This window comes from Cottoperca gobio, chromosome 24, assembly GCF_900634415.1.
Source record: "Cottoperca gobio chromosome 24, fCotGob3.1, whole genome shotgun sequence".
Taxonomy (NCBI): domain Eukaryota; kingdom Metazoa; phylum Chordata; class Actinopteri; order Perciformes; family Bovichtidae; genus Cottoperca; species Cottoperca gobio.
Window position 1 is genome coordinate 17248486 of NC_041378.1, and position 72089 is coordinate 17320574.

General features: G+C 40.8%; 2 protein-coding genes across 5 annotated transcripts; both read right to left on the bottom strand.

Moving 5' to 3' along the window:
- Positions 1-5089: 5089 nt before the first annotated feature.
- On the bottom strand, positions 5090-19996 carry ankef1a (ankyrin repeat and EF-hand domain containing 1a). 4 transcript variants are annotated; one of them, XM_029462576.1, is made up of 11 exons: positions 19809-19996; positions 18927-19131; positions 17810-17971; positions 14849-15048; positions 14582-14731; positions 14204-14327; positions 13046-13868; positions 11858-12084; positions 11445-11590; positions 7425-7580; positions 5090-6277 (listed from the first exon to the last, which is right to left on the bottom strand). In XM_029462576.1, exons 2-11 carry the CDS (start codon positions 19117-19119, stop codon positions 6074-6076), a joined length of 2385 nt encoding a protein of 794 aa, XP_029318436.1. In that variant the 5' UTR covers positions 19120-19131; positions 19809-19996; the 3' UTR covers positions 5090-6073. The 4 variants fall into 4 exon arrangements, with proteins under 4 accessions (XP_029318436.1, XP_029318435.1, XP_029318434.1 ...); XM_029462575.1 differs by having other exon boundaries at positions 19763-19996; XM_029462574.1 differs by having other exon boundaries at positions 19589-19996.
- A 904-nt stretch (positions 19997-20900) lies between these two features.
- On the bottom strand, positions 20901-46949 carry emilin1a (elastin microfibril interfacer 1a). Its single transcript, XM_029425706.1, has 12 exons — positions 46570-46949; positions 32254-32370; positions 29788-29993; positions 28709-28808; positions 28045-28153; positions 27759-27935; positions 26078-27355; positions 24720-25134; positions 24249-24374; positions 24053-24070; positions 23819-23953; positions 20901-22621 (listed from the first exon to the last, which is right to left on the bottom strand). Exons 1-12 carry the CDS (start codon positions 46683-46685, stop codon positions 22302-22304), a joined length of 3117 nt encoding a protein of 1038 aa, XP_029281566.1. The 5' UTR covers positions 46686-46949; the 3' UTR covers positions 20901-22301.
- Positions 46950-72089: the final 25140 nt, after the last annotated feature.

Sequence of the window (72089 nt, forward strand, 5' to 3'; positions counted from 1 at the left end):
CAGCGGGGGCGGTATTACATTCGCTTTACCGCACCGTTGTGACGAAAAGAGAGCTGAGCCAGAAGGCAAAGCTCTCGATCTTCCGGGCGATCTTCGTTCCTACCCTCACCTATGGTCATGAAGGCTGGGTCATGACCGAAAGAACGAGATCACAGGTACAAGCGGCCAAAATGGGTTTTCTCAGACGGGTGGCTAGCTACTCCCTTAGAGATAGGGTGAGAAGCTCAGCCATCCGTGAGAGATTCGGAGTAGAGCTGTTGCTCCTTTGCGTTGAAAGGAGCCAGTTGAGGTGGTTCGGGGATCTAGTAAGGATGCCACCTGGCCGCCTCCCTAGGGAGTTGTTCCAGGCACGTCTAGCTGGGAAGAGACCCCGGGGAAGACCCAGGACTCGGTGGAGAGATTATATTTCCTCACTGGATGGATCCCACTGGGCGGCAGTAGCTCAGTCCGTAGGGAGTTTGACTGTTCAAGTCAGTAAACGGACCCAGTACGGAGTGTGGACTGGTACTTTGAGAGGCACCAGTTCACTTCTGAGGTGCTCTTGAGCAAGACACTGTACCCCCTCGCTGCTCACAGGCGCTGTATAGTAGCTACCCACTGCTCCTAATGCTAGGATGGGTTAAACGCAGAGTCTAAATTTCCCTGTGTGTGCGGTGCTGTGTATGTGTGTGACCATTAAAAGAGGATTCAAAATCCTCCATTTCTACCGTATTATATTGCACAGTGTATTGTGTTATCGCTCTTATCGTAAATACAAATAAGGAGCCTACTGAGCATATATTTAACACATTGTATCACGTCCAAACCACACGACCCCCACCAATAACTCAAGGTAACACGGTAGTACAAGTTATTTGCTGCTCAACATTACGTTACCTATAATTATAAATGTATAAATCCAGTCCTGTGGCTTATTCAAACAAATGAACACATACTATCACGATCGATAATTAGATTATTTGAAGTAACTGAATATTTATTTGTTAAAATAAAATTTACCTAATATGTCCTCAGGATTGCAAAATAAATGTTTGCTTGAAGTTTAAAGTTTGGACAATAATTGAAAGTGTCCTCATGCATAACATATGTCTGTATGGTCATTACTTTGAATACTAGAATATATTTTCTTTTTTTTTCATGATGAAATGGCTAAAAAGGAGATGAACATATGTGTATCATTTTACAGAAAGTGAAACTGAGTATCTATTGATGTGTTTCTTTGACATGTTTGTGTTAACTTTGTTCTAAGATAATGATGCTGTACAAAGATATTGCAGACTAAAACTATGTAATAATTCTACACTGAAAGGTAAAATGGGGCAGAAAAGTATGGTGGTTTCAGGCTAATGGCACCCCTCTGGTTTTTATCATCACTGCCAGCAACACTAATGAGCTGTTTTGAGGCCAGTGGAAGCTTCTATTCCTATCATTTAAAGAAAAGAGGCAAAGTAAAGCCAATGTGTCCTTTACTGAAACAGCACAGTACATTCCAACATCAGAGGGTTCAGTATCTAAACCTAGATACTAAGTATATTCATTATGCTGATCGTGGAATCTGTTTTAAAATCACTCTAAACTCGACAGTGTTGTGGGTTCGATTCCTATTTACAGAACATGTCTTTGGTAACTCTATAGAAGAACAGACGGAAATGTTTTCTGATCTTTTATAATATACACATTTTCCATTCCCAGTTTTACGAAGGAAGTACAGTAAAATACCGCAGGTGTAAACTATCCTGCCAGGTATTTATTTTTATTTATTTACTGTTTTTGACTTTTTTTTCCCAGGAATGGCTCTGTTTACCTTACCTTGTTAGCCAAGACCCAGTCCTCTGTTTACCACCCAGCAATATTGGTCTCACTATGAATTTCAAATCAATATTCTCATAATGAAAGGCCCAGGCCTGCAGCAAATTGGAATCTATAGCTTGGAAAGCTGAAGAGATCTATGACACTGCCAAGGCTGCACTAATGAATGATGAATCACTGCAACATACACGCAGAAAAATGCTTACACACGTACGTGCGCACACACACACACACACACACACACACACACACACACACACAAGGTCCTGTTGTGTTACATATAGTCAGTCAGGCTGGTGTGAAACATGACTCTCTCATCAATAATGGATGATAAACAGGATCAGTGCAATGCCTCCATTGTTTCACTAGACACAGCATTTCCAGACTCCTGCTACTGCTCCTGCTGTGTTTACAGTTCTTGGCTCTTCAGGGAAACAGAAACAATATGAGCAACTTATCCATCTCAGCGGGAAATTACAGGAAATGCATTTTCTTTAAACTTGATATTGTGAATTTATTTTATTCTACCTTATCTTCTAAGTAATGTAAGTGTGCTGTATTCATTATCATTAATTTAATAAAACATTTAAAAGCTGTCTACCAAATTATAGTTTTCCTAGTGCAGTACTGAGATTTAGGTTACATGGGAAACTTAATATATACTTAATATAGTAATATACATTATTTATGTTCAGTGTGATGTATGTAAAGTATGTGTGTGTGTTATGTCTGTCTACATTAGACTTGAGACTATTAGTTTTAGTCAGAGTTGTGGTTGTCCGCCAGAAACTGTCATAAATAGACTTTTTATTCTGTTTTGAGCCACAATTTTAAGATTCACTTTTTAGATCTTTAACTATATATTTATATTTATTTTAGTCCCTAGTGGCAGTGAAATCTATTGTGATCCAATACAATTAGCTAGTCAGTGTATTTCGATCATTGAAATAGACAGTACTGCCAGTACATCTGTGCATATTTCAGTATTTGTGTAAGCATGTGATTATTTTTTTGCATACAGTTTGAAATTGTTGGATTATATGCACGTGTGAGCATGCATAACTATATAATAGATTGTAAGAATAACATACTATAATGTGGTAAATAGTGATAATATACTGTGTGTGTGTGTGTGTGTGTGTGTGTGTGTGTGTGTGGTGGGTTGTTTAGGGAAGTGAAGGGTTGGTGTGCTGAGTAAGCAGTGCAGGACCAGAGCTGGGAGACTGCAGTGCTACTGGCAGCAACACATGATGTGAGCTCAGACTGATACTCAGCAAAGGGGGGGGTGAGGAGTGGAATCAAGAGAGAAGACGAGAGGAGAGAAGAGGTGAAGGGAATCACGAGAGGAGAGGAGAGGATGAAAAGGAAAAAAATGATGGAAAAAAAATCATGTTTATAAAGTCACACAGACGGATAAAACACACGCTGCAATTTTCCTCACATGAGGCACAGCAGAGCCTGAACAATGTAAACTTCCACACAGGCCTACACACACATGCAAAGGGGTACAATACAAACACACACACACACATACATAAACATAGTATGGTCACGTAAAACTAATATCTGTCTATAGTAGAGCCTTAAATAACACCCTGAATCAAACAAGCATTCCTATATGTAAACAGACACATATATCTCCATAGTCTTTAAGATAGACACATGTTCGTACAACACTATGCACACATACTGCAAGACCATATAAGGCCGACACCCTGACAGACACACTGCGTCACGGCCAACAATCAGAGCCAGCAGCCATGTTTACTCCCTCTAACCTGTGAACCACTTATCGTGCTAGAAAAGCCCTCATCTTCTCCTCCCGCCCACTCCTCCTCCGCTGTGTTCCCTCCCCGTCTTCTGAGTCACCCGCCGCCGCTCTTTCTCCATCTCCCTCCCCCTCGCCCCTCTCCTCATGTCCTTTCGGCTTCCCTTCCCTCGCTGTCAGTGCTCTCCGTCCTTCGTCTCTCTCACCTCGCTATGAATGATGCTGCTGGGGCTTCCAGGGATGCCTTTCACTCTCCACTCACTGTCTCGGTTTCTCTTTCTGTATATCATTAAATATGTGCGTGCCTCTTCCATTCCTCTCTCCTCCTCTGCCTCTCTCTCACCACTCTCATCTATTGCCTCCCTCTTCAATTCCTTGTCATCACCGGTATTGTGACTGTATATTTAAACAATCCAGGCCCTGTATTACGAACTCCCCCCCTCCATCCGTATATTCGATTATATAACTGCGTCCCCATGGACCTTGAGGACACTGCAATCTAATTGTGTCTGGTGATGGTGGTGGTGATGATGGGAGTGTGCATCAATGCGACATTTAACAGAGAAAAGCATGTCTATTTTCTCAGATGATTCCTGATATAGACATCAACAACTAACATATGACCTGTTAGTCAGCCACCCAAAAGCCCATCATGTAATCAGTTCATCAAGGCAAAGATAACACATGGAGGATTAAGGTTTTTTCTTAGCCATTTTATAATCATGTCCTCTTTTCATTAATATGTGAGATGCAGATTCCTGTTTCAAAGCAGCCTGAGTGGCTAACATCAGAACAGTACATCCACATAGCTGCCATTTTGATGTCTTTCTGTGCTAGAAACACAAGAGCTCCGTCCAAGTTTTATGTTCTCCCAGTTTAATAAACAACCAAACCCCTGCAATGCTAAATTGCCAAACAGCGCCACACGCTGGCTTCAACATGGAACTGCATCTGGCTGGAGAGCAGTTATTTTCAATATACAAAAAAAAAATATACAAAAGCATTAAGCAGGCAAAACGAGAACTAAACTGAACGAGTGTCTGGCTGCATTAACAGTAAGAGTTTGTTTGGATAGTCCGACTACATAGTATAAAGTATTTGAAACATTTCAGCTGCTTATTAGTTGATATTCAACAACTCAACTGTTTTGATTTGTCTGTAGATGTTTAACAGTTTATTTAAAGAGTATATGTGACAATTCATGAACATACCTGCATGTACTTCAACTACTCACTCAACCTATTCTATACAAATACAGGTAAGCATAGGTTGAGTTGGTAGTTCAAGTCCAACTAAAATATTCTGAGAATGTGTAGGTATGTTCATGAATTGTCACATATACACAAATACTCTATCGATAATCTGTTAAACATCTACAGACAAAGCAAAACAGTTGAATGGCTGAATCTCAACTAATAAGCTGTTGAAATGTTACAAATACAAGTATACCATAATGTGTTGAGTAAATGTGTTTCTTTTGTGTGACTGCAGTACATGAAAGAAAGAAGAAAAGAAAGAAATAAAGAGCGAGAAGTTATTCATTATATGAGCCAGCCGCCTCTGTCCCCTCCTCTCCTCCGCAGCTTCCTCCTGACACTTCTAACAGACTGTACATGTCGCATGGAGCTCCAGCCACTGCAGTCAGGGGAGGATTTTAAACGACTTCTAACTGCAGTATGAACTTAGAGCAGAGTTGTGCCCCTCTTCTCTGCTCCCAGTTTTAATTAAGTTACAGCCTGCAACACTAAAACTGTTGGATACCTCATATGATTTCCATCTAACTGAGTAAGTGGCGCTGACCAAGTGTAATGTGATTAAGGTTTTACTTTAGTGGACCTATCGGGATATTTCAATGTTTCACGTCTGTCTTAAAACAAGGTGCCCATATGAACATTGTAACGGGTTGTGCTTGCTTTAATCATTCCTCTCGGTCATTAAGATATCCCTGCATGTGGTGGGGGCCAAAATATACAGTCCTTGTTCTGAGTTAGTCAAATGAAGTGTTTTAATGTCCAGTATGAACAGGAGGAATAATTACAGTGTGAAAAACCTGACAAGTCTAAGATAGACTTGGAAAACTGTGAACCTGCTACATCCTTCTAACTTTCAGGGTCATGAGATTCTAGACAGAGTAAGTACAGTAGCTACCAATTCTGTATGCATGTGCACATGTCTTAGTGTTGTGGATACACAGCACTGGATGGTGTGTACATAAGAAATATCTTTATTTTTAAGAGAGTATTCACATTCTTATCATGTTCATGACTTTGTCGTTTGATTAGTAATAAAAGCAGCTCTTCATTTGGTAAGTTAGCGTGATGAAGTTACATGCACTGTCCTTCTAACAGTTTCTGACTATGTATTGACATTGTTCTGATACTAAAGATTTTTAGTAACATGATGTCCTATTAAAGCAGCTGTGATGAAAATGTATTATTCCAAAGTAAATCCAATGTGTATAATTGTCACATGTGGCCAACCAGCTCAGGTAACAGACTATGATTCCAAAATGTCTGAGTGTCTCTTGCTGCCTAATCTCCTTTCAGTGTAGTCTGTGGTTATTGCCGGCTCCAGCGTTTTCCTCTGGATGTTCTGGCTGAAAGGCATCATGAAGTCGTCAAAGTCCAACTCGAGGGATAATCGCTTCCGTGTCTCTATCTTTGACATCAGCTGGCTGGTGGTGGGCGGCTTCCCCCAAACCTGAGACAGACAAGTCAAAAGAAGATATGATAAGAGATGTGCTCAGTACTGAACTGAGGTGCACTGGTGGGAACACTGAAGGAGTGTGCAAGAGTGACCATGACTTACATGTTTAGTGAGGAGGCCGTACGGAAGGCCTGAGAGGCAAGTGACAAAATTTTGGTGATCCATTTTCTAATTTCAATTTAAACGGTTTTGCCAGGATAATCGTCCTAATATCCTTAAAAGTTTTGCCAGGTGAAAAAAATTATAATTTTTCTACGGTGAATTGTGTTGTTGCTAAAGTTTAGGGCTGATTAAAATACATTTGTAGCCAAAAGATAAACATGACAGTAATGATGCATAACTTGCTAAAACACAATATATTAACTTGTGTTTAGAGTGCATGGAGAAATTAAAACTCATGAATGCACTTCAGCCTCTTGTGGCTGAAATAAGTATGCAGCAGTGGGGTGTGGTTACGGTGCCGGCTGCTGGGGGAGAGATGGGAGTGTCTCAGCTGGAGATCTGACAGCTTGAATCAGGTACTCAGTCACACTATAAGCGTGCTGATAACCTGGTTCTGGGCTCTTGCAGTAGGCCGGGACCTGGAGGGACGTGTGCGGCAGAGAACGGCCTGAGGACTTTTGCAGAGATCGTATTGGAGCGTGTTGTTTTGTTTTGCCTGGTAAAGACTGTCTCACTAAGTTTTACAACAACAAATGCTTCAACAGAAAGATTATCCTGGAAAAACCTTTTTTCACCTGTTATTAAGTCATGAGCACAGGAGAGAAAACTGATTTTTGGAACGGACTCAACAAATGGATCAACAGACTTGTTTTTCCTCACTTGCCGCTACACATTCCGCAAGGTAGGCTGCTCCAACTGAGTGTAAAATATGCGTGAATTTACCCTGCATTCAAATGCTAATCACAAGCTGCTGTTGTTGAATTATAATGATGTAACACCCCGTTCAAGTCTTTCTGGATTGGAAACAAGTTTATCCACAAAGAGTTCAAAATGTATCAAAATTGGTCAAATTGTATTTCACAGGCAGTTTATGGGATGTTTTTAATGGCATGTTCAGACAGGAATCAATAACTTGTGTTTAGCAAGCAGATGTGAGAGAATATCGAAGCGACCTGCAGTAAATGGTGATGAGCCCTACCGTTTTTGGCACAAAGGTGATATCCACAGTGTTGGTTTTCCCTGTGCTGATCCTAGTGTTTTGCAGGATGACGCTCTTTGAATCCTTCTGAGGAGGAGTGTTGTCTGCTGTTGCCGTCGATGTCTCTGCGTGTTCTGCACCTTCTGCAGCAACACTCTGTAGGGAGTCCAAGATGTTAAGCACAGTACTTTGTGCAAGTACAACAAATCAAAGGTCCTTAAGCGTCAGATTCAGTCAGTCAGAGAGAGGGGTTCCAGAACAGGGCTGGAAAAGTTTAACTTCATCAAGAGAGCCAGAGCCATCCTCAATAATGCACATATTTAGGTCACACATTTAAGTGTAAGATTTGTCAGTTTGAGAATTAAAACAATGTATAGGGAAAAGATAGGGAGAGGGGTGGGTGGTAGAAACGGCACTTGTTACCCCCTAGTAAATAAACCCTCTTTACAGACATGTTAAGTGTTTAAAACAATGAAGAGAGACAAGCAAAGATTCCTTGTGATTTCAAGATAAAAGTTAGAGATAACAGTTAAATGAAAAAGAGCTTAGGATCTAGTGATAAAGACAAATATTGATCAGCTTGGGAAAACTTCAATCTTTTTTTAAACAAAACTAATTTTATTTATTTGTCCAAATTATTCTACAAAGTAACTACAAATGTAAAACCACACACACACACACACACACACAGACACACACACAGACACACTCACACACACACACAGACACACTCACACACACACTCACACACACAGACACACACACAGACACATTCACACACACACACACACACACCCTCACACACAGACACACACACACACACACACAGACACGCTCACACACGCACTCAGACACACACACACACACACACAGACACACTCACAGACACACACACACACACACAGACACACACACAGACACACTCACACACACACTCACAGACACACACACAGACACATTCACACACACACACACACACCCTCACACACAGACACACACACACACACACACAGACACACTCACACACACAGACACGCTCACACACACACTCAGACACACAGACACACACACAGACACATTCACACACACACACACACTCACACACAGACACACACACACAGACACACTCACACACACACACACTCACACACACAGACACACACACAGACACACTCACACACACACACACACAGACACACTCACACACACAGACACACTCACACACACACACACTCACACACAGACACACTCACACACACACACAGACACACTCACACACACACACAGACACACTCACACACACTCACACACACACACACAGACACACTCACACACACACTCACACACAGACACACTCACACACACTCACATACACACACACTCACACACACACACACACACAGACACACTCACACACACACACACACACACAGACACACTCACACACACACACAGACACACACACACACTCACACTCACACACACAGACACACTCACACACACGCACTCACACACAGACACACACACACACTCACACACACACACACTCACAGACACACTCACACACACACACACACACACTCTCACACACACACACTCACACACACACACACACACACACACACTCACACACACACACACTCACACACACACACACACACACCCACACTCACACACTCACACACAGACACACACACACACACACACACCTTTAACCTGCTGCTGCTGTGACTCTCTTGCCTGTAGGTGGTGCAGGTTGGCCCACCACTGAAGGTGCTGTGCCTCTGCAGTTGGATGATATTATCTGGGCCACGTTTCAAGTGTTTACATGAATTCCACACTGACACTGCGTCCACAGCCCTGTACTTACAGTACAACATCTCAGCGCTTAAAGGTGTTTTGTTCTGTCAGACCACTAAACTGATTTCTTAATCAAATATGATGATGGGGGGGGGTCACCATTTTGACTTTTAAACATGAAGTAAAGATTGGATAGCTTTTACAGTGATTGGCTTGCTCAGTGGATGGAAGTTATCAGGCTTTTCAGTTTCTTATGGTAGTGAGCAAAAGTGTGCTAAATTGCTCTTTTGCTTTCCTCAGTTATGATAAAATGCTCAGTGGGAAGACGGCTCCACATTGTACCTGTGTGCAATTTGTTCTGTGTAATGGACTTTCATCTAACCCCCCATAATTGCGGCTTACAGCTATATTGACCGATGAATATTCCTGCTACAGGACCACCTGCTACGTTCTGAGTCCTAATGACAAAATCAATACATTGTGGCAGATGTTTTGCCTGATTATACGAATTGCAAAGTGAAGCGCCAACATGTTCTAGTTGTAACATAACACATCTGGTCTAATTTGTAATCAGATCTCTTTACTGGCTTAGGTTTCTCATGCCGGAGGAATTAGCTGCAGAACATAGATGAAAATGAGGCTGGGAGATGACCTCCAGTCAAATGTCGGTTTTACTTTTGAAATAATTGAAGTTGTGTTCAGACTCATCTGCTGCTGTGTTTACGTTGGAAACATCAAGGATAGGGCGACTATTTGCAGTTGCATTCTGAGTTCATGATGGATCCACTTTTCATCTCTTTCATCTACAGCTGTGTGGTTATGGCAGCTACGTAGATAGTGAGGGAAACAATACAGCAGCTGACTTCTCTGGTAGCCTGAGTTCAGAGAATGATGCATCTTTTCACCAGCAAAGAGCAGACAGATCATTGAAGACAATTAGTATTGGTGCAATATCAGCTTCAAAGTCTGATTATCCAGTCTGGGACAATAAAAAAAAACGTTTATGATATCAGAAAGCTTGCTCTAGTAATCTTGTCCTTTTGCTAACCATTTACTTTATTTAGCTATGTGATGAGATTATACTAAGTGGATAGCAGCAGCCTGGGGTGTACTGACTGGTAGGATCGGAGCAGCTGAGATCTTGTACAGGGCTTGTATCAGACCCAAACCTCAACATGTTCAAGTGTATGACTTCAGAGAAAAGGAAAGCTTTATTTCCATAGTGATTGACATAATTATTTTTCTGTATAAGCCTTTTGTGAAATGTGAACAGTGAATAAAGAACAGTGACATTTTCATTTCACACATACAGTACACCAGTGGTTCCCAATGGATTTTGAAACAATTAGGCCTATTGCATTTAACTGTACACAAGGTTATGAATGATTTTTTATTTACTTCAGTGTTTCCCCTAGGTATACTGCTCTGCAGGGTGCTGCCTGGGCTGGATCAGGTCCGTGCGTGGCGCAGATTTTTTAAGTTCTCTCCTTACCTTTTCTCCACTCTGTCTCTGACACTGTCTCTGTAATTGTGTGCGTTCGCGCGCGTGTGTGGGTTCGGAAGCGGAGCTCCGCCCCTCACGAAGCAAAGCAGAGGAGAGAATGTAAATATGCAAAGCAACTGAAACGTGCACATAAATGAGATAAATGACATAAGCGTTTAGTTTATTTAATAAAAGAGCACCTGTTCAATGTGAAAAGTGAGTTGTGAATATATATATTTTTTAAAACGTCTTGAATTTCAGGGGGGGGCAGCGCAGGGAAACACTGTACTTTATCGGTACTTTGTCCTACACACTTATTTCACAATATAGTAACAATAGGTCTTATATGCTTTGGCCTAAATATAAATAAAACAATCATTAAACAAAAAGAAATCTGTCAAAGCGAACCCGTTTTAGCCATTTGCGCATGGTGGGAAATATTAGAGTGTGACACATCAAAGGCTCTCTGCTAGTGTGAAGAGAATAGCTTCTTACAAGGACCAGGCTAAATAAATGTTCACAGAGTGATAACAGTGATACGATGTGTTATAGAGGGGATTTTTCCCAGATATGAACACGGGTGTGCCTTGAGATTTTGGCTTGGTCTTTGGTGTGCCTTGGCCACAGAAAGTTTGGGAACCCCTGCAGTACACAACACAGGAAAGGTTTGAAGCCACAATGATTTATTACGTTTGTAGCAGGCGGGTAAAAAGATTTTAGTGGAGTTTCTAGGGTACCTTTCTTTTTGCAGGTTTAGGCTTTTCAGCTTTGCCCCCCTTTCCCTTTCCCTCCTTCAGTTTAGGCAGAGAATCCATCTTGTCTTGGACCAAGTCAATTATCCTGGAGTCTGCAAAAGCTCTGGCGATGTCAAGGCAGTTTTGTTCTGAAGGAAAATAAAATATGTTCAATCAAATAACAGTGGAGGTCACAGTGTTAACCATCAAAGAGGGACAGCTTGCCTGAAAGTTAAATACTTATTATGAATTCATCGTCTGCACTTTGAACCAAATCTAAAGACTTCTATGTATCCAATTCAGTTATATTTCCCCATGTTTATATTAATATGTTACTAGTATACATTAGAAACTATTCCAAATCCATATATTAGTATTGTAAATTAACTGAAAGGATGTATTTTAGATGTACAAACCTTTCTTGTTCTCTGCATTGACACTGGCACCCGCCTTGATGAGGACGTCTACACAGGAGGGTCGAGAGCTCTGGATGGCCCTCATGAGGGGCGTGCCTCCACTGAGGGCCCGGGCATCTATGGTTGCCCCGGCCTGCACCAGAAGTTCAATAAGCTCCACTTGGCCAGCGTGAGCCGCGTGGTGGAGGGGCGTCCAGAAGAACTGGTCACACACATTCACATCGGCCCTGTCAGGAACATGTGTTATCATGGTGTGTGAAGAGTCTCCTAACGGGTTAGATCAGATCTGTGAACTCCTTCCAGTCAAGTTGAAAGGAGTCTCAGGGTTAAAAACAAAGTATATTTGTCTTCAGGTTAGAGCTTTTCAATATCATTTACCTCGTCCATGGAATGATAAATATTATAGATCCAGGTGTCCCTTTACACACCAAGAGGTCATTTTGACTCCCCAAATCAGGTCGTACCATGTAATAAAAACGAAAGTGCTGCAATGTTCCCAGTTAATTAATGATAGATAACCTATTCTAAACAACTCTGAGATTCTGCAAACAAATGTTATAGTGTAATATATATGTGCACTCAGTAGGCTGCAGATTTCCACAAGGTGTGTCTCCCTCTCCTCTCCCACACAAAGAAGAGTTGAATCTCACTCAACTGTCCCTCCCTCACCTGGGAGAGTAGGAGCCTCGTGTACTGAGCGGCCAGGGTTTGAAACTGAACATGAATTTGAAATGTATTTATTTATTTATTTCGTATCGTGCATAACTTTAGTGCAAAACATCAAAACATATCCGGTATTTTTTTTTGTGCCACGACAAAGGCCAAAATGTCTGTTGTTGATCATGTGCGGCCCCTACTGGCCAGTAAAGTTTTCTGTGTGTTGCACTTACTTATCGGTTTGGCTCATTCGAAGCTATTGTTCTGCACTTAAAAGGATTTCACCTGTTTGAAGCTAAAGTACTTGTAAGATTCTTGCTGTTCGGAGTTGTATCCTAATGAGTTTGTACTTATTGTAAGTCGCTTAGGACAAAAGCGTCAGCTGTAAACTGTAAAAAGGAGTTCAAAAGAGTCAGCGTTCAATGATGCTTTAACAGTCAATACAATATTATTTTCTGTATTGATAAAGTCGTGAAATCTTTAGTATCCAAAGTGTAATACCAAAAAGTAAAGAGAACATATTTTTCTCACCCCTGATCGAGGAGATACTGCGCCACCTTGTAGTTGCCACTGGAGCAGGCCACCATCAGCGGGGTCTTGTAAAACTGATCTTGAACATCCACAGGAACCCCCTGATTGAGAGCGAGGTCCAGAGACTCCAGGTCTCCACTTTTCACACAGTAATTAATATTGACGTACACCTTCTCTGGCTTTTCTATGTACCATCCTGAGTCATTCATTATAGGATGTTCTGGCGGGTGGTCACGATCAAATCGCCGGATGTCTGAGCAGTTGTAGTATGTCTCGATCATGAAGTGGGGTGGGCCTCCGTCTGGTCTGCGGGGCATGAGCTCCGGCGGGAGGGTGCAAATGGTCAGGGGGAGGACAAATTTACCCTTCTTCTTACCTCCTTTTCCTCCCTTCTCTCCCTTTTTCTTTTTAGGCATATAAGAGGAGAGGAGGAATGGTTTCGGGATGTACTTGACACCTTTGATGAAATCATTAATGTTGATGCACCCTTCTCCTCCCTTGTCATGGGCTGAGATGACTTTGTGGATCTGGTCTAGTTCAACTGGAACTTTTAGTTCTTCCAACACTGAAATAAACATCTCGGTGGTAACTGTGTCTGAGTTGTTCCCAAAGGCTTGCCGTAATTCCGTCTCGTACTCATGAGACCAGTCGTGGAGGGTCAGGCCCCCAAGATTGGACATGAGGCTGACACTGCTGGATTTTTTTCCTTTTCCCTGCTGCCGCTCTGCTTTCTTCAGCTCCTTGACTGCGGCTTTGTTCCCAGCGTCTTTGGCAATATGACGTGGCAGGAAACCTTCATGGTTCTTCAGTTTGGGGTTACAACCTGAACATAGATCACAGTTTTAGGATAAATATATTCACATGGTAGAATTACCTAATTTAATTTGGGACTGTGTTTGCAGCTGAATATTCTACAACTGTCTTTTTTTTTCGACGTCAAATTATTTACCAAGAACATTTTATTTCCTGGCTCTACATGTATCACAACAGTGATATAAGCTTTCGACTCCAAAATGAGAGAGCCTGTCTTGACCCTGTGATAGCATTGGGAGTAGTTACCACAGAGCTATCTTTGCCATATCTTTGAAAGAGAAGAAAAGCTGAAATTGAATGCATTGACATCAGGATGCCTGTTATTGATAGACACTCTCACAGCACCTCTCTGTGCCAAGAACTTGCAGCAGTTAGCGTTGCCGATGGCAGCAGCGTAGTGCAGGGGTGTGCACTCCTCGAGGTTGATCACGCCCATGTCTGCTGAGTATGCAGACAGCACCTGAATCAACTGGAAGGTACAAATCACCACAGTAACACATCAACAACAGAGTCCAAATGATAAAATCCCATTCTTGCCTAATAGTAAGATCTAATAGTAACTAATGTAATTTGAGTTAGAACAGAAGAATTAATGTACAGTTAATGTAGGAAGACAGTAATAGCTCTTCCACTTATATTTTTATATATTTCTACTTTTTAAATGTATTTTTTAGTCATCTTTTTAATAGTAAAAAGGTGACATTGGGTGAGCAGATACTACACCTCAAAAAAGTCCCCCATGGCAGCATAGTGTACAGCTGTGAGGCGTTTTCTATCCAGGGCATTGGGGTTTCCCCCTCTCTTCAGAATGGTTCTAAGGAGCTGCAGGGAGCCGGCCTTGGCTGCCTCCATCAACGCTGTGACGCCGGTTTTCTGACGACAGAGAGAAGAGGAGTCAGTCTAAGGTTGAACAAACTAGATCCCACATACTTCAAGCCGCTGCCTCAGTTCCCATAATTCCTCAGTATTAGTGCCCATCAAATGTTTAACCTGATTTGTTGCATTGGGATCTGCCCCTCCACGCAGCATGATGAGACACATGGTGGTGCACTCCTGGGCTTTTTCACACATCAACTGGAAGACATGAGTCCCCAGCGCTGACACATTGTTGACGTCTGCCTGGCCTTTCAGTGCCACCTGCAGGCAGCGGGTGTGGCGATTGGTGGGGAAGATGCAGTAGAATAGCACACCTAAAGTGAGCGTAGGAAAGGGTACAAAAGTGAATAAAACTAGAATAACCGTCATGCGGTTGTATGCCTCACTCAACCAATGAAGTTGCAGTTTATATCCATGTCTGTCCAAAATGTCCATGTAGCTGAATAACCATATAGCTGCAACGTAGCGTGTAACGGCATTTACGATGAGCGTGATATTAAAAGTGAAATATTGATATCATGTCAATAATACACATATGATAATATCTTGTCAATAAATCATTTTCCATATACAGTTATGGTTCCAGACTCTCCCCACACCATTTTTTTGTGTAATTCATTTACCAAAAAAAGAGACGAATTGCACATTAAACAAAGTCAAAGATGAATTTGACCGAAAGCATAATTTTTTTCATTTTTCGATATTGCGATAACGTTATCTAGAATTCTTTTGGCCACGATAATTGTGTTGAAAAAATCTAATCTCTTGAAAGCCCTACTAGAAAATTAGGAAAAGGCTTGTCTGTGAGTGAGACTGGGCTGAACCGGTCCTTGGGGAGTGCAGGATGATATCAGGTTACTCAGCATGTTTCACAAGAGAGGGTCATTAGAGGTTGATCTGTAATTAGATGTACCCACGCGGTCTGACACACACATGCACACATACACACACTACTGCAGACACATACACCATACAATACATGCAGTATGCAAAAGCATATTCATGCACACAAGACAACACACAAATACTCTCTCTCTCTCTCTCTCTCTCGCTGCGAGAAGGAGAGCACGAGCGAGCGAGAGAGAGAAGGCGAGAAGCTACTCTCCTAGGCCATCTCTCTCTCACGCGCTCTCTCTCTCTCTCCACTCTCTCTTCTCATCTCTCCTCTCTCTCCGCTCGGTCGCAGGCCGCTCGCTCACTCCTCTCGCCTCTTCTCGCACGCCGCTTCGCTCTCTACTCTCTCTCTCATTCTCTCTCTCTCTCTCCTCAGCTCGAAGACTCCGACCAATCTCGCTCACATCTCTCTCATCTCTCTCACCTCACTCTCTCTCACTCTCTCTCCACTCTCTCTCTCACTCTCTCTCTACTCTCTCTCATTCATTCTCTCTCTCTCTCTCTCTCGCTCTCACTCTCTCTCTCACTCTCTCTCTCTTCTCTCTCTCACTCTCTCTCTCTCTCTCTCTCTCTCTCTCTCTTCTCTCTCTCTCACTCTCACTCTCTCTCACTCTCAATAGAGTTCCATTTACAGTAATTGATGACCCAGACACACTGTAATTGTGGTCATTTCACAATTGGTTTGAAAGAGGTCCTGAAGAAGAACTTTAGGCTCGTTGAATGGAGTCGTCGGGGATACCGCCTCTTCATCAATATCTAAACAGAAGCACCATGCATTTTCATGAGTTGTAAGACAAGGCAAGGCATTCAAATGAACCTGCTGGTCTAACTTGAGATGAGAAATAGACACTTCAAGCTCAAATGAGAATACATTAGAAGGGAAGGTGTTCCATTGCCTTTTGACTTTTCCACTGTCAGAGGTTCAGACACTGACAAACCGGTCTGCCGTCGCTGGCAAATGATTGAAAATGAAACCATTTATTGATTTCTAATGCCCCCTTTTAAATATTTCTATTAAATGATTTACTCATGTGCCACGATAATGTACTGTTTTTGAGTAGATATTTCTTCATTTGGGGGCCTTTTCAAGCAAATATTAATTTGATTAATTAATAAGCATATCATGTAATTAATTTGATAAAATGAAATGAAATGGATTTCCAGGTTTTCCTTTGGCCTATTTGAAGGCATGCTATTTTTAAAAAGCAATTCCTAAATTTAAACAATCACAGATTCAGATTACATGCTATATTTCATATGTCTACTGTTTGGTATTTAAAAAGTATCAAACAAACAGATTGAGTGTCCTGTAGAAATGTTTAGTGACCTGCCAGTGGCAGGTGAGGAAAAACTCAGACGCTGCCTGAGAGCTCAGTTTTCTCTCAGTCCAGCGTTATAGCAGTTTCTAATCTTGTGTTTTGATATTTAGAGGTGGGTCATGGCTCTCTTTTACATTTGGATCATTGGATTGTGACTTCCAGGTGAACTAACAGAAGCAGACATAAAGTATAGATGGTCAGGGATTACGCCTTTATGCACAGCACTCAGGTTTATCCAATTATACAAAAAGCTGCAACTAATGGTTATTCATATCATAAATTAAGGGAATTAATGAGGTAAGTAAGTGGCACAAGCAGCCCAAAGTAATATCTTTAAATAGCGTATATCATCTGACAGTCCAAAATTCAAAAGTATCCACTAAAAGGTGATTTGAAATAATTAAGAATCTACAAGCAGCAAATGTTTGTATTTTCTGTACTTCTGCTGTCTTCAATCTCTGGATTTCTGTTATTATGCACCGTCTAAGTAGAATGATATGCATAAGCTATGACTGGCTCGTTCCCCTGGATGTTTTTGAAGTATTCCTTTTTGATATTTTGTTTTAACTGTTTCTATACAATCATCATCATCATTTTGATGTTTTAGTAAATACCCTTTCTTTACTTCACATAATTGTCCCTTTTTATTTTATGCCTGCTTGCTGCTCAGTTATAACTGGCCTGTGGTAGTCATGTCTATGCATATTTTGTATTATTGAACTCTCACTTTCAATTTAAAGATTTCAATAAAAATCAAACCAACCATGTTCTATTCTGCTGTCTCCAACTCTTTCATTTTTCCAGAAGTCACCACCCACACATGCTGTATGGCAAATGGCAATTCTGCCATGCTACTGCTCACCTTTGCCCTCAGTGTCTTGGAGTCTCAGATCAGCGTGGCTCTGGGCCAGCAGTGTCACTATGGCATCATTGCCCAGCTCAGCAGCTAACATTACCGGGGTGCGGCCCATTTTGTCCTGGATGTTAGGGTTTGCTCCCTGGGAGAGAAGGAAGCGGACCAAGTCTGTAAGAAGTCAGAAGCAGTAGACAAACCATTAGAGAAAAAGTGGCTTTGAAACAATACTTTGAACATTCTATGAACTGGAAGATTTCTCTCACAAACAATGTTGACAGTAGTCTTGTGTACATCCATTCTTATAATTCATGGACATTACTAAAGCTACTGTACAACAAAAAAAAACCTTGCATGAATATTAAGATTTAATCTATGAATACAAGAAACCTCTATTTTAAAATAAGGATTTTAGAAGTAAATAAAACTATTTTACAGTAAACTGGAGATTCACCGTATTATAAACAAGTTATAAACATACTGAATGTCTCAAGCCATTGCTTTCAAATGTTGGACACTACCAAATATGACATTTAAAAAGGATCAAATTGCTACAGCATGTTCTCTTAAATATAATCTGACCAGTGGTGGAAATTAACAAAATACATTTACTTAAGTACTGTAGTTAAGTAATAATTTGAGGTACTTGTACTTTACATGAGTATTTATATTGTATGCAACGTTATACTTCTACTCTTCTACATCTCAGAGGCCAATATTGTTCTTTTTACTCCACGACATTAGTCTTAGTTAATTGTGCCCTTCCTGTCTAGTGAAAAAAAAAGATGTAATTCGATTTTTTTCTGATAAACAAATTAAAAAGAATTAAGTGCTCCTTTATGGGTTGAGCAGATTCTCCTACTTCTCAATTTAAATAAACTATTATAAAACCATCTTGAATTAGAAGCAAAATGCATCGTCACAAAGCTGAAAACAGGCTGTTTTTCTGAGCTCATGAAAACTTTTTCGAGATATGTCGTTCTCACAGCACAGAGACAAAGCTTTGAATGCAGGACTGTAACTTGTAGAGGAGTATTTTCACAGTAATTGGTACTTTTACTAAAGTAAAGGATCTGTATACTCCTTCCACCACAGAATCTGACGGAGTAAAGAAGAGGGCCATCACCCTGATTGTTGGCTGTAACTGCCAGGTGAAGCACTCCTGTGCCGTCTTGTGGCTCGGTGAGATTGATGAGGTTCTTCACTCCAAGGTTCACCATCTTCTCTATCTGCACCTCATCCCCTTTACGGACGCACTGCAGCAGGCGGTAGATCTGAAGGACCTGCAGGCGGTCCTCCTCCACTCTGCCACTCATCATGGCGTCAGAGGGCTGGTTAAAAAAGAAAAGAAAAATAGATATGAAGTACTGACAAATATGCAGACATACATACTAATGAACAAGGGTGGAAGCAAAAGTGTGGTCAGTTAATTTATTTCGGTAGGTTTATATGTACTAGCTGGTTATGTCACCTAACAACAGACAACAATTTAACAGTCTGTGTTTGAGCACTGTATTTTCATCTTCACGTTTTTTTCACATAAAACAAGTTTTACCACAATTTAACTCGAACTGAGCTCACACACAGTGGCGTCACACCACATTGTATGTAAGATAGTTTACTTATTAACGTTACTTTAACTCCAAAATATATATTTCTATATGTAGCATTAACGTTACCAAGCTACATCTAAATCTACTTGCACATTACCTTTCCACTTCTACTACTAACCCTTTGACCCGTTTTGACCCAAATGTTACACTTTTATTAAGAACAATAACAACTTACCCGAATAAGCCTCATACACGACAGAAATAAAACATTTGAATTGAATTGAATTAAAAGCCGTTATAGAGTGATGTACCTTCAGCCATCATTGCCATCTGCACACTTAAGCTAGGTTTAATGTAAATTACATTAGCTTGTCACCGTGCGTCTCCTTATTTGGCACGCGCTTCTTACCGTGCTTGACAACTCGAAAAAGCCTCGCACTTTTGTATTCACATACCCTGCACGTTTGGGCAGCGAGGACAGTCAAATTCTCCACAAAGTCTTGACTTTATTTTAAAGCACAACCTTTCACTCTGTGTAAACCGGCGAAAAGAAACAAACTCAGCTCCATGGCAACGGCACCGTGAAAATCCGGGACATGTTGTGTTTTGGTGGTATGTCTGGTGGTGCATTCAAGTGCTGGCAATGAGCTCGGTAATTCGATGTTTGTGACGGAAAATACGACTGCAGCAAGGGGATATGTACATTACCTTAAAGCATATCATACAGGCTATTTAAAGTAAACAACAAAAAATACACTTAAAACGATTCAGCTAAATACAATTGTCATAATGGACCTGCGTTGACACCAGCCACACTCTATTCCCTGAATGTCACATGTCAGGAACATCCAGGTGTCAGAGAAGTGCCCTTTGTTGTGTGTCATTCATTTTAAATGTATACAGTTTATAGTCTCATCCTATTCACAATCAGATGTTTCTGAGAGTACTGGCATCAAATTGCATTCATTCTTCATCTACATCCCATCTTGCATCTTTACATCCTTAAGTAGCCTAGGTAGAATGACTAGTTATTTGATGATGAGTGCATATATAAATTTACATAGTTTTAGCAATGACTTTGTTTGTGTGAGTGACAGTGGAATAACAGCTATTGAGTGCAGAGAGGTTTATAAAGGGACCTGTAATTCCCATTGATAAGCAATGCATGTGCAAAGAATGGAAGAGGCACGTGATACTCTTTACTTCATGGGACTTCTTAAAAGTCATCAAGGTTCTTCAGCAGCAATATTAGAGCTATGATGGTAACGATACTGAACACAAGGTGTCACTGCAGTGCAACATAAGAATTGGCTTTTCTACTATCTCCTTGAAGTTCTCAGCTAAAATTAACCTACTAAAGTCAAGAGAAAGAGATGTGGGAGGTTTAAGTAGGAGCCAGAAATAAAAAATCAATCCAGCTGTGTGCATTTGTGAAAGCCAAAAAAGTGACAGATTAAATAAATCTAAAGCAGGCTAAACAGTGTGTAAAAACTGGCACATACTCGCTCATTTAATAAAGGCACACAATAAGGATAAACGTGAGACTGTTGAAATCAGCTGTGTAAAACAGGGTGTCTGTATTTGAGGCACACATATGGCAAACACATACAAAACATATACAATATCTGCAAGGTGAAGTGGTAACTCGTAAAAATCTTATATGGGCAAAACCGCTGAAAAATATTTACATTCCTTCAAGGTTATACAATGCATAGAAACATATAAAATGACATTCCCACACTGAACACTGAGGATAAACTGTGAAAGAAATATGCATTGTGAGCAAACCTTAATATGCTGATATTATTCCATGTATTTCTTCCACCCTAATGTAAATATAATGCAATATGTCAGCCAATCTGCTGTATTGTCTCTGCAGAAAATGTTCCTTTTAATTTCCATTTAAGAATATCTACAAACTTGATATCATGCACATTTTCCACTTCTGGAGATATTTTAATTAGACTTCTAAAGGCAGGAAGTGTTTGTATTCATGAAAGACATGGGATTTGTTGCATAGACACAAGGATTCAGCTTCCTTATGTATTATTATTAGCTTTACAAAAATGATAGTAACAGCTTCATAACTTTAACTACTTGATCCTTTTCCAACTTTAGATGGCCCTTATTAGGACAGAGGGGAAAAATCCCCATTCTTGCCCCTGACCACCTTCCTCCTCCCCTCATGTTTCTGGGCATAGCTAATGTCCTAAAATGGTCTTATTGTTTTGCTGTTGTATGATTTATAAAATCCTGTGGTTTTTCGAATGAACTGTCAGTGACTTCATTTGTGCATTTCCTTCTAAAGAATAGTGGTTTGGACTGTGTACCCTTCGCCTACATCACTCAGCATTTTTTCCAAGACAATTGGCATTCATTGTTGTGTTTCTGGGAATCAGCTTGTGGTCAAAGTGAAACTGTGAATATGTAGAAAAGAAACAACATTAGAAACTGTTTGAAATAACCTCTGACCATTTTATATGCTTTGAGTGGATTACACACAAAACAACAAAAGACCCCCACATCCTTAATCTTTTTTCTTTTGAATAAATGTCCTTTCATTAACACAAGAAAGACCTGAAGGCTATCTTGGTGTAATCGGTAAAAAATTCAAGTTTAAAGAACAGCATGAAATATGGAATTATAAAATAACCCTGCAGTGGCTTTTTCTGAAGACAGCACGTCATAGGTTAAAAAACACAAGGGCTCTTTGCACAAATAGTTTTCCTTAAAGCTGTGAAACACACAAAAAATTATTGTGATTGAAAATAACTTTTTTTGTTGTCCTATATAAAGTATATTTCTCTTTGCTGAATTCAGTCCAGTTATTTCAGTCTCTTTGAATGCTCAGCCAGTGGCTCTTTTTTTTAGAGTCCAGTGGACGAATGAAATGCTCTCATGTTGAACGTTTCACCGAGAGAGGCTGATTACAATGAGACCACATCAAATCAGATGGTTTCGTACAGCAGCATCCCGCTGAAGATGGTCAACGGTTCAGACGAGTAGGCCAGTTTGCCAGTGACGAGGTCGATACAGACTGTGTCCCCTGCCTCCATGGGCAGGATGATGTTGAAGACAGCCAGAGCTCCAGGGATGTGTTTGGCCTCCGCCATGGGCTTCTCCAGGCCTTCAGGTTGATATCCAGCTGAGTCCACTCGGGCCACACCAGTGTTGGACATGGACAACACAGCCTCGATCTTCATGTTTTTATGGCCCGTAAGTATGGCGCTGAAGAAGTACTTCCCACTCACTGGAGCTGTGAAATAACCTGAAGGATGGAAGCAGGTAACAAGAAAGACTAAATGTTGTGCATTTGCTGTCATGAAGACCTCAGACTTGTTTGCTCTAATAAACTTTGGAAGTCAATTTAATAATATGTGTTGAAAAATGAATGACAACAACACTATTTTAAAGGGTCAGAAACTACAATACAATAGAGGCGAGTGGAATTGTGATTGCCGTGCTCACATCATTGCCTGATTCAGAACAAATAGGTCTGGTCTTGTGACCACTAACAGCTATGTTCGCCAGTGTAGAAATAACTGACCAATCAGAGCTTTGTAGGCGGGACTAAAGGCTTTTTTCGCACTTTGGGCGTGACAAATACACAACTCGAAACGCTAAATACTCGCCTGTGAATATTTTGCATCAAAACTATTATCACTGGCAGCGATGTGAATTTGCGACAGTTGCAACAAAAAGTTTTAAATAGAAAGGTTATGGATTCAATATAATTTCCTATTTTATTAAATTTCCTTTAAACAAAAAGCTCTTACAGTTACACAGAGTATATGTCTAGGGCTTTCATTGTGAAAGGTAAGAGTAGAAATAGATGATCTGATATGCACCACCTTTGTCAACGTTGAAAGGGTCAATAAAGTTTCCTGTCTTGATTCGAACTACGAGCCTCTGTATTGTTTTATAATCCTCAAAAGTACAGACACAACGCATAAACCTCGGCTACACTACTATAGTGTACATTTTGACATGACATCCATCCAGCTCAGAAAAATCAACCTTATTCTGAAAAAAAGACTTCGCTTTGCCACGTCATGTTCGAGTTCTGTGTGGAAGCATTCATAACAAAAACAACAGTTTGAACAAACATATTGACGTGCAAATTAATGCACGGAGAAAACGCCCCCTGTGTGTGAAGCCTAACAAATCAACTAACTGAATAAAAAGTGAAAAAAGATCACAGGGTAATACACAACCTTACTGTCAAAATGTTTTAATAGATTTCTAAAGAATAAATGACTTGAAATGAAAGCTGCTCACAGTACGGTTTTTGGATTATCTTAACTAACTGTTACACTTTTTTTTCAATGCCATAAATTTAACAAAATGCATTCACTGCTGAATTTGGGTTCCGGCAGTGTTTTTAGAGTACTTTTCCTGGAGATGATTTTACTTAAAGAGAGTACTGATTTTGGTAAGCACCTGTTCAAATGCCAGCTGTACTCACCTGTCTTGGGATTGTAGTTATTATTTTCATTGACTAAGACCTTGTTGAACACTATGGTTCCTGCGTTTCTCATCGGCCGAGTCAGTGCAGCAGAGAAAGAAAGGCGAGGAACGTGGGCATCAGACCCTGCAAGACCTGATCATGGTGGAGAGACGTAGAGAAGGAGTTAGTCTGAAATAAAGATCAAACAGTAACAAGTGCTTTCATCTGCTGTTTAGTAAGACCAACACATACCCTGTTCACCTCTGAGACCTACAAAGTAAGATGAAAGATAAAAACAGTGAGTTAAACATCCAAAGATATCATTCTTGATGTTTATTTTTTTTGTTCTTATCAAAATGTATCCACAGTAGATGTGATGAGAGAAAGATCCAAGATAGAGCTTGTAAATCATGTTATTTTATTAAACAACATGTAGTATTGTCTTTACCTGGTGGTCCAGTTAGTCCCTGCTTGCCCTCTCTGCCTGGAGGTCCCACAATCCCTTGGGGTCCCATAGGACCCTGGGTTCCATGCTCGCCTCTCTCTCCACGGGTGCCCGGTAGACCAGGTGGACCTGGGGGAGAACAATATTTAATGAGAAATTACAGCTGGGAAATAGGCTACTGGAAATCTTCTTTAGCAGTAATAGTTTCTCTTAGGAAAATTCTAAAAACATGCACAGTAAGCCAAGAAAGACATTTAACCTGGTGTGCCTCAGGATTTGCCTTTCACCCTTGTGTTTACTAAAACTCCTCTTTCAGACAGATTGCAGACTTTATAGGCTCTTTACGTGAATGCTTCTCAGGATGACAGCCTGGATTCTTTCTTTGGTCTTTTTTCCCTCTTCCTGACCTAGCCTCCCTTGGACTATCTCTTGTCCAAAAGTCAAATCCCATTCCCTCCGTCCTTTGCAACTCACCCATGAAGTTCTGCTCTATGAAACTGTGGAACTCCTTGACCAAGTCCACCACTGAGGAATTCAGTCTGTGTATGTTGGAATGGACGTCCTCCAGCTGGACGTTCTGGATATTGTCGATAAGATCTCCTTGAGACGTTACTGTGACATTGAGTCCATTAACGCAGCTCCACAGCCCAGACACATGTCGGTTCAGGCCCTCCTTGATCCTCTCCAGGCTATCTGAAAAAGAGTCGAAGCGTCCGCACACTCCCTCCAGCTTGGAGAGTCTTCTCTCCAAGCCATCGCTGGACCGCCGGCACTCCCCCACCTCCGTCACAAAGTTGCTCCTAATTATTTGGATCTCTTTGCCCAGACCTCCGAATCGAATCTTCGAGTCGTCAACATGCTCCGTCAGCTCCTTCTGCAAATTGTCCACCTGGTAGAGAATGTAGATACGTGTTAATGTGTGTTTTTTGAATGAGTTCCTTTTGAGAAAGTTCTCCTATAAATATACATTTTTTAAACCTTGTCTCCGATTTATTTATCTTAAGCACACAAAAATATGTAAACCTATTATCCAAGCCATGTCTGTCAAGAAGACTCAAATGTTTATAATATGCTCAAATATTTTCCTAACTATAATAATATTATATGAAAACACCGTTGCCAAGATAACCATGAGGCCTGCTTGTTTGATATAGTGTTGTTTTCAAAGTCCATAAAGAAAGGTTTTACTGTAATATGTACTTTAACTTAATAAATAAACATATAGTTCAAAAGCAGTATTACAATCAACATTATCATAAAGGTAGCTTGATCTTTCCTGTTTAATTCTGACATCTACGTATTGTAGTACAGTGTCTCAACCTAGGGCTCCAGAACCCTAAAGGGGTCACAAGATAAATCTGAGGGGTCATGTTTAAAAAGGAACGAGGGGAGAAATCCTATTATGCTACACAGATTATAGTTATTTTCACTAAATCTTTGCTTTTTTTATCTAGCAATATGGCTCGTGGCACAGCGGCCAGTCTTTCCACAATGAAACTGCATTGATTGATTGCTATTTTTATTTGTCCAATACTTTGGCTGATTATATTACTTTTTAGTAGTGTTTTTCAACATTCAACATTTCTTTCCACCAGAATTATATGTCCCATTTAAGGACTTACAGAAAACACAACTAAACAGCTAACTATGCTATTACTATTACTATGAAACATTTAAATTAAATCTGAGAAGGGAAAACCTTTCTTTGGTAGAATTGCTGGCAACTCATTGAAAAATACAACCCATGACAATGGTCATGATTAGACAGTATCATATAAATCAGCAGCATAGCAGCATAGCAGCATATCTTAATCATCACTGCATCATCTTACCTCTGAGAATATGTTGTCCTTGGTGTTGGTCAGATCAGTCAGCGTGTTCCCATGTGTCTGTATAGTCCTTCCCAGGCCCTTCAAAGTGTTATTGATGGAGTTAAATGTGACCATGACCCCAGCCAGCTCTCCTTGAATGGACTTCAGATCTCCTCCTAATCTTCCACTGTGGACACCATGACCGTCCAAGCGTTTTTTCAGATCATTGATGTTGACTTTACACTGTCCGGTACACTCCTCCACTTCCTCTCTGAGTCGTCCCACTTCCTCCTGAAGGTTGGAGCACACCTGAGAGCAGACAGATTCTCCTGAGTCGACCTTTCGCCGCAGATCTGTCAATTCTGACTGGCACTTGCTGAAACCGATCTCGGTGGAGTTGGCGAGCGAGCGCAAGTCCTCGTCTACACTGCTGCAAATAGAACAGTCCTCAAAATCACGGCCCAATGTTTCAACCTCTGTGACAATCCGGTTGAAATGTTCGCCGCTCTCTCCCGTCACAGCTATTATCTTTTTGACATTGTCTGTTAAGTTGATCACTCTGTCAATCAGCGAGTCCCCTGACACGGACAAATCATTTAACCTGGTGTTAAACTTCTGGATGTCCTCTTGGTTGGCCACAACTCTCCACTCTAAGGTTTTCACCGTGTCATCAGTCTTACGGCCTTTTCCGTTCAGCCCGCAGGTCTCATTGCACATGTTTGTGGTCGATGTTAGCCTTCTGTCCAGGAAGGTTGTGATGTTCTCCAGCTGATTTAAACGCCGACTGTGGTCAGTGACCGTATCTCCGAGAACAGCCACGTCCAGCTCTATTTTGCCGATCTTGAAGCTGTGGTCGTCCAGTCGACTTAGGACCATGTTACGCAGCTGTGTGACGTCCCTCTGGACGTTGTCCTTCATGTTGTTCCCGGTGTTAGTACACCTCTGCTCTGTCTTCCTTACCGTGTTATTCACCCTCTTCTCCAATTCTCTCAGTCTGCCATTCAACCTGTCCTCTGTCACTCTTCCCTTTCCTCCACCTGTCCCAGCTAGCTCCTTATCCAGCCGCCCTTTAATAGTGTCACACTTGTTAGCTGTCGAGGTGACACGGACCTCTAGACCCAACAGCCTGTTCTCCAGCTCAGTGACTGTGTTGCAGCAGGCCTGGGAGCGTTGTGTCTCACTGTGGGATATGTCCAGGCTCTGCCTCAGGTGCTGGTCCATGGAGCTGATCAGCTTCTCCAGACCTTGGATCCGCTCCCTGTCCTCTTGCTGCTGGCGCCTTAGGTCCTCTACACCAGCCTGGAGGGAACAGAGAATATGAGGACTGGAATTCATTTGCTGGTTGTATAGTTTGTTTCAATTTTATATTATGGTGGTTGATAATGCGTCCCATATTGTTTGATTTCTAAAGTAATTTGTAACTTGCTATCAATGTATTTTCATCAAATCACCCCCCCTGAGCCTCAAGTTGAGTAAGGTATCCAGCTACAGTTTATATGAACCATTGGTAGATCTAAATGAGCTAAGAAATTAACTTCTTTGTTTTTTCAGAGGCCATTTTAATTTGAACTGAAAAGTTGTTTTGCTTCTTTAATTTTAACTAGGGCACTAGAAATCACACAGGGTGCCACCATAAAAATGGCTTTAACAAAGTAGAGTAATGTTTGTGCCTGAGATCGGATTTTTACATATTGAGCTTCACCTGGCAAGCGGAGCAGGACAGAGACACCCTTCTCTCCAGCTCCGTCAGTATCTCCTCCTTTAGAGTATTTAGCTGCTTTCCCCCAGGTCCTCCTTCTCCTCTGCCCACTCCATCTAGTTCATTGCCCCCTCCATTTACCAGGTGGTTGTTGATGTTGAGCAGGGTCTGGTCATGGACCTAAGCAAGTGAATGTCCACTTAAAGTAAAATGATCTACCCTTGCATGTAAATTCTAAACATAAAGACTGTAAAAATAATACAATAAAAGAGAAACATATGCTGTTTACCCTTGTCCTGTTGTAGAGATGGTCCAGCTTGGTCTGGATACTGTTGATAGTTTCCTTCATGTGTGGCTGAGCTGAATCAGCGGGAACAATTGCCCCATTCAGACCAGGCCTATACAGGAGAAGAGTTGAGAAAAGTGAAAAATGTAAGAATAATTTACACATTTCTTAATTTAAAAATGAATCATATACACTGGAAAGTGATGTGTGGAGAGGATGTGTTTAGTCTAAATTTAGCTGATTCTGCTTGTGCACAGTCAAATAACACATTCTGTGTATTGATGATTCATCCTATTGGGCTCTTGGTGAGGATTAACTATTTATAACTTCATACTATACCCACATCTCTGTATATATGTTAATAAACAAGAGTATCATCTCTCACTAAACTGAACTGCTGAAATAAACTACAATAAACATGAAATGACACACAGTGTACATTCCCCGTGTACTGGGTGATAGGAGTGAAGCAAGTGTGTTGCATGCAACTCAATTGGAACTTAGTTTCAACTGAGTTGCAACCAACTATACTTTCACCGTGTAAAGCCAGCCAAACAAAACAAAGAGTTTCCTGACTGTAAACAGGATTTTGGTGAGTAGATGAATATGCTCCAAGATATAAAACAAAAACATGAAACATGATGTATTAAAAAATACATCCACATACAGCCTCTGGTTTATGCCGTGGATGGTGGTCTGCATGTTGTGGAGGTCTTTGGACAGACCACGGATTGTTTCCTCCAGCTGTTTAATCTTCTCACTGTCACCTGGAGACAAAGAATAACAGCCATGTTTTTATATATACTGCATGCACAATGTGAAGTCAACAAAGCATGGAACCTTTAACATGTACAGACAGAGTTGTTAAGGGCGCTGAAAACCCTTTTTCTCAATCCGCTTCCTATACATTGCGATTACATCCTACATAAACATTTCCTGCTAAACTTTCAACCGTTTTGGTAATTTCAACTGAAATGTTTCTTATTTGTGTGTATGTCCTTGCTTTCATCACTGGAACAAGTTCAGAAGTAAGAGTTAGAGCTCAGTTAGAGAATGGTGATGTCATGTATTTCTGTGCACCAATCAGAGTTTAGCAACATTTGAATACAAATCTGATGACAGTTGGGGTGTTGTTTGCGTGTGTTTTCAGTGCCTTCAACCGAGTACTGATCAAACTACAGACACCGTCCTTATGAAAATAGTTTTTGGGTGTTGAACTCTTTTTTTCTTATTTTCAAGAACTTCAACTTTCATTTTTGCTTATTTACACTGGTGCTAACTGGAACCATATATGATTATTCGGCTATGAGAACCCCTTTTGGTTCCTAGTATAACCACTTATATACCATTTTATAAAGGTTCCACCTGGACACTTTCAGAGGGTTTAATCTAGAACCCAATATAAATGGGTAAACCTAGAACCATCTGTGAGTGTTCCCTCCAGAACCTTTCCACCTTCTACTTGATCAAGACCTACCCATGGGGTTCTACAGTGAACCCTTTTATATTTCAAATATTTCAAGGGTTTAATGTTGAACCCACCGAGCTATATAAAAAACAACCTTTTCATATGGGGTTCACTTATAACCCCTCTGAGGGTTTTACAATAAAGCATATTGTATTCTTCAGATGCAAAGAATAACTGAGTGCCATATATTGTATTATCAAAAAATAATCAAGTGCATCCTGATAACATAAAACCATATTTTAAGTAGATGCATTTTGGATTTCATAGAGCGTTCCTACCATCTCCACCTTCTCCTCTCTGTCCGCCGCCTGTGTTGTAGCCAGTCTGCGTGACACGGGGTTGCCCTCCATTGACCTGAGTGTCGGTGGTTCCCTTTGGCCCATCGATGCAGTTTTCCCCGGAATAACCATGGCAGCACTTCCACTCCATTTCTGTAACCATCTTGTAAGCTACCTTATACCTTGGCCTCCTGTATGTCCGGTAGCTGAGGATGATACAGACATTTCAGACATAAAAATCTCATCTGAACTTTTATTTGTGACTATTTGACAGGACACTAATGACACGGACTCATGACTTGATTTTTTAGCCCTGCTTGCAACGTGGCTCTATCAATGGCAATGTTGGTTTGACGGTTGGTTGGTCCACCACTTTTGTCCAGACTGAAATATCTCTACAACTTTTGAAACATTTATGGTACCATCAGGATGAATCCTACTTAATTTAGTGAAACTCTGACTTTTCATTGGGTCAAAAATATAATATACTTTGGTTTATGACCAAATTCCTGCAAAACATACCTGACATTCCCATATGTTGTTTTGTGTTTAGTGCAACAACAACAAAAATGTTGAACATAGACATTATACCACCTTAACATTTGCATGTTATCATTGCATTTAGCCAGTACTAAATCTTGATTTCTTGCTCAAAGACTAATCATCTGAAAAAAGATGGATTTTTTTTTGATAGCTCTTCTGTAGTTGTATCATTAATGTGTTACTTAGCTCTGTGACTCCCTGTTAGTAATGTTGGTAACGATGCAATAAATAGACCAGAATTGGCCGGAAGTCTCACTAAAGATTTATGGCAACGTCACAGGCACATTAACAAGCCCTGACTGTGAAGGTTTAGCAGGTTGCTCTCCTTTATGCCAACCCACAAACATCACTGTAGGTATCGCAGAGCCTTTTCTGCGCCATAGTAAAGATTTCATCTTCTAGCTCCCCGCTCTGAGAGCGTGAGAAAAAGGGATCCGCCGTACTCTCAGAGGAAAAACAAAAACGGGGCCTCGCGAGGTGGCGTGAGGAGGAGTTGGATAAAGAGTAAGAAAGGAGTCATAAAAAGAAAGAAAGACAGATTAAGATGAAGAGATTGTTTTTACAGGGTAGGAGACTAGACTGTGGTGCCTGGAACTCCTGTTGGCTTCATTCTTAGCATAGCCCAGGTTTAGTCTGAGGCCCCTGGCAAGCATGGGGATCAGGCAGCCAGGCTAGGGTCAGACAACATGGTGAGAACTTCAAAAGAGGGAAAACATCAGGAGCGCTTGATTAATGTTGTCTTGCGAGCAAAACATCCACATTTGGAAAAATCATTAAATCAATCATATCTATAGTAAATGTGCTTCAACATACCACCACATCTGCACCTGGCATACTGGAGCTCCACGAAAGTAGTGTGTGAGATTGAGAACAGTACTTCATTATTGGGTGGTGATGGCCTAGTTCCAAACAGAACACCAGATGGTTGTGAGTTCAATGCCAGTGCTGCCACCATTGTGCCCCTGAGCAAGGTACTTAAGCCTGAATTGCTCCAGAGAGACTGTCCCTGTAGTTAAATCACTGTAAGTCTTTCTGGATAAGGGTGTCTGCTAAATTACCTGTAATGTAATTATTGGGATTAACCAGACGAACACTGAGCAGTAATTTTAACCACTTCACACATGGAGGAGGAGCTCAATGTGAGAACACAAAGGTACGAAATCATTCGGACCACACATCAAACAGGCTTTTACTCTGCCAGCTCCTCAGTATTAAGTCTGTTTAATGTCCGATTGAGCTCATGTGTGAATGTCCTCCTGCACGCTCATTGTCCAGGACATTCATGGCGAGTGAGTGGGTGTGTTGATGACGTTTCCATGCGGCTGGCACAAAACCAGAAGAAAACAAAAATCCAGAAGAAGAATGGTAATTTACACAAAAATGCAAATGGAAAAAAAAAAGCGAGGCTAAGATGCAAGTCTTTCTTTTGGCAATGGCCAACGCCAAAATTGTCCGACAAATTCAAGGTATGGCAAATTTACGAGCCGCCTACATGACCGCGGTACAATCCACGTGAAGTTGAGCATCCTGCACGCTCTACTTTCTAGTAGGTGAGAATGCTTCCGACACGGAAAATGTGTGAAAGGGAAACTCCGGACAATGTGCAGACCTGATACTCCAGACATTATCCGGAGTTCATATGAGAAAAGAGCTAAAGTCTGTCTGTGTTCTGTCTACACACAAGTCCAGCTACAACCAGACACCTTCCTGACCAGACTCTCCTGAGAAAATGAGGAGCTTAGTGAATTCAGTATCCACAGACAGGAAACAGAGAAAATGTGGATGGATAGAGGAAACAAACTCATGTGGAATAGGACAGGAAGTTGGAGGAGCAAGATCGAATACAGATTAGATTCCAGCAACAGAGCGGAAGAATCAGAGAAGACGTGAAGTACGAAAAAAAGAGAGGTAGTAGATACTTACGCAACTCGAGGACATTGACCCCAGGTACAGCGTTGATAGTCTGGTTTGATGTACGTCTCCACCCCATCCTCCATCACACAGCTAACAGTGCGTGTCACCACATAAGCACACCAGTTCCTATGAAAACACACACAAGCAGGCAAAAGGAAATTACAAATGAATAACTGTGTGATGACTGGCAGTTTACAGTAAGTGTAGAGTCAGGCGTTGACACAAACATAGCAGCCCTCTTACACACACGTACACACTCAGTATACACTCTGCGCTACTCTTTGTTTCCAGGCAAAAGAAAGGAAAGATTTGCAAAAATAATAATCAAAAATCTGGTCATGAAACTCTGTGAAACTCCACTGTGAGTTTCCAGATCAATATCTCAAACCCCGGACTGATTATTTTTCTGTACAACATTCAAGAGAAATTGTCCGCTGGTGCAAATGTCAGATCAGTTCAGGATAACTGCAAGATTTCAACAATGGCTAGCATTGTATGCCTCCCAAACTCCACACCAACCAACCCACACAAAGACACACACACACACACACACACACACACACACCCACACACACACACACACACACACACACACACACACACACACACACACACTGTGCATATCCATGTGAAAAACCACCATTGGGTACATTCATTCCACACAGCTGGAAAACCAAAAAACAGAGCTGAAAGTGGTTGGGTAGAGCTCCCTTCAACATCACAATGAATCAATTGTATTAAAGGTAATAACTTGTGGTTGAACACTTGAGGTTAAAGTGACAGTTCACCCCAAAATCAAAAATAAATATTGTTTCGTCTTACCTGTAGTGCTATTTATCTAGATTGATTTGGTGTGACTTGCCAAGTGCTGGAGGTATGGGTCAAACTACATGCGCCAACAAGTAAACATGAGTCTTTCGTTCATGAGTGGGTGCATGTTTCCTTCTGTGCGGTGATACGATTGGCGGTTGTAGTCTGGTAGAAAGAAAAAAGTTCCTACATGAAACTGCTCACAACAAAGTCTGAGTAACCGGGTCATGATTTCTGAAAAGAGACTTCACTGTTGAGTTTTTCAAATGTATTTTTGGGCACTTTGAGCTCCACAAGTTTGATCGCCATCTTGTTCTAATATATTCGAGAAAAATCAGACATCTCTACGGCCGATATCTCCAACACTGAACAACTCACACCAAAACAATGTAGATGATAAAATAGCACTACAGGTAAGAACCTCCTTTAAACGTCCTTTCAATTTTTACTCAAATTCGGATTTTAAACCTAGATTCATTGATTTTGTAGCCACATAGTATGATATAGTGATATAGTTAGAAAATAGCTTTTTTACACATCCAGCAGACACGGAGCAACATGAGCATTTATTGGGAGTCGTGTTTCCTACCGCTTAGTGAATGAGTGGAATATTCAGTCCCATTTAAGTACTTTTTCTACTAAGTACTTTTTTTTTTACTAACTCCTGGAAATATCCAGCTCATAGCTGCCAAATGCTCCACTATGTCCACCAGCCATTCACTGACTTTGTCTGTCCCGTAGCGTACAATGGGTTTTTATAGAAAAACAGCTGCCTGCTGTGCCTGAAATAGTGTGGGTTCGTCACTATGAGCAACTTTTCACATTAGATTTGATCCATTGTTAATAAATAAAAATATTGATTATAGCAGTTTAAGGTTAATTCATGTTTCAACTTAATCCTACTCTAAATCCTTGCTCAACATATTCATTCTAAAATACCCCTGTTGAGTGAATACTGTCCAAATTCCACATAACAAAAACATTCTCATAAAAATGTCTTTAAACTCAAACTCAAAAGGGACATAATTACAAGAAACACACACACTCCCACATACTCCCCTTGTGACTCAATTTGACCTCCGTTGACCTAACAGCGGATAGGTTTAAGACACAGACGTCCTTCAGTCGCTTTCTATCATCATTTTCATATTACCCAGAATCCCGATCCACTGCTATTTCCCTCGTGGTTATTATGTCCAATTAGTGTCACTCTCAGATTCATCTGAGCGGGGCTATGAAGGACTTTCGGATAAAAGTTGAAGCATACAAGGAGTTCCTTCATGCTGGAATGTCAATCAGCAGCTTTCCTCACTTTGTCTGTCTTCATGGCTGTCAGTCTGTCTCTCTATGTCTCTTTCTTTCTATCTGTCTTCATGTCTGTCAGTCTTTCTCTCTGGCTCTGTCTCTCTCTCTCTGTGTAACTCATTTAGTTGTTTAGGCTTCTTGTCCGTGTGGATCTCTTTCTTCCCATCTCACTCTTTGTCTGACTCTTGCTGTCTCTTCCAATTCACCCCTCTCCACCTGCGTCTCTCCTAGTCCATCTCTGTTTATTTTCTGCTTCTTTCTCAACCTTTCAACTTGTTTTTATTTTCTCTATCTCACCCTCTGTGTTACTACACCTCTCCCCTGATCCCCCGAGACCGTGATCCTCCCCTTCATTCCAAAGCTTTTCTGACTAACTGATCCTCCCCTGTACCTCCTGACCTCCTGTTCCTGTTGCTACTGTACATGGGAAAGTGAACAGGACCAATTAACTCTACAGTAAGGGTTTTCTCAAGAATCAAAAGGAAAATTCAAATATACTGTGTATATATATATGGGACCACATGGCTTCGCTTTCCAAGGTTGGATCAACCTCATCACACCACACACACTGCTGGTAAACAGGCAGTTTAGTGTAGTTCCAGATGCACGAAAACTATCACCTCCAAATCAGTATGTTGTTTTCTTCTGAATGGGCCCAATTCACAGAAATGTCTCTTCAAAGTTCAGATGCTTATGATAATATGGAGATTCTGGGCTAAAGTCACAAGTATCTCTTTATTGCTAAATCCGATTACAAAGTATGATTTGATTAGGTCATCCACTGTAGAAATATTACTCGGCAAGCGGCTGTAGTTTCTTTCTCAGAAAATGACCCCCTCCCCCGGCTCAGTAATAAAACATTTGAACCTACAATGGCCTCAGCACACTGTATTAGTTTAGCTATACAGTTTTGCTTTTACAGTATTTGCTAACGTGATTTCTGCCGCCAAAATCTCAAAAATGTTTGTCAATGTAACAACATCAGACATATAAAACTCAATATCCATATTTGTATGAGTCTCAAAATCCATTATCAGTTGGTCAATTCTACATACCACTAGAGGTAAGTAAGAAAATATGTTTTATTTTTAATTTCTTTGGTGAACTGAACCCTAAACAAATGGTAAGGAGAAACTGTAAGGAGAAATTGTAGCTTCAGCTTGATGTTCTGACAAATTAAAAAAGTTCTTATACTCAAGTCAAGTTTTTTTGTATAGCCCACTACACTACATACAATGTCTCAATGGCATTTAACATCCTTTACCATAATCATTTCATTTTAAAAAGGTTCCAAATTAGCATGATTCTAAAGTAAGAAAAAAAAAGGTTTCCTTCATGTCGCAAAGTGTAGTTCAGGCTATACGTTATGCCTGGTGATGTTACACTGGAGCTGTATAGCATTGTAAGCCAGTAATGTGTGTGATGGTTTCTTTTTTGCAAAAGAAGACAGAATGTAATCTTGGAGCCCTAGCTTTATACAAAAAACAGCTTATGGAAAAACGTTTCACTATGTAAGTTTTGCTGATTATGTATTTTCACTGTATATCATGTTGCTTTGAGCTGATTCAAAATCAAATCTAATTTCGGGGGGGATTCATCTCAGCCTGGAGGCAACACCAAGTGGAGCATAAGGGAATGTCATTTGGCTGAAATCAAACAGTTCTGTAGCTCCTTTCCAAAGACTTGCGGTTCTTCACAGTGTTTCACATGGCCTCCTCTATGTATTGCTTTGCTTCACTGTTCTGTGGTTCGTTACATTGGAGTTAATGATTCTATCAGAGCTTGGAGCGCTGGTGTGTCAGAGCAAAACTCTGCCACCATACATCTGAAAACAGCCAACGTCAGCGCTTCCAAACACAGCTGTCTCTCTCCTCACAGTGATTCCCATTGCATTATGCCCTGGTTTATCTGCGGTTTCTAATCCTGTACTGTCCATGTTGGATGCAAAGTATCTCCATCAGGAGCTGGACCAACACAGAAGGGATAAAAAACATTTGAAATAAGACAGCGGTGATAATTCAAAACAGCTCTGTTTCTTCCCCCTGTAGTTCTACTGTTGTTTTTGTCGCTGTGATTCAGTGGGCCAGTTCTGACAATCTATTATCCTGACTAACTGACTCCCAGGGTCACAGACACAGCAGATAAAGTATAAAGTTGGCAGCGTTCACACCCTATCTGCGCTGATGGAGAACAGACACTGTTTATATAAATAAACCTAACCATCTCTCTTTTTTTCACCACTGAGCAGAGACAGATGTGGACACATACACGCACATATACATACAGACTAGTGATGGCGGAAATGAACGAACAAATCTTTATTCAACGACTCTTTTTAGTGTGCTCTTCAATCCCTGACTTTTCCCACTCGCTGTTACTATAGATACGGCTCACGCTGCGTGCTAAGGTGGAGCAGTCACTCAAAGCGTAGGACAACGAGACGAATGTCTTTAATATAATATAATAATATAAAAGTGACTCGAGTCAAGACAGCCTGGCAGCTGCAGCAACAGCACCAGGACCAATTGACTTGGACTCAAATCGATAGAAACGGCAGGTTAATGGTGCATTCATGTGCTCCTCGGATTGTGCCATTTCCACAGTTGGGAAGTCGTTCTTCAACTTCGGTGTGTTTATGAGCTTTAAGGTTGAAATGTGGAGACGCAATAAAGAAGATGTGTAGTATTTTATTGCTAATAGCGTTTAAACAACACGTTAATAGCCGTTTCCTGTATTTGCGTGACGCGGACGGATGTTAATAATTAACCGTTTAACACATTAACAAACTGCACGAATGTTGACAAATTAATGCTATCAATTAAACAGCAAAAAAATAACTAAAAGGAGAATAGCTAACCTTCAAGGTCAGCCCACCTTAAGTGAGCCTGAGCCGGAGTTGTTGCTAAACCCCTATATTTTAATCCGCTTGCAATGCACTGGCAGAAACCCTAACAGATAAACGTTATGACAGGCAGACACGCAAAACTGGCAACCTCACAGCTAAACTACATGATGCTGTGGAGACTTAAAGTTGCTGGGTAAGTGTCTGGATGTGTCTACGACAATGCACGAGACACCGTGGCTGCTAAAACTCTCCCAGAAGAGTAAACTCAGTTGCCTGTTTTAAGCATACACTGCAGCTGGTGACAAATAATGGATTGAACCTGTCGTTAAATGTTTTGAAACATCGCATAGCCTTTGTACATACAAGTGGGATGCTGAATCAATGCATTAAAATTAATATTTTATATCTTGATTAATGTAAACTTATACATGATGACTGCTAATGCATTGCAGAGAGGTTTTGTGGGGCGGTCAGCACTAGCTGTCGACCGTGCATGTACTACTCACAGAGCATCTCTGGAGAAACTGACCCCATATTTCGCAAAAAGTATCAAAACTCGAAAGGTTCGCAAGGTTTGAAAGGTTCGATACATTTACATGTATCAACTCAAAGGAACCAATTATATAAAAAGAATCGGTCCGCACATCACTACTACAGACGCAAACACACAACTCCCTCCGTCTCCGCAGCTTCCAAACACCCACACTTACTCTGCACACCATGGTTCATTTTCCATCTTTCCATCATGGGCTCCTAACTCCAATACATAAGAGAAGCCTTTATGTTTGTAGGAGGATGACTAAGTGTTAGTGTCCAGAATGCAGCAGCCCCGACTGGTCTTCAATCTACCCAAGTTCTCCCACACTACACTGCTTCTCCGCTCCCTTCACTGGCTACCAGTGGCGGCCCGAATCTGCTTCAAGACTCTGGTGCTGGCCTACCGTGCTGTGAATGGATCAGCCCCTTCCTACATCCAGGCCATGGTCGAACCATACACCCCAGCGCGTTCACTTCGCTCCGCGTCGACCAATCGGCTCACCACTCCCTCACTACGAGTGGGACCCAGATTTCTCTCAAACAAAACCCCCCTGTTTACTATCCTGGCTCCAAAATGGTGGAACAACTTCCCCATTGATATCAGGACAGCAGACAGTCTTTACACCTTCCGTCGCAGACTGAAAACTCACCTGTTTCGACTGCACCTCGGCGAATGAAGAAAACTAAATAACTGTTCTTTGTATGTTGCACTTATATTGGTTTGGCTTATTATATCTAATAGTTGAATTTGTATTCTATTGTTTCTGTATGTTGCACTTATGTTGCTGCACTTCAAACGGGCTTATTTGAAGACAGTGTTCACTTATACGATTGTACCTATTTGAAGCAATTGTAATTACAAGACTCTTGCTGTTCGGAGTTGTATCTCCATGATTGTTTGCACTTCTTGTACGTCGCTTTGGACAAAAGCGTCAGCTAAATTAACTTTAATGTAATGTATTGTGTGTGTGTGTGTGTGTGTGTGTGTGTGTGTGTGTGTGCGTGTGTGTGTGTGTGTGTGTGTGTGTGTGTGTGTGTGTGTGTGTGTGTGTGTGTGTGTGTGTGCACGTGCCTTCGCTTATGCATATACCCTTCACAAAAAAGAGTACAGTGAATTTGTTAATGTGTGCATGGGTGACAAATTCAAAGCATTTGAATAAGAACATTTTAGAAGCTCTAAACCCATTGGCCTTTCCTTGTCTCTCTCTCTCTCTCTCTCTCTCTCTCTCTCTCTCCCTCTCTTTCGCTCTCTCTGTTCCTCTAACCAGTGTGAAGTTAAGCATTCCAAACAGTAATCCTATGAAGTCCAATTAATCTAAATGGCCGCAGAGAAATTGCTGAGATGAAAGTCCAATAACTATACTTGGCATATTTTCCATAAGTGTGAAATACAATTATAAGCACATACAAGTCATTAAACAGACAAACACATGCATTCATGCACTCACAAGAGACTTACACAGCCAGACAAGGACTCTCACAGGCATGCAGATACACACATAGACACAAACATAAAAAGATTGTGAGGCTAACCTGCTTATTGTCCCACTTTACTACATCGTATTCTTAACATACTAATGCCAATTAAACATGAAAATGACAGTAAACAACGTAACATGGTGTTTAATTGACAGTGTGTGTGTGTGTGTGTGTGTGTGTGTGTGTGTGTGTGTGTGTGTGTGTGTGTGTGTGTGTGTGTATGTGTGTGTGTGTGTGTGTATGTGTGTCTTCAATGGCATATTCAGCAGCTAATCTCCCTGTTTCCTTTCCTTTATCAGAACCACAGAAAAATAACAACTGCACATAAACAGTCCAGTTCCTGCACATATTTCTGAATGTTTATTACTACAATATGTATTTGTAGAATGTTTAGCAGATAACAGCAGATAAAGACAGACATGTCAATAACTTATTTATATACAGAACTTTATTTCCCAGAGATCTCAGGGTTTCCAAAGATACCACTACGGTAATAGTATTATTAGACATCAAAATCCAAACCAAGGCTAACTTGACTGCAGTGTTTTATGGTGCTGTTCTGTCTTATTTGTCCGTGCCCCCTTTTTCTTTTCAATCTTGCTGCAACGTTATAAATAAAACATTTTGTTGACCAAAATTGACAAATCAACCAACCACAGTCCTTTTGTTTTCTCTCTTGTAAAACTAAATGTTTATCAGAAGTGTTGTCTAACACCATGTTTCACTTTTACAAGTGGAAAGACTTCAAAGATGAGGTCTAACTGGTTGGGTTGGCAAATCCAAAACAGTCATCAGTGGAACAGCATCAAACCATCACCAGTACTGTGTATGGCATTGCTGTGTGCATGTGCATATTTTTGGCAAAGTGATACAGATAAAGCCATAAAGACATTCTTACTTTGATTATTTTCTAAGAAAAAATCTACAGTGTATTTTAAATCTGCATTGATTGATGCCACTTATGGGCAGTGGAAACAATCTGTAAACACAATATGGCATGTTGCTAATTTACACAAGCAGCAGATACGTAGCACTAACGCCTGAGGTAAATATCGGGCTCTTTAGCTGCTAAATGCTCCACTGTGATCACCAGTTAGTCAGTAACGTTGTCTGTGTGCTGTTGGGTGTTGAGCAACTGCTGCTGCATCTGGAAACAACACAGATGAGAGCGGTGAGAGTAAACCAAAACAGTGAAGTTGCGGGCCGTAAAACCAAAACAATGAGCTGAAAGTCACTAAAATCAAGTCTAGTCAAGTGATAAGTTTCTGTGTTTGTCACAAGCGGCCACTTTCTCATATTTATAGTCAAGTGATAAAATATTGACTATAGCAGATTTAAGGAGAAATACATGGGAAAGGGTGAGCTGAAAGTGACAAGCACAAAAAGTAGTATTAGCATATCAGGAGCTGTTTGACGCACATTAAAGACATACCCAGATGGATACACAAACAAGCACAGGAAACTAGCCTCAACACACTTACATGCTTGTTAATTAACACAAATACACTTTGTCCTTCTCCTGCAAACACATACATACAAACAATGTTTTCATTACTTCCCTGCCAGGCGCCGAGCAGCGAAACATCCATTGTACACGTCTTCTTTTTTATTTATTGAGCCATAACTCAGTGTGAGTGGAACTCTTACACCTGTCTGAGCATCACTTTATTTTCCAATAAATTTCACCGCCTTATAAAAATGCAGACATGCACTTCACAGCCATGCAAGAAGCTGTGGTCTGACAACTCAACCCACACATACCAGGTCCATGTTATTCAAAAGCATCTCTGCATGAGCCCTACAGAGGAGAATTGTGGGTAAAACGGGAATAATCATTGACAAAAGTGACATAGAGAGTAAGTGGGAGTAAAATGGAATGTAAGAAAGAAAAAAGGGGAGCTGAGGTTTACTACTTAAACAAAGAAGTCACTTGGCGGCGCCTATTGTTGAGAGATCTTTCATTTAGCTTCAAGGGAAGGCTTCGACAGCAACCTGAATGAGTGGATGGAAAGAGGCGTGTCTCACTGTGGCCCAAAGGTCAAGCACCCCTCCAACATCCTTGTAAAGGTATACCCCCTGTACACACACCGCAAAGCACACAGACTGTCACAAACGACAACATACACACTCGAGTGCACTCCCTCATGCTAGAGTGATCGCACACCAACAGACAAACACAATGGCAGACATACGCATTCTTCCAGTCCCTCTGGGCTGTCGTAAAATTTAATTTTACTTGCACACCATTTTCTCTTTGGACTCGTTCCAGCATCAAGGGACAGGGTGACTGTGTAAACTTCTCTCTGATTGTTTAGCCTGGCGGTCACGAAGATATACAAAGAATGTCCATGATACTGCCATTTGCTTTAGCATTATCGCTCAGATACGTCAGCGTTCGGAGGGCTGCAGGGTTTTGAGGCTCACTTGAATCTTAACCATTTATGGAGGCATGCGCATTTCAGACATAAATCTCCTCAAAGCCTTGACATTTCACTTGCCCAAAAATAACACAGACAATTTATGCAGGTAAATCTTTATTAGCTGAAGTACAAAAACAGTCAATTCAGTGAGATGTCTTGTCTTGTAGTTCTGTTTAGTCTGTAAGCTGAGAAGAGGTTTATAGTTTGTTGTTCCTGTGTGGTGGGATGGGGTGAATATTGGGAAGGGATCCAATTGTCTATAGTATTCTGTAAGTTTATCTAAATAAGGTAAAGAAAGCTTTCTCAAATGAAATGCGTGCTGGGAACTATGGTAACTGAACTACAATGGCTGTGACTGGAAACGATCCCTTTTCCCACATTCACATTACCATATATAATTAGATTTGTTTATTGCTCTAATTAGCAGTAAGCATAAACTCAGACAGTTGAAGTGAATGTGGATCCTTGCCGAGAAGAGGACAATCCGGTTATGGCCTAATTGCCTGGCGACGTACTGTCGCATTTTGGTACGCTATCACAATTGTAGTGACAAGGCCTTTTCACCATATTATAGTGCATTGTGGGAAATATATAATGCTATCAAAGCTTTTCCCGCAATTGTGTCTTAAGATTCATACGCTAAGAAACTTCTGCTGCACTGGAGCCACTGGGGTGGATTAGCTTGCTCCAAGGCAATTGTTAAAAGAAGCTTAGTGATTACTGACAATTATTCTCTCTCTGTGCCCAGATTTCCTTACCATATGGCATTCTCAGGGGACTCTATCACCATTAGAGAACAAGAATTACTGATGCTGTAATGTATTCCAGAAGTTATTTTGTTATGACCTCTTTAATTTCACCAATTTCTTTTCAACAACAGAAGAGGCATGAACTCAGTGCCATTTGTCATACAGTATGTAGAAAGAGAAATACAAATAGCAAATAGTTCTGCGAAACAAGTGAAACAACATTGACGCTTATAGAAGATGTGTTATAGTGTACTGCTTAGATTGTTAGCTGTCTCAGAATTTTAACGCTTTCACAGTGTGTTTTCAGTTTCTGTTTGTTTTCATGTCTTCTTCGGCATTCGGTTGTACTTAACTCCACCCTCTCTTTGTTACTTATTGTTCAGAAAAACCAAGATGGCCAAAAAACAACATGGTGACGGAAGAACTGCCAAACTCAAAGGCTTTAAATTGGTAGTGGCTACTTAGTGTAGCATACAGTATGTCATTCATGGAATTTAACCCTAGTCCAAATCATGAAAAATGATTTGGCCATTACTGGGTTTCTGGCCCCAGAACATAAGTTTGTCTCTTTGGCTCTCCTGTTTTTTTCTGTTACAATCCACAAAGAAGGAGGCCATAAAACAGCCTATTTTAAACAACTGAACTCCAGAGATTGAATAAGAGAAACATGTGTGCATTTATCTATCTAATGGCCCCTGCATGGAGCACCCCAATGCTAATGTAAAGAAAAAGATGTAGGGGGAAATAAGTATGACAGCAAGATGATGATGAAGCATGCCCTACCATCCAGCGGTGATGTAATGTCTTGACCTTTAAACTGTTCATGAACCTAAACATATCAGCAGTCTCCCTGCATCCAGCCCTCAAACACAGCGCTCCTTGCCTCTTCCTGCGTCGTTGTCTGGAGCTGTTGGGGTGACGTGTAGCTCTGACATTTTGGCAGGAGATGTGTTAGACAGCTCAGGGTCTTCCTGAGCCGCACCTCAGACCCCTGCTGGATGTCTTCAGTTCATTCAACAGCCTTTATCACTTATGGAATACTTCACACATCTGTCAAAACAGATCAATTGGGTTCAAATGGATGCCGGAGGGGCAAAACGCATTGCCACGGGCCAGTGCATTCTTCCTCTCCGATGCGTCACTTTGTGTGTGTGTGGTTTGTATGTGTGTGTGTACGTCACAGGCCAGCCAGGCTGACTCCTTCATAGACTACTGGTTTCAGCAAGGGGGAAGGCCTTTAAGGACCCAGGCCCTGTCTTCTCTTCTACTGTCAGTCTGTCTTTTCTCCTGTCCTGTTGCTCCTCCCCACCGTCTCACTCTTTCATCCTCTCTTGTCACGCCTGCTCGGGTTCTCTCTCTTTTCTCCAGATCCTCTGTTTCATTTAACCTCTTTTCTCTTGTCTTGCTAGTTCTTTTACCTTCTTTTTTTCTTCTCACTTATCCACAGAAGAGAATTAAGGCCAGGAATAAGGGGAAAAAATAATAGGAGGAAGATTTTTTATTTATTTTGCGAATAAAGTTGAAATGTCAAGAATAAAGTCAAACTTTCAGTTAATGCGCTAGCAATAGTTGTTTAATTTATTATTATTTTTAGATTGAAATTGAAATTACATTTCAACGTAAATGTCAACCAGGGACAAAGTTCTGTTAAGCCGTTGTCTTAGACAGAACTATGACAGATTGTGCAGTTCAACAGCCACACTTTAGGGATTTACGTTTCCCACTTGCACATAGCACTGCGATGGCGTCCGCTCCACCAGAACTTAACACCGAACGGAACTTTGTCAATGACGTCAATATACTACTTTTAAAGTACTACTTTATTGCCAATCACAGGAATATGGTGTATAGAAAGTGTTAAATACTATATCCCGAGGTACCTACACTTCCTGAAGGCAACATGGTTGAGGAAGGTCCTCAGCCTTCTTTGTTTTGCTGTCACTCACATTTCAATGCCCCTCTCAGCTGTAGCCACACCCCCCACACCAGATCAGGGTCAAAAGTCTGAAAGTGAAAAACTACGATATGAAAGTGAAAAAAAGGTCGAAAACCGAAAAAATAAGATTTGAAACTATAAAAAATGAAATCTTCAAAAAAGAAACGAGAACTCAAATATCTAAATATATATGAAAGTGAAACATTTTAATAAATGATTTATTCTAAAGAATTACAGAACTGAATCAAAATAATATTCAACCTGAAACTACTTTTCAAAACTTGAACTTTCAGTTTCAATTTCTTTTTTCGCTCCATATCTTTTTTAGCTCCATATACCGGGTACTAATACAATTCAGTACTTATCTCACCCTCTCTAAATCTGATACTCTTTCTTTCATTCACCTATCCTTCTCTTGACCTTTTATCACTCATTTCCACTTACTCAATCCATTCTTTCTCAATCTGTTGCCCTATGTCTTACTCTTTCTGTTCCTCCCTCAGCCACAGTAGTAGTAGTAACAGTTTAGCTTCATCAAACACTAAAGAGAACAGCCATCCATGTCTCATCCCTCAGGCAGCCACAGCCACAGCCACAGCAGCACACTTTGCTCTGATGTGGAGAAAACCCTGATAGAAGCTCATATTGCAGGAGCTCAATTTCCAGAAGCCTAGCCTGCCTTGCATACACACAAACACACACGTTAAGTACAAACACATGCAGGCATGCAGGCAGACACATAACACATGTGAGAGATTGTCTCTGTCATTCATTCACTTGTTCATCCTTTTATTCATGCACACACACCTACATTTTCAGTCATTCAATTTGCCAAAACTTCCTAATTCATTAATTTACAAGCACACACACACACACACACACACACACACACACACACACACACACACACACACACACACACACACACACACACACATCTGTCTATAGAGGTGAGGGGGTCGTCCACATATGGAGCCCTCAAGCAGAAGCTCAATTACATGCTAATAACAGACTATGGGGCAGCAACAGCACAATAAAAACATGCATGTGTTGGCTCACTGACAGTATTAACAGCTTTATGAGCAGGGACTCCAACAGCCATCACTGATTTACAAGCAACTATCAATTATCTGTCTCTAAGATCTAAATGATTTCCTGACTGTCCCATAGAAAAGGGCAAGATGTGCAGTTTGGGAATCCTAAATCTGAATCACTCAATTACAAATCCAGAGATCATACACTACCTGTCGTCTTGATTAATGACATCCACAGTTCAGTATCCCTGCAACTTGTCACTCCCTGTAGAGCCAATTCACCTTTACTTGACTGGAACATGCTGTTTGCCAAAATGATGAATTCCCCTCCAACAAAGCTGAAGCTGGGGGCGCTGCAAGAAACTCTAGGCCCCCTGAAAACCTTTCACTAGGGGCCCTGAAACAGTAAACATCTATAATCCCTATAAACCCTGTCCAGCTCTAGCCCCCCTGTATCATCACACAAACCCAACCCACCCATCAACTCCCAATCAAGGAGGGCCCCTGCAGTGTAAGAGGCCTAATCACCAATAAGATATTTCCTCAGAAATAAGAATTTACAACATGTGTACTTCTGCAAAAAGTCATATTTTCACGTTATGTTCTCAGAAAGAAGGTAATGATCGGCAATACTGAGAAGATGTTGTCCCATTCGGCCCCATAGGGGAGGGTTTTTTTTGGTGCTGGTTTTTTTAGTCTTAAATTAAATTATTATTCATTAATTTATTTTCACAATCAATTATTCAAGTGAGATTATTTGAGATGTGTCGTAGTGTAGTGTAAATTACAGGGAATCACACAGTAGGGTTGCAACTAAAGATTATTTTTTATCATCAATTAATATGTTGACTATTTTTGTGGATTAATCAACCATCAATTTTCCAGAAGTCTTCACAAGCCATGTTCTCTCAGACAAAACACAGATATTCCATTTATAATCATAATATATTTATAATATATTTTTATAATTCTTCCCATTTGTCAATCAATAATGAATTAATCGCTCAGTTGTTTCAGCATCTATTTCATATGTTGTTAGGAAGGACCCACTGGAAGCCCCTAAGGACCCCTGAAGGTCACCGTACCTCACTATGGAAACCCTCCCCGTCATCATAATCTTAAATAAACATGTTTCCAATGAAGGCTTCAACACAACTAACCACAGGTATAAACATTCACACACGTGTGATTCCGTTCTTGTTGGTCCTACCTGTGTCTGCTCGCCGCTCTCTGTCCCGTCTGAACACTGGACTCCGAATATCCAAGACCCCAGCTAACCCGGGCCAACGTGAAGGCAAGCAGGTAAAACACCGTCTCCATCCTCATTTCTAGCGTGCGTTAAAAGCAAAGAAATGTCATTAAGTTCCAACGTTTATCCCGGAAAAGTTCACGGTTACGGTGTTCTTCAGTGACGCGCTGTGCGTAAAAGAAGATGGAGAGCCATGGCTTCAAAAGTCTCACAAACTCCGCAGAGTCCAGGCAAGTGCATTTCAGATGGTAAACGACTACTGCTGCTGCTGCTGAGGAGCGGAGCAACAACAAGAAAGTTTCCTGTCAGAGCTCCAAGAGCAGTCATGCCCGCTCCCTCTCTCTCCTTCTCGCTCGCTCGCTCTCTCTCTCTCTCTCTCTCTCTCGCTCTCTCTCCCCCTTATGCGTGTATGGATCCTGCTCCCTCCCTCTTTTTCAGTTCCATTCAGCTCAAACTGCTTCACTGGCCCTACTGTAAGGTAATTTCGACCTTGGCAAAGCAATTTTACAACAAAATTATGAAGAAGGAAGTCCAAAAGAAACAAGGAGATTCCAGGGAACTTTAAAGCCTCCAACATTTCAATTCAAAAACAGGCGGAGCTTTTGCTGAAAAGTGTCCATCATGGGAACATTCAGCATATTGTCCTGTTATAGTATGATGATACGCCTTCTAAACCACTTTACCCAGTTGTCATTTAATTGTAGATGTTTAAATTTCCATTTTTCTGAGCACTTAATGGACTTCTCACCCATGTTAGCTTAAAGCGATACTTTGTTACTTTTGTATGGACCTCTATGGCCACAAATGGCAAAAACAAAATAACACCAAACTGAATATTCTTTGTTCCATTCTTGATTCAGAGGCTTTAAATACATCAACCTCAGGCAACTTGACTGAGCTTGCAGAAGTAGAAAAGAGCCATAAAGTCAGTGAAGTGGCTCAGTCATGTTCGTTCCAGAGCAATATCTATCTGCAGTTGAACATTAGTAAATAAAAGTCATATCAGAGCATGTAAAGCTGTAGCAGTTTAACCCCTGATATTACGCTGAAAACACACCAGGTATTCACTTTAAAAGTTTTAAAAAGTCAAACATTTGATTGCGCTGTCAATTGCTGTTTTTAAGATCAAGAGTCAATCTCAACTCAGACAAACTCCTTCTGCCGATGAAGATCATGTGATAGGATCAAAAGCTCCAGAATAGCTATAAAATGGACCTTGTGTCAGATCATTTGGTCAAGAATAAGAAAAAATATTCTGACCAGAGTTTGACATTGGTTAATAATTCAGTGGAAACTGAAAGTGCATGGGTTGAGCCACAGCTTAGTTACATTCAGCAAACAGAGGGGTGAGTGTGCATGGGTGAGTGTGTGTGTGTGTGTGTGTGTGTGTGTGTGTGTGTGTGTGTGTGTGTGTGTGTGTGTGTGTGTGTGCGTGTATATGATGACTATAGGGCCCTTGCCTCCTTCGTCATAATCATAGTCAATTTTAACGCAATCATCCTGTCTGCCCTGTTTCCCTTTTGATCAGTATGGCAGATTCCAATCTGAGAAGTTGATGACATCTAACAGCCCAACTCATGGGACAGACAGACACACACACACACACACACACACACACACACACACACACACACACACACACACACACACACACACACACACACACACACACAGCACATAGTAGCAACTCCGTATCCGCTGGATAAGGGAGGCTGTTCTCGAGGTGTGATTGATGTCGCTGTACTCCCACAGCCAACAGAGAGTTTGACTTCGTGCCATGATTTACATTGCACTTCATTTCCCCTTCTACCTCTTTCCTGTCATTATCTGTATCCAAATATAGCATTCATGCCAAAAAGTTAAAAATAGACGTCTGCAATCTCAGCAGTTCAGAGATACAAAGTTAAATTCCATGTCATCTAGTTGGTTTACTATTTTTGTATTGCGTATTCATGTTCCAATTTTTGTGCACATTATTGTAGGGGCCTTTTTTTCTCTTTTCCAAGAGAATCTCCCAGTTTATTCCTACATTTTTACTCTATGAGTGCTGGTCATCTCCTCCACTGCTGCCACAGAGGAATGCCCAGCTCAGCAGTCCTCCCTTCAGCCCACTAATGAGATCAGCTCTCCCAGCTGCTCCGTCACAGACTCTTCGACTCCCCACTGAGAACGTAGCCAGGCATACTGAGGCTGATGAGACCATCACAGAAACACACAGCCACGACCTGTTCATAAATCCAGTGTTCATCAGTTATACCAACCTAAGACATTAATCAAATAAATTGTATTTTAAATGAAGATATAGTTTGTTTAGAAGACAAATGACCACTTTGTTTGTCTTGGTTTTTATGCACTGTAGCTTGTAACTCACCATCATTATAAATCTAGCTGACAGTTAAAAGAGTCAAAGTATGTGGCGGACACATAAAGTTAGCCGAGGCCCACTAGAAGGCCTGTAAAGTGGATTCCAAGCACACAGAACTCTGACCTGTTTTTGCCAAACAATGCATTAAATCTTGCCAAACAAAAGATGGAGCATATTAAGCAGAGTTGGTGACCTCTGTTTGATGATAGGAGGCCTACTGTTCTCTTCCCAAAAGGCCTGTGGCTAATTACCTGTAGCTGTAATTTGGATACTCTACCTTTCAACTGAACTGTGGTTGGTGTGAGATGCTGGCCAGGCAGTGGTGTAAGTGATAAGGCTGAGAATAAATGAGAGGCCTCACAAACCATGTGATGCATGACACAAACCAGATAGAAGAACTGCTGGAAGAAGGAGTAAAGGGTGGCGTTCATCTTGTAAGAACTTACAAATTATAACTCACATTCCCCCCCTAAACTATAAATCTTTTAAAAAACAATTAATTTGGACAGATACACATAGACATAGTTACGCCCTGTTGCAATCCTTCCCTAAATTACTCCCTTCTCTGACGCCAAATCTGAATAAGAATAATAAGAATAATCTTCAACATTTCCTGAATCAGATGTGAGGAATTAACAGCAGTTGTAATTTAAGAGCGTTATGAGTCTGTGTGTCAGCTTATCTACTGCACATATCAAACAAACCCAAGTTCATTCAACTTCTGTGTGCTGTGCAGGGAATAACAGATTTCATCACCCTGGAGTGTGTGGGGGACATTTTGAGGCTATTTTTCCACTTTCAATTCCTTTTGCCACAAAAGAGGAAGGTGATGGATCTTATAGTAAGACTGCCTGCGTGGTAGCTGCGGTGATCACCCATCATAAAGGAATTCACAATTTCTTCCTACTGGCAAAGCCATGATAAGTCCTACTCTGCCTCTGATTGGCTGATTGTTCGTTGGTTGTGTTGGTTAAGTTTAGTCATGAGAAGTGAGATTGGTTTGGTTTAAGGTAAGAATATCAGGGAAAGCCAACCAGAGGCAGAGTAGGGCGGGTCGTTCCTCCGCCATGGTAGGAAAAAATATATAAAATGTATACGAGAAACTCAGATGACGTCATTCTGCATAATACTTAGGCATGTTCTTCTGTTTGTTGCAGGGAGAGTGTGTATGTTCAGAGCAATGGGCCTTTGGAGCAATGGGTGTTTGTTTTCACGACAAATGGGACATTTTTCGGAATCTTTGTTTTGTTCAGAATATTGTGCCATCGGAACAATGTCCAGGCACCAGATAACCAACATAATTGGGATTTATCCAAGGTGTCCATAAATGTTTGTGTCACATTTCATGGCAATCCATCCAATTGGTTTTGACATATTTTATTCTGGAGCTATGTTACTAGTGTTATAACAGCTTAAAAATAAGCCTTTGCTAAAATAATCCTCATGTTGGTACAACTCTTTCACTCCCTGTCTCTGAGGGTCCACACAGCTTGACCCTCCTCTTGTCCCCAATCAGTGATAGCATACATGTTAAAGATGCCCAAGAGCCCATGTCCAATGGGAGCTCTATACCATTTGACAGAGTGACAGGCTATTTCTTTCAGCTTATGTGCTACTTTTATTTTCTCCTTCAGATGCCGCAGGGTGAAACTTGCTGATGAGTCTCTTGTGCTTTTCTTCCTCCCAGTAAGCTTAATTTCACTGGAATCTCTGGCTCTTTGTCGGTTTGTGTGGTTGCACCATGAGGCTGCCTTTAAAGAAATGCAGCATTTCTTTCCTTTCCTGTGGCTTTAGATTAATTGTATCTTCCTTATAGAGCCAACTTGCATTGGGATGTACTTGGATCGACCCTGTCAGCTGTGTGGCGTTTGTTGGCTGGGCCACTGGACTCTTGACCAAAGCCCTTGTGAAGATTAACATTCCTGCGGGGAGGGGGGATCACTATTTCTCTGACATTATAAATAAGCAGGATAAGACCATACACAACCAAACAAAACAACAAGGCTCGCTGTTGTAGCAATATTGACGAGTATTGATGAGGGCACCTTTCCTCTCAGTTAGTGTATAAATCTAAATGTTATGTACTTAGAAAACCTTTTATTGTGTGCCTTTCTATTGTTCCCATTGTGCCCCATTGCCTTTCTATCTACTCCCACAGCTTCCTCTACAGCCTTTATCTGACTTTGTATGTGTGTGATGTTTGACCGGCGCATGTTTCTGATGCTTTGCGGCTGCCATGTTGACATGCTTTGAGGTTTGGCCTGCATTTCACATTTGTGCGGGTCAGGGTGTTTTGTTTGCTTTAACTATTATGGGAGACCCCCAGTTGTTATTTCACACTTTGAAGGAACCTCTAAAATGCCTCTGCTGGTGTGGTATGCTCTGCTGCACAGAAAAGACTTGAGCCTCGGGGGAGGTGTTTTTAGAGTGTAGTTCTGTTAGGCTGCAGTCAAGTTCTGGACTCACTGACTGATTTTATTCTTCTCAGGCTTTAGATGCCCAGGCCACATGTACTTACAAGACAGCCTGCATTCATGAGTCACACTGCAGTGTGTGTGCGGCACACATACAGTTGCCCTAAGCAAACCCAGGCTCCTTACACACAAAGTACCTTCATGTTTTTTCCAGACTTTACACACTCACACAGCAGGAGCGACTGTTCCTGAAACATATCTTGACTCTTTTATAGTCTTCCAACAAAAAGGTAGTTCACTTTCTTGTCAGACAAAGAAAAACAAAACGTTAAAGTAAATGTGACTGTGGTGAGCCTGTTTCGACAAAGACTTAATCATCAGAGTTATTATCATGAGTCAAAAGCTGCACTTTGGCAGGAATTAATTAGGAATGGCGTGTTCACATCTCCCCCAAAAAAAGGTAATGTAAATGCATTCAATCTTGGAGCGACCCTCCCTCACAGGACACAAGTTCATTAACTAACGTAATTTGAAACTTAAAATCTGGGGCTTCACTGACTCACCTCTGTGTTGTGACAGGAATTCTTGATGATGCAGAGGCATGGAGGAGAATAGGACCATGATTTATATCCTACTTCAGTAATAATCCATAACCTGAGCTGTGTTCTTGGACCATGATCAAGGTGTTACCGCACTATTAGGATGATGAATGCTCGGGTTCATTTCTTTAATCCTGCTAGTTAGTCAGCGGTGGTCAGACATTTTATGGTAACACTTAAACACTTAAGACTTTTCTGGTAACAATAAAACTAATGACTCTCCCTGCTAAATCCCTACTATTCTTACTTTGCTGATGGATATTTGGGGCTTTTCAAAGCATAGCAAGGCCTCAACACACAATGCCCTGTTTGGCACTTGGGGGCATTGCAACAAGATGTAAACACATCATGGACAACTTATAAAGGCTATATGACGAACCGGCTAGCAAACAGCTGAGTATTGACACATAGAGCAACATTAGCAGTATTATGGTTTGTGATACTGTCTCCATTCTTACAAAAACACTACCTATTTTTAATTACGAAATTTAAATATATTCTATATTATATATATTATATTATATATATTATATCTATAGTCTGTATATCCATATATACATATATGTAACACTGTGTACCTTTTATGTTTACTTCATTTGTTTACCTAAAGAATCCTGTAAGCATCTTTTTATCTTGTTTTTACTGATACAGCAAAAAATATCCCTCAGTTCTCTTTGCATAAAAAAAAAAGAGCAAACAGTTCCATGACCTGTACGAGACGAGGGGACCTGACAGTCACAACAATATTAGATGAAAGAATATTATAGCCTTCAGAAGTCCATGTCACTATCGGCTGCAGCAGAGAATGATACTGCTGAGAGCTGCATAAAGACCCTGAGGCAGCTGGGAGAGAATTTACCTTCTGAACTGTATATGATTCTTTGCTACAATATGCCAATAAAGAGGGAAATAGAACCCAAAAGTACTATCTGAAAATTGGTGAGCCAAGATGATAAAGATCATATGATGAACAGAATATTGATTTTGCATTGTTCCTTTCAGTTTCATATATAAACTCTAAATTCCTTCAGATCTAATGTCCAATGAGTGTTTTTTTCACTCTCGTACGACCTCGTACGACAGATTAAATTAAAATAAAGAAAATATTTTCACTCACTCGTGCGTGTCACTTAAGAACAAATCTCATCGTTGAGCTGGATGATACTAAGAAGCCCTGTGAAGACGAGTGGAGGTCCACAGTCGGGTGATATTCTCCCTGTGTTTGCTATAACGGTCACATCTGAATGAATGTTGTTATAACCGTTTTGATTAGAGCAGCTTATAAAAAAAATGATTAGACTTTTATGATGTACAAATCCCAAATTCAAGTAAAGATTTATGATTGGACTTTCACTTTAAAAGCTTGTAAAATGTGATACCCTCCAACACGAACGCAGGCACGCTTACGTTTATTTTCTCAAGATAATACTCTCATCACTATCATGTAGAAATAAATACTCAGACCTGGCTGCTGGCCCTTTCTGCTGCACTGTTGAACCTGGTGCTGCAGTGACGCAGGGGAAACAATTTCTCTATCATTGTAGTCATTACCCCCGGCTCTTATCTTCACGGATGTTTGTCTAAGAAACCCAGAATTAGCATAATGCTTGTGAGGATGAGGATGGTATCATCCCCTGTGAGGATGAAGATGTCTTGAGCTGGTTCAGTCTCAGCAGCTTTGTATGCTGAACTATGTTAATAACTCATTGTTTAGTTGGTAGACAGTGCAAAGTGCAGCACAACAAAACCATACAGGTTGTCTTGCATTGTCCTTGCAGAAGTGAAGGCAGGGGATTATAAGAGGAATCATTCAGTGCAAATGGAAAATAGATTCAGGGTTTCAGCCACCAATTTACTATAAGTGCAACATGCCTCTATTAATGCAATAATTGGGCATTTTATCAGAAGAAAACGCTCCAATTTTGTTTTATTTTGTATTTCAGGTAAGTGCTGATGTGTTTTTATCCCTTTTATTTTACGACACTTAAGCTACTTTATAGCTGCCAGTGATGGCGCACTGTGTGAATGATGTGATGCTTTTTGCTGTGAATCCCCAGTCGCCATACAAGATGAAACCGACCTCCTGTGTGGGCTTTGTTTGAAGAGGCTGAGCTCATAAACAAACCACGAGGGAGTTGCAGCAGGATGTTTATGGGGATATGAGGTAGAATGAATTAGGAACCGCAGGGGTTTAAGCACCGGGGCCGTTGCCACACACACATATATGCACGCTCGTTCACATATATATACACATGTACACAAAATGCAACACAGGACAATCTGGAGTTCTGTATATCCTGCAGAGACGGTCCAGTAAAAGCTTGCAACCGCTGCTTAACTTCAGCAACACCACTTTTTTAAGTTCAGTAAAATAACCTTAATAACATTTGTTTAATTTTGCTGTGCTGTTACTGAGCTATAAAAGTCATTTTCTCACACTATCTGCGGGGGAGGCCAGATGGGGAGGTTTTGCACGAGATAAGCAGACAGACATTGAGGGGAAGGAAGAGAGGAGAGTGCATTGGTCCAGTACCCATCTGCAATGTTTTAACCCTGAACCTAAAGCAGAAGTCTGGAGCCAACACCGTGACACACATGGTCAAAATACATGAATAAAAACAACTGATTTGCACAATTTATCCATTTATGAGCATTCCACTTGCTGAATAATGTTTACCATGTGTCCGCAGCAGTTGCACGGATCTTGCGGTGGACGCTTTGTCGTTGTGCTGCTCTCCCATGGGAAAAAGCTTAAGCCTTACCCTTGTTGGAAACTAAGTAGTCTTTATTATCTGTGCTCAGATTACTTTGGCCATTTAGGTGCATTTTCAGTGCAACAGCCCCTCGTTTGAACTTTCATTCTGAGGCTGGTACTCCTGGGAAAACATTGTTCTGAACTCTAAACAACAGCTAGATTCTGGCGTAGGAACAGTCTGTTCTGACATCCGAACTGTGCTCTACTCACTAAACTGTTTGTGCTCCGTGTGTTGTGCTGATGAATGGAACAACAAAAAAGAGATAAGACATGTTGTCCCCTGTTACTTTAGCATTTTCTCTTTAATGTGCATTGCCCAACACAAGAAGAGTGTAAGAGACATAGTGCTCGCTCCTCAATCTTGGTTTAGGTGGAGAAGTTTGTGTGTCGATACATTCGGATGGAAACCGGCGAGGCCCTGGGTGGCCAAGGTCAGAGTATGGAGGTCAGGTCTTTTCACTGTAATTGAAAATAACGTTTGTTTCGGTTTCAATCCTTATCATAAGCTATAACCTGTGCCAACTTCATAGAAAAGGTCCACTTTGCTGTATTCTGCTCTCTATTGCAAACTGATGTAACACAGCTGTGATTCCACCTATATCCAGTTCATGAAAACATTTACTGTGTTGTCAGTATCGGCTCAGGAAAGATCCCCACAGGAAGTTATATGTTTTAGGTTTCCAACAGCAACAACAGTGGTCTGTACGGGATAGTATTGATATAAGTATTGATAGTTATTATGGCTACAGTAGCTGAAGAAGAGAAAATAAGATGAGTTAATGACATGCAATATGCAATATTCCCTGTGTCAATACACCACAGGGATGATTGTTTTACAAAGATGTCACCAAAGTGAATTAATCCTGCATATTCCCATGTTGGGATGTCAAAATGTCAAAATGTTATACTGAGGTAATATCCCAAACCCTTGGCTTTGCTTCCTAACTCCCTAGAAGGGAATGTCCAGCCTTTAGGGTCTTCTGGGGCCAAACTCACTATGCTTGACTGCATACGGCTCAACCTGACCGCTCAACTGACTTCCTCACGTACCAGCCAGCCAGGCTGCAGCAGGGGCATGGGCTTTACTGAGAGTGAGATTTAAAAAAGCAAAAGGCCCAAGAAAGACTTCCTTTGTGTGAGTGTGTGTGTGCATGTGAGTGTGAAAGAGAAAGAAAGAGAAGGGGGAGAAAATAAGTTTAAATGTGTTGGTCCTTTCAGTGTGTGCATGTTTGTGTTTGTTGGAGTAGACCATCCTATAAACCACCACCTACACCACCCGTCGCCTTTAGCAGCAGGTTGAGCTGCAGAGGCAGCAGTGTAACAGTGAAACCCCATCCAAAGCAAACACCGCACTACCTCTGTTTCACTTTGGATTCCCGCTTCTTGGAATTTTTGTTTTCTAAAAGGCGCTCTTTGTCCCCACTGACGTGTATTGATCTGGCGAGGCACGTGGGAGTCCACCCTCACTTAAACTGGCCCAGGAGGGCTGTTTAGCTGAAACAGATACTGCCACCTGAATATGCATGCTGACGATTAGTAGCAGAGTTGATTATTGGCCCTCACAGACCTGGCAGTAAGACCTTTCTCTGCTCCCCACTGCTCCTCCTCTAGCTTCCTTTTCTGTGAATTTCCCCTGACTCAAGAGGCCCAAGGCTTTGACCAGTGAAATGTAAATTACTGCTACTGCTTTTACCTCTTACTTGTTTTTTTATTTAAGCTAGAATTTCCCCAGCTCCTCCCTGCGATGTGGTGTGAATGAGCTCAACATTTTGGTTTTGAAAATCATCGGCACCGGTCTGGAAATGTTCGGAATCCCTTATTAAAAGTAAGGTTTTTATACAGCAGTAGTAAGGCTATGTTTTTCCCTCTCACGCCTCCACCCAAACGGTAAGACTAGAGGTGATCGCAGCCCACACATGCCAGCATACAAAGCTCGGCATTCATACATTCGTCCACCGTGCTCGACGCCCACTGCTCTGACAGCATACAGAAAGCTGCAGCCAACAGGATGGAGAGAAACGTAGAGCTGATATTTCATGGAAAGGAGAAAACATGAATAGCACTGAATGAATAGTCCCCTTAACACACCTAGACATTGGATTCTGAAGAGGTAGTGTTTGAGGACAACACACCAGTGTTTCCAGCTCCACCACTTTTAATTATCAAGGAAAGCAAAGGTGTAACTGCTACTACAGTATATCACATGGTTGATTATACTGGAGAGAATAGTGTGAACTTTGCTTTGAGACAGTTATTTATACTTTTGTGTTTTTTTAGCATGTATGCTCCATACGTCCAATGTGAGCAGGACTCTCGTCTCTCAAGCCTACTTTCAAACAATGACCTCTTCAGCTTCTGAATTAAGTTCTTTGAATCTCAAGTCCAGCAGCTTACATCAGCTTTAAAGGGAAATCCCGGCACTTTAAAACCTGAGTCTTATTCTTATAGTTGTAGCCATTTTGACTATAAGTCGCTAACTTTGCACTTACAATATCAGCCATTTGGTACACAGGTAAGGCAAAACAACTTAATGCACATGTAACAGCACAAATTATGGAGTCAAAGTTCACCAAAGTCAAAACTCAATCTAGAAAACTTTCACATATTTAAGGCTATGTTGCCCTTGCCAGCACAATCCACAAATTGCAATGATTCCATTGAAATTAACTGATTTTACCACTAACATTTGCTGTTTTAAATGCTGGAGTGACCAGGCCTTAAGATTGGAAAATACCACAGTTTCCTTTAATGAGTGCCAGGAATTGTGTCCAATGCAGAGAGCTGTGTGTGCCAGCTATGGGGGGAGGCCAGACACCTTGACCTCAGCAACAAACTGGAGATAGGCCGGGCTCACTGATCTGAGAACAAGATTTCCTTTTATCTCTGAGAACTGGCAGGCAGAGCAGTTAGACTTATCAAGGACTGTTCTCATGCCATTCCATGACATCACCACCTCTGAACCAAACACTAGATGTATTTCAAATAAAGCTGTCTGACAGGGTTCAAGTTAAAGAAAAAAAAATGGGAATTCAAGCAGTGTAACTATGTTTCCCTTTTAAATTCTGTGCCTTAATTTGTCCAACTGTTGTCAAGCTTTTCCATTATCTTTATGCTTCACTGGATTGTGGGAAGTATACACACTGAGTCAGCACCTCCTTCCACAGGACTAATGTTATGGTAAAACATTCCTTTGGCATTACCTTATTTCTTCTTTCTAATTTCACACTGTACCTCGGGAATCTCCCGTTTTACTTGCAGCAACACAGGGTCCAACTGATCATTGTCTGCCAAGGCTGTAGCACTGAATCGTTCTGTGTGTGTGTCTGTGCATAAGTGTGTAAAACTGTGGAGGAGATGGTACTTTACGGTGCATGCCTTAGTTTGGATACATTTGGGAAACATCTATGTATAATTTATTACCAAAGATGAGTAACAAATAACATAAAACAAGGTCATGTGTGTGCATGATGCGCAACACACTGTTCTGGAAGAAGGCCAGGTGTGAATCAAATGTGTTCCTGCATAAAGAGTGTCAGTGACAGAAACTGTTGTGGTTACAGAGGCCCAGTAGCCATGCAGATTAGCAGCAGGTGGCCAACGTCTGACTGTTTGGGGAACCGAAGGAATCCAGCTAACTTGTTTACTTGACCTTGGCCTGCCATCACTTGCTCACGACCTACAGTGAGACTGTTTACGGAGGAATTTAAGCGGCTCAAGAGCACTATTCACTCCTCACACCATCATTGTTTATATGACTCATTTTGTATCATAAGAAGTGGTGCAGTCAATAGTATCTAACTCATAATCTGGATATGTTGAGTGTATTATATGCTGAACTAAGAGATTGGATTCACAGTGTGCCTGAATGACTAAAAGCTAAACTGAGTTAGCAAATGATTGTGAGATATTGCTGAAAGCTCTAAAAAAAAGGTTATATTCAGTTGCCGTTATTCTGTGATCTTAGTTGGTGATTAACTCACTTTATCCACGAAGTACTGTACATAACAGCCAGTGTACAATTGTACAACATTATTACAGTCAGTGCTGTTTGACACTCAAAAGGATAGCTCAGAATTTTGGCATGAAGTTATTTAATTGATTTATTTTGCCATTTGGGCCCCAAATGCCCACATTGTGGGGGCAGTGCAACAAGTTGTAAACACAACATTGACATAAAGTTGATTTGGAGCAACATTAGCATTCATTCAGAGTTGTGTTCGTATCCACCTGATGAAGGTAAGTCACATATTCACTCTCTTTTTAGTCTCTTAAAACTAACTGAACAGAACCTCTTCTCTCTGTGTGAGTGCAGTCTCAGTAGCTGCTTCTCCCTTCTGCGCTGAGAAGAGGAGTCCTGCTGGGGTAGGATCAGAAGCTGGAGGCTGTTGGCTGAGGAGGTCGGCTGCACCAGTGAAGGGCTGTCATGTACGTTTAACCCCGGGACTAAATGGAAGAAGACAGTAGTTAATTTACCACACACACACACAACAGTAGTAACAGCGGCAACAAAGCGTAGCTTCCGCAGACAAGTAACAGACCTGACAGGCATTGTAACACACACTTTAATACACACACACACACGGCAACACTTCACACTCATTCTCCCAGGCCTCTCCCCAATAAAAACCCCCAATGCTTGAAGCACACTCCCTGTAGTGCAGTTTAATCATTCCGCACTTTCTCTGAGCTGCCATGGGGACAATTTGAAAGACATATTCTTGTTTTTTGGGCAATGCTCACTTGATAGTTATGGTTGCTGACAGGTGAAAACCTTGAATCTCCAATAAATCACTTTCTCAGGGTCTAAGAACAGTAGCGTTTTCTTTAGCTATCATGTGCCAGATGTAGGTCAAGCTCAAAAAAAGAGTTTGTATGTTTTTCATCAGCAATAAAATATACGGATATCATGAAAAGGTTCCTTTCTGGGGTGCCCGGGTAGTCTAATGGTCAAAGCTGATCATTACTTTATGCTTTTCTGGCCCGTTGACTTCCTGCTTCGAAGCTGTTTTGATAGAGCGAATCTTCAAAGCACGTTGCACATAAACTGTATAGTGAGATCACAGAGATGACTACAAAACTGTAACTGTAATTCAGTGCTTTGAACTCAATGCTAACACGTTAAGTATGTTACATAAGTTACATAAGTTAACTTGATCTCACCAGAGCACAAACAGCGGTTTCCTGAGTGAAAATCCTGCATTTGTTGACCCATTTATTCTCCCCGACCTCGTCGCTACACAGACTTTGTTGCTCTTTAAACTGCGTCACCTGACTTTCTCCTTTGTTCCCGTCATAATTACTACGACCGCTACAGTTTGCCACCTTACAAAATCACTGCCAGCGATGATCCAGTTTACCAATGGATGTTAATCGACTACTGAGCCAATAAGGAGTTAAATTAGGGCCATTTCACCACAAATCTATCCCCCGATGACAACTGATAATCGCCATTTAAAGAGCTGATAAAACTTGAAGCGGTGTTTAGTTTCGTGTGTAAGCAGATTGCTCATTTTGCAGGTGTCAAACATAGCCTATTGAGATTTGGGCCTTTAGGTGGCACTAGATAGAAGTCAGGGGACCACCAAAATTAGCCACATTGTCTGGAAACCATAAATACCCAATTTTTCGCCAATGCATCAAGTCAATGCTAGATGTCATGTTGGTGGATAATTGAAAACTTTGACCTGCTTGTGGCGCTAGATGGAAAGATGAAAAGTCAAGCGATCCCAAATGTCAGCACAATACATCATCTGGAGTCCTTTAATATCTGTACAAAGTTTCATGGCAATCCATCAATAGTTGTTGAAAGATATCACACAAAACCAAAGATTTCAACCCTCAGGGACGGATCACCAAAGTCTTTGTCTGGGGACCATGTGGGCAATCCATCCAACAGTTGCCATCAGAGCAAAAGTAACTCCAATAATAGACAATAATAATCCAGTAAAACTGTATAATATACATCATATCATATTATAACCTTGTATTTTATATTATGTCTATTTCCTGTTGAGGTTAGTTAATCTTGCTTTTAAATTGGAATCAATATAAAACTTTCAGTGGTGTTTCAAGTGTGTACGCTTACATCTCACATTATACCAGGTGTCTGAGCTTTACTGTAATACCGCATTCTTAGCACTCACACTCTGGTTCTCATCATTTCTTATTTGTAGATTGATAGCTAACACACACACACACACACACACACACACACACACTGAAGTGATGCTCCTCTCCTAATTGATTGTCCTATATGTCCTGACACATTTAACTACCTGGTGAAAGGAGGCAAGGAGGGAAAATTAAATGATCAGCCTTTCAAAACAAAAGCAGCGAGGCAAGATAAGCCTTGGTGAAGTTCAGGGTAGAAGTAATAGTTGTGTTTTTGAATGTGATTCAAACCAGACCTGGGCCGTCCTGCATATGCCAATAACTTTGTTCTTGTTCGCCACAGAGAACCAGATGGGAAGGCTTATTAGAAGCATTCAAAGTGTATCTGGTAAATTATCATATTTGTTTTTAAATCCTCATTTCTGCCTCCTAATTAGGTGTGCGTCTGTGCTTCCTAGCCTAAAATTAAAAACAATATTATGATCTTTACAGACATAGTTTTACTGAAACTCTAGAAAAGTAGTTGAGGCACTTTTTAAGGGGGGGGAGGGGTCCGTAAACATGCTTCCTCACATTTTCCCCCTGCACGTGTCCGAGTCAGTGGGGGTGGAAATTAGTTCAGGGTATCCATCCGTCCGTCCCTCATCCATTTATTCATCTTTATCTGTCCTGCCTCAGCTCCCTGCAGCCTTCCTGCTCTGAGCAACACTGTCAAAGTCTTTCATGCATGTCAGAGCTGCGTATTTTATGTTCCCCTCTGCCCCCTGCAGGTCCTGCTGCTTTGATTTAGAGCAAGGGGAGAAAGAGGCAGAAGCAGGCAGGAGGCCTCCATCCTTCCTGCTTTTTAACTGTACCGCTGGGGAAACACCAGACGGGTACTCTAAAGGTAAAATTGAAGATGTTAAGAGACACACAGCAGGGGTTTTACTGAGAAAGCTAAAGTAAGGGTCATAGTTTTTAGAGGTACTCTTGCTGTTCATGTTATTCACTTTATGTTGATTTGTAAACCTTTGAATAAATACATAATGTAGCAAAATCTTGAAATCATTTGAGCTATTTCACATATTTAGTATTATCATTATTTCCAGTGTTTACACACTGTATCTTTGTGAGAAAATTGAAAATGCACAAAAAAAACAGATGGATGTAAACAAACTAACCTTATAAAGTTGACACAGTATGGCTAACAAGACTATGTTTCTCTCCACCTGACACATTCAAATCTAGTATTCTCTTTTAGCTCTGTTGTGGTCCCTCGCAACTGCTGAGTGAAATATCTGTCTCTTTAACAGCTACATGCTCCACTATGTTCAACAGCTAACTGTGTTTGTCAGGTGATAATCTTCTGTGTGTTGTCATTTGATTCATTGTAATATAAAAATTTCAATAAGTAGTGATATATTTTAGAGTGAGTAATACTGCAACTGCAGCATTTACACAAATACACGAAATTCCCGTCATTCACCATCGCACCAGTTGAACAACTCCAGCGAAAAAAACGTGTGTTGCTGTGTCACGAAAGCCTATCAGCGCCGAGAGTCTCCCGACGACGCTGACGCTGTTCAATTCAGAAATGGAGCACCTGTCATCAATAATAAACACCTTATCTTCTGCTGAGTTTATATCATTTTTAAGTTACATAGTATGTAGATATGTATGTATATAAACAATAACTTGCTGCCACATGTATGCCTAATTTAGCTGCTCCAATGTTAGCTTAGTCCTTATCCATCCGAACTCCATTCAGAAAACAAGCATTTTAAAAGTTGTTTGATTGTCGTCTTGCTGACAGACCTGACATGATGTAGCTGTTTTGGTTTCCTTTTCTGTTTATTTAGATTTGTTTTACACTTGTCATGTAAATATGCAGTATTCCAGCAACTGTTATTTATTTATTTTGCACATAACACTTATCCTGTTCCAGCAGGGAGAAAATAAAACAGGCTTTCTCATTTTCTGTGAAAGGCCTCTACTGAATGGCAGCTAACCTTCTTCTGCAAAGCTGATACTTGTTTGTAATAAAGTGCCTTTGTGTTGAAGGAACATCAAGAAATACTATCTTCCTCTAAGAAAACCCTGTGATGAAACACGTGAGGAATGCTTTGGATCATCAGATCTCTGAGAAGCCATTCTTCAAGGTGCAAGGTGATCAAAGGCGTGGCAGAGGTCTGGCCTTGGTTTATGAGACGGTGGTGGTCAGCTGACGGGCCCCCGGGATCAGAAGGGGGGAATTCACTTTTCCACAAGCCCACATCTGTGTTTGCCCCCTAAAATGCGCTGAACTAATGCAGAATGGTCTTTTCAGACTTCTTCGCTAAATTCCTGTGAATTAGGGAGACTTATGATCCTCAAAAGGCTTTCTGTTATCAGTGACATGGTTAATTGTTTTTCTTGTCCTCATACAACATCATTATTGTACAAAAGGAACCCTTTGCCAAAAGGTTTAAATGGGTTTGTCTTTGTGCCTGGGACATGAAACAAGTTCTACTCATGAAACCACCAGTCTGTATACAATTTAGTCTTTTTTAATACTATTTAGCATCTGTACAGCGTGTGTATTTTCTCACAGATTTAGTAGATTTAAAGTGCCGTGGCTGAATATCAGGTAAGACTTGGACAGACTTCAACCTCATGAAACAACATCTGAACCTTTTGAATCTTGACATTATAGGTTGACATGTTCCATTTAGCCACTAGCTAAAGAAGCAGGATTAATCCGAACCACATGGTGAACCCAAAATGAAATAGTTCAGTCCATGCATGAAAAGCATTGTTGTGGATGTTGGCTGACAAGGTATAGATTTTTATAGAACTGGTTAATTGATGGAAATATGATTATATCTCAAATAAACATTAAAAACAGACCCCTGACTGACAGAGTGGAGAGATTTCTGAGGTGAAGTGCACTTATTGGGCTGATAATTCAAAAGAAGCCCACACACTGAAACTGCGTATGCGGTGTTGGAGATCCAAATTCCCAGCATTCCCTGCTGGGCCACTGGAGAATACAATACTTTTAGCACAGACTACATAAGAAGAGGAGGAAAACAGACACAGAGGGGAATTGTTTTGTTTCTTTTGTTCCTGCTGTTTTTACCGTTAATAAACTCTCCTATTTCTCTGCAATATTTTTAAACCTAACCTCAATTCTACTGACTCTGGAGGCCAGTATTAAAATGTCTTCTTCTGTATCTCTGCCCATTGCCATGTAAATGAGCTCTTACAGTGCATCTGATTTAGTGTTACACTTCATCACACAGCAGCCAGGGTCCCGTCTCATTTCTACTGCTGTCTTTCTTTAGCTTAAACAGCCACTAAAGTATTTTTAACTTGGGGGCAGTGAAAATAAACTGCTAACAATTATAAACACGATTAACAAACATAAAATGGTCAATAATGTGATATTAGAGTAGAAAATTGACTTATTATACATATAGTGTGAAAGAAAGTTGACTATAAGAAAACTGTTCATTATTCATGTAGCATTCATTTGGAGTCGTGTTTCTGTCAACCGAAAAGTTCAATTGCAACATTCGTTCTCCTTTAAGCACTGTTTTGGTCTTCAGCAAATATCTGAATAGTTGCTAAATGCTGTGTCTGATGTTTGGTGCTGGGCATCGGTGTCCCGTGGTCTTTTTGAGGTTTTTCACTGAAAACTACGATGCGGCCATTGTAGGTAATAATCATTTATCGGGGGAGCCGGATAATATTCAGAAAATACATTTTTAATATCCGAGATTAAAGTCATACATTTTAGAGAAAAAAACGTTTTGGACTAAAGTAGTACATTTACAATATAAAACTTGAATATTCTCTGAGATAAAGTCACAAATCGTCACACAGAACCACATCGCTTCACTGACGAGGTTCCATCATCACACCGCAGACCTCGTCATTGTTGATACAAAAATATTGATGAGTGCAGTTCTAATATATAATCATATATAATATAACGGTGAGTCCTACAGTCATAAATATATACTCACTGACTGTTATAGGGCCCCAAATCCCCACATTTCCTCTCAGTTCACTGTTCATGTTTAGAAACACAGTTCACAGCTGAGGTTCAACACCATTATTCCCTCTCAGCCACATGGCAAGAGGTTAACAGTAGCCATAAATGGACGGTAACTTTTGTTAAATGATCCATGACAGCAGCCCCCAGAACACATGCTTAGTCTCAAGAAGAAAAGACCTTGTGCATCTCCCAGAGAGCATTTTAAAGCCATTTGCCAGAAGGGTCAAAGGTCAGCCCAGTGTGACCCTGACTCTTTGTTTGTTCAGTGGGTCGCCACCTGGTTCTGTTTCTAATTGTGGTCGCTGGCTTAAAATGTGCCTTTGTTACAGTAGGAGGAAGTCGTTTATTAAACAGGTGGGAGGGAAACTAGTTGACAGACCAGTTTGGTGTCTTTGATAGTCGGAGCCGGGGCAGAGGAGTGTGTGTGTGTGTGTGTGTGTGTGTGTGTGTGTGTGTGTGTGTGTGTGTGTGTGTGTGTGTGTGTGTGTGTGTGTCAATGTGTGTGCATGCAGTAAGTGTGTCACTTCTGTTACTTGTTGTTTTCTTTTTCTGCTTCTCTTTCTCCATCTCTTTGTTCTTTTCTCCCTCCCCTGCTGTTCACAGGTCACCTGTCCTGGTCAGTTGTTTCTTGGTAGAAGAGCAGAGAGGTGTTGCAGTGCCAGTGGGGAGGTGTCTCTCTCTCTGTTAGCCATTCTGCACACTGTGCATCTTTTAAAACACATCACAAAACTTGTGCGTCCCTCATCACACTGAAAGACAAACCAAAGTGTTGTTCTCTTCCTAACTGATACGCCTCATTGATTAGACTACAATACAAATGTAAAACAAACATACAGAAGGCTCCCAGCGTTGAAGGCACTTCAAAGTAAAAGATCAGTGAGTCAGGCTCACTGGGGCAGGGTGATTAGACTTTTTATTATTTATTTACTTTTTTATTAGCTCTTCTATTCAAGAAATGATTACGTGTAATGTGAAAGGGTTCACTGATATAGTGACAGTACTGAATTATCAGCCGCTTGTAGCTCCTTTACGGAGATTTTAGTGTCTTTCAGCTCATTGTTATGGTTTTATAACTTCATTGTTTTTGTTTAGCACTTTTTCCAGCATGCAGCTGTTGTGTTCAGTTTAAAAGCGGTCATAAACACATTGTAGGCCTACACCACCTTCTTAGTAACCCCATCTCCTACACAATTACGTTCCCAGACAACTTAACTGCATCCTCAATTAAGTTTCGAGGGAAACTTATTTTCTCCTGGGTTGCGGTCGCAATTTTAAACACGTGGTTAACGTTTTAAATTAAAACAAAACAAAACAAAACAAATAGGCAATGGTTATGTTTAAGCAACAAAACTACCTGGTTATGTTTAGGTTCATCGAGCAGGCTGCAGTTGAACGCAGTTAAACAGTCCGTTTGGAGAGCAAACGAGGCGGAACGCATTGGTAGAAATGCAATCTAGGTATCCATCGCTATCATCTGACAATGATTAAGCTTTTTATTAGTTTAAAATGTGCTTGTAAACTGGTAACTTGCAAAACAATTTGGTCGTAGACATTGCGTCTCAAGTTTGTCATCGCACTGTACACAATGAGCAGCGCACTGAAACGTAAGTCTTGGCCCGGATATCTGCTGGCTTCACCGGAACCCAGAAATGACAACAGGCTGCCCCCAGAGGCTTATCGCCTTCAGACCGATAGCTGATGGATTCCAAGATTGTTTTTAGGCAACAAAACTACTTGGTTAGGTTTAGAAAAGAAGATAGTTTGGCTTAAAATAAGTACATTTATTACAGTTACGGACTTTAATTGAAATAAGTCAACACTGAGTTTTGGTTTCACACGGGCCCCGAACACCAGTCTGCTGGTGTAAGTCTGGTGTTTGATTTACCGCTCCACCCAGACGCCCTCTATATTCAGAGACTTCCATGGACTCTCATAACAAACGCATTTATAATATGTCAAAAACAAACGTAATCCAGAAGAAAATGATTTTCCCTCGATACACATTTTACCATGCAGTTTCGTTGTATGGGAATGTACATTTAAGGAGAGCAGGCTGTTCCTAGAGCAAACCAGCAGAGGTGTATGTTGTGGTGTTCTTGGCTTTGCTGGATGTTTGTTTGAACACGATTGGCCGTGTTGGCAGATGGGAAGCCAATGAGGGGTCATGTCCTTGTTGCTGCACTACCCAACAGTAGGTTCCTGCCGGTGGCCAGGGGACGGGACACTCACTAACAGATGAAGAGAAGCAGCTGAGGACTCAACAGTGGTGGTGCAACAGTTCATAGTTGTGTGTCTTTGAATTGTACATACGTGGACTGTATATTGTACATGTTCGACCTAAATCAACTCATTATATCTGTTCTGCCTTAATATAATGCAAATATGAAAAAAAGGGTTTATATCTTTTATAAAATGTACTTTCACATAATGCATCTGGGTAAAGGGAGGAGAATGTTGAAGGAAATAAATAAATGTGACCTGCTCTGCTTCTCTAGAAGAACATTATATGTGATGTATTGGTGAATACATGAGAGAGCCTGAATCCATATGGTGTCCATATGGATGTGATGGTTAGCTGGTGGTGCAGTGTAAGGAAAGTGGGTCAGCGCTATCCATAAACATTTCAAATTGAAAACAGCTCTCTAAAGCAGCGGCCCTGCAGCGTTTCATGCCAATACAGCTCGTAGGCACATCCAAGTGCACTTAGTTTGATTTAATTTGCACCATTTTTAGTTTAGTTTAAGGCATGTTTGCAGATCAATCACTTGGAGAAGGCTACATTTTACATTCCATTATAAAACACACAGGTACGACATTTCTTAGCTAAAAATGGCTACGACATTTAAACACAACTTGTTTTAAGTTATTCATTGGGATTCTGTACCTCTGGCTGGAATCATTCTTGCAATTTTACAGTTTTCAGTGAATTCAGTTTATGTAAGGCCATGCATCAGCACATTTTAAAACACCATTATAGCAACACATTGATATTATTAAATTGTCTCTACCCTAATCATACGTCATTTGTCTCTGCTGATAAACATTCTGCACACTGGAGTATTGTTTTATTGAGAGAAAATACAATAAAATGCTTACAGGGCAACTTGTTCCTGTTGGAAATGTTGAGTATTTCTGTAATGATACTGTCATTGTGGGAAATCACTATTACATAGGGTATATTTTCCTGCTTGCTGCTATAATTGCAGAGAGGAAGTTCAGATCATTGCATCAATAATGAAGTAAGCGGTGGAAGGTGGAAAATGGAGTCATCCATTTTACAGGCAGCAGAGGGTGACAGAGCACTGCAGCCGGAATATTTACTAGTGGAGACTGTACCAGCTGAAGTGGCAGCAGTGTTACTTTGCTAACATTTTACAACAGTTAATGCCAGAAAAATAAACTGGTGTAAAAACTGACTTCTGTCAAAGTACAAACATAGTTAATTTAAAACCTATCGAGTGACACTATGGAGCCCCAAAGTATAAACAACTTGTGAAATAAACAATCATTTGATTTAATTGTGTAAATATACTGTATAATTATTTAATACATTGATACAAATTTACGGTAATATAATATTATAATAATCATTATATATAAACATAAACATCATTATTATATATATAGATGAATATATTAATATTTTATATATTTTATTGGAGTGCTTTTTTATTTAATTGAATAAGCCCATTTAAAAATGTCTGCATTTTCTAAATGTAATTTCACTTGTTATTTCATAATGTCAATGTTTCATTTACTTCATAATGTCATTATTTTTATTCAACATTTTTGGGCCCAATATATTAATATTTGTGAGTTGTTTAATAATGATAATGTAGATTTCTGATGAATCCTAAGAACATTTTAATAAGAAAATAGATGAATTCACACCAAAAAAAAAGTAGAACCACAGACACACATGATAACATAGAGAGTCCATGTATTTCATTACTTTAATTTCTGATAAAAACACTGACCACAATGAATAGATAAGGTGGATGTAGTGTGTCTCCTAATGCACTCACTGGAATGAGACATTATGGAGGACCAGCTCTTTGAAGATAATGCATTGCTTTATTTTCTTTGCCTCTGCGTGTCTCTCCCTGTCCCCACTAACGTAGACACCTGCATGAGTTATCCTGCAGGAGAGTGACAGACAGTTACATCTTCATTCTTTAAACACCATGAAATCAACACTGTCTGTTCTCCCTCTCCACATTATGATAATTTGCAGACGCAGCATTTGTTATGTTCAATGAAAATGAAACATAAAAAATGAAAGTGATGATTGTCTTTACATCATAACAACCGGAGTGGAGACACATCAAGTACATCAGTGAGAGTGACAGGCGAGTTGTTAACAGAGAAACATTAAATCAACATTTGCTTTGCAGGAAGGCTTCATCCCAGCTGACCCGTACATCCCGTCCATCACACAGGAGAATCATAACTGTCATACCGCCCCGTCACTGGAAATCTGTCGTTCTACACCTCTGACCCCTGCTGCACCGGGACATTTTTACACTCGTACACACACACACACACACACACACACACACACACACACACACACACACACACACACACACACACACACACACACACACACGCCCCTGTGTCTAGCATGTGCACTGCATAAAGAGAATAGCTGGAACAATTCACCTTTGACCTCAAGGGGTGTTGAGGGGCCGTGGTGTAAAGGTGGAGACACAGGGGAAACACAATGTATACATAAAACACAAAGGAATATTTACTACGGTAGTTATCTGATTTATTTAAACTGTGCAGGAAGCCATTACTAAAGGTCAGTAGTAGTATAGGACTACTGGGACTAGTTACTGATCTCAGATTAACATGTGTATGTTACACTATGTATACCGGCCTGGTGACTCCTTTTTGAAGGTCTCATCTCGGAATCAATCAACAGTCTTGTCAGACTCTGGATTTTATTTAGAAACCCATTCAAGAGCACAATTAAATCACTAAATTACCATAACATTACCATAACATAATTACTGTGATTGGATGTAAAACTTCCTGCTTCAAATTCAACCAATAACTTTAGTCATTTCTAAATACAAAATGTTGTTAATATTAACAACATTTAACTGTAACCCCGAACCGTACCCCTTCACACACACTCCAAGGAAGCGAACGCAGAAGAAGAAGCTGCGGCTGTTGGCAGGAGATGTCACTTATACACACACACATATACAGTATGTGTATATGGCAATAAAAGACATGAGTGAAGAGTAATCTTCATTGGTTTTCTGTGCATGTTTTTATGGGAATATGTATCTTTCAGATACATTTGAAGAGTGCCTATGGTTTGCACGTTTAACATTGTATCGTAAGTGTTGGACTCACACTGGTCTGGTATATATCGTTAATATCTAAAGACACACAAACCGATTGAACTGTGAAAAGAAAAGGGAAATGATGTCTTTCTCCTCTCATACATCACAGAGAGTTTTATATTGTTGTGTCACTGAGCTGCAGGGTGTGCTATGATGCATTTTCTTATTTACATTTCTTACAGCTGTTCGTCACCTAAAATGTAATTTCACTACACATGACAGGTCCTTGTTCTTCACAGTGGCTTCACACTTTTAATAAATAGCATTGACTGCTTGGATGTTATAATCAGATCAAATCTACTGCAGCTCATAATTTAATAATTTATCTTCAGCTGTTTTGGTCTCGAACAGCAACATGAGGGAACTCCACAGGAAACCAACAGAATTATTCTTCCCCATTGGTTGGCTTTGTTTCTTGGGAAAATAACTCTTAAAGGTTGAATATGAGAGTGACTCGCTTTTTACAGCAGACCAATTAAAGATTCGGTTCAAGGGATCAATCAAATTTTATTTAAATAGGCCAAAGTCACAAATGACACATTAGTCTCAGGGGGCTTTACAGATTGACAGAATATGACACCCTCCCACCACACAAGGAGAAACTCCCTCACTTAAAGACATGGACACTATAAACACTTTGAGTAAAGAGTCAAGCTGGTCAATTATAAGTTATTGGTCTGCACACAAACAAGCTGTTTATAAAGTGCTGATGTTATATATATATTGCAATTATTACAGAATGCTCATTTGACACCTCCCTTAGATACTTAAATGATACAATTAAATGGCATTCTAACTGCAGTATTAGGCACTGTTGGGGATTGAAACCAACAATGTTCCATCATCTACAGATGACGTGTGAGCCGGCTGTCTGTATGAACCACAGTTATCAGTGGCTCAGAAGATAAGAAAGTGAACCCTGAATCGCTCCCGAAGGCACAGCCTGTGTGAGGGTGTGTGTGAATGAGCATTAGAGTAGATGATGAGCAGTTTGGCACCTTGTAGCCCTGCCATCAGTGTATGAATGTGTGTGTGAATGGGTGAACGTTGGCATGTAGTGTAAAAGTGCTTTGAGTGGTGACGAGACTAGAAAGGTGCTCTTCCGTCCATTTCCCCCACAACCAATGTAAAAACGTTTTTAATCACGCATGCAAACGTACAAAATGCTTTCAGACCATCATACTCCAGACTGTGCACGTACACACACATGCACACTTTTCCTGGCATTCAATGACTTCTCCCTCACTGTCAATTCCCTGTTCCCATGGTAACAGACTGTTCCAGACAGGCTGTCCATTGACAGGTGTAACATGCAGAAGCTGAAGTCTGCACAGAAAACGAGGTCAAAACATCTTTACAATATTGTTGCAATGGCAAAAGAAAAGTCTAAACTTTAGTATGTTTCTCATGGATAATGTATCAAATCTATATTAACCAGCCATTGTGATTATGCCCTAAATTTAAAGCTTGCCATTGTTTCTCTTTTTTCTGTTGAGGTAGCGTTAAGGCAGACTGAATTTTGCAGCTGTTTATAACAGGACCTAAATGACTCATCCCAGTTTTCGCTCAGCTAAGCACAATCCAAGCCAAACTCCTGTATAGTTCAGGGGAAAAGGGGTTACGCTTCACTTACTGTAGAAGTGGGTGTACTTGCTTTGTTTCCCCTTGATACCAGACCCCTGGACTGTCAGATTCAATGCTAGTAAAAGCCCTTCAACTTCAATTAGATCACTCTGTAGAGCATTCTAGCCGTAATCTAATTGTCGTAGAGTGGACACACTGCATGGACACAGACATGTACACATGCTCGCTTATTCACAAAACTTATTCACCGTCCACTTTGAGCACACACACACACGCGC

What these genes read in the sequence shown, in the direction of transcription:
- ankef1a (XM_029462574.1), bottom strand. An exon ending in ATCCCAATGCAACAAATCAG is followed by an intron (nt 14,732 to 14,848) that starts GTTAAACATTTG and finishes CTCTGTCGTCAG; the next exon opens with AAAACCGGCGTCACAGCGTT. An exon ending in CCATGGGGGACTTTTTTGAG is followed by an intron (nt 14,328 to 14,581) that starts GTGTAGTATCTG and finishes TGTACCTTCCAG; the next exon opens with TTGATTCAGGTGCTGTCTGC.
- emilin1a (XM_029425706.1), bottom strand. Translation starts at nt 46,685, where the DNA reads ATGAGGATGGAGACGGTGTTTTACCTGCTTGCCTTCACGTTGGCCCGG. An exon ending in GGTCAATGTCCTCGAGTTGC is followed by an intron (nt 29,994 to 32,253) that starts GTAAGTATCTAC and finishes TATCATCCTCAG; the next exon opens with CTACCGGACATACAGGAGGC. An exon ending in GAGAGGAGAAGGTGGAGATG is followed by an intron (nt 28,809 to 29,787) that starts GTAGGAACGCTC and finishes CTTTGTCTCCAG; the next exon opens with GTGACAGTGAGAAGATTAAA.